A 72,089-nucleotide genomic window follows, 5' to 3' on the forward strand; every position below is an offset into this window, starting at 1 on the left:
TGGACCATAACTATGGCTCCCTGATAAAATGCTACAGGTGAGAGATTCAATCCAGCTGCACGGGAGAACTGCAAGGAAATATTGTTCCGGCTCACTAAAAATGTATATTTTCATTCCAAATCTTAATATGCTCTTGTTTCATCTAGTAAATGTCATGTCATTCACACAGTTGATGGACATTTGTGTGGCACAGGAGCAGTGTTGGATATTGGTTTGTGCAGTTTAGGTTTCATTGAATGCCATCCCTAATCATGGTTACTGTCACAGTACTCAGTGGGCTCAACATAGAAGTTGCAACCCTGGACCTATAGCAGATGATCCTAACCCTTATCCCAACCTTTAACCATCAGGGAGATGAATCCATATCTGACTCTGGACCAGTGGTCAGGGGCAAAGTCAGCCTATCCAGAACGGCTCCGCATGTTCCCAAGGAGTAGTTTCTCAGCACTGAACACGAGTAAATCAGAGAAACTCTCTACTTTCACTGATGGAAACCTACACTTTTAAAGTCATCCTCGTGAAATGCTATTTGTTTCTCAATGACTTACCTGGCTGAAGAAAGGTTCGATACTTCAACTCTTCTGACAGAAACATTGTCTTGAAGATGTCTGTAGTTGTTCTTAATGTCAAAACAAAAAAGGTAAGAAAAAAATGTACGTAGATGGGTCTGTCTTTCTCTGATATTGTTTTTTTTTTAAAATCTTTCTCTCAGTTGAAGATGATGTTGTATACTGTACCATTAGTATGGTGTAATAATCAATGGTTTGGGATTGTGCTCGGCTGTATGAGAATTTGAGTGATTTCCACAGTATGTATACTCGACTATAGGATTATACTTAGCCCACAATATTGGTTTTGTTTGAGCATATATTTTCAGAATTAGTTGTGTGGCCATGCATTTACAGTATATCTTTGTTCGCAATAGGATCTAAGATACTGGCTCAGAACGTATAATCATGCCCTTTATGGAAATAATAGGTGAGCTCTCTCTCACTCTCTCTCTCCCTCCCTCTCTCGTTCCTCATCTGTTCCTCATCTGTCAATGGTATGTTCATTAAGCAAATAACCAGGGTATTTTTCTATGGTGATAACCAACTGGAATCATTTTTTTTAGATGCTGTCACTCGACTGTATACACTAGTCGTTTTCCGAACTTAGGATAGGAAGTAGCACTGTAATATTTTTTACAGAAATGTAGAGATTAGAGACAATTAAGAACACATCCCTTGTCAGGACTTGTTGACTTCAGATCGAGTCCTCGTTCCCCCACCAGTTTTTTTTTTTGTTTTGTAATCTCAACATTAACTTTCTTTTTCTCTGCTTGATGTTGGCACTCTTGATCCCTGATTTGTTAAAGCAATCAGTAAACAACTGGATTTACATACAGATGAATAAAACACTACTACTTAAAGCGCTCTCTCTTTCTCTCTCTCTCTCTCTCTTTTTGTCTCTTGTTTCTGTCATATTTTTTGCTCTCTGCTTGATAGAAGAAAGAACCAAGTGAAATTTAAAATGAGTCTTTAACTCATGCTACATGAAGTGTTCTCCTCAGCATCAAATCGGACTTTAAAATAAAGCATAACACAAGTAGATTTTCAAATCCTCAAACTATCCACTCTGTTCATATATACAGTTGCATGCCAAGACCTAGTAGCTGTACCAGATTCATTCCTCAGAGTGTGACACCTTGATACTGTGAATATTCAGCAGTTCGCTCATATCTGAATCAACCAGTCTCTGTCTCATTGCAGGGAAACTTGTGATTTCAAGGTCAGCACTTTGTTAGCATCATAGCAGCCACGCATCTGAGATGAGGCGTCAGCTTGCCTCCCAGCATGCTGGTGACGTTCTCAAAGCTCTAAAAGCTGTCATTCAATATGTCCCCCATCGTTGACGATCAAGAGGAGGATATTGTCCCTTTCAAGTGTTCTTTTCGCTGTTCAAGGTGTTTGTTTCATGTCGGAGGATGAAACGGGGAAGCTAATGTCAAACAGGAAGGGAAAACTCTCCCTGAGATGACTGCTTCCTGTCTTAATTCAAACGGACAGCCTGAGTTCACAGCTATTTTGATCCTGCTGCGAAATTATCTGTGATTGGCTAAAAATGCGGGGTTTTAAAAAATATATTTTTTATTTTAATTTTAGATGAGGATGCAATATGTTTGTGGTTTTATTCTTCAACCAATTACTATTATTATCTGAATCTTGGTCAAGTAGCTCTAGTCATTTTTGAATTTACATGGCTGTCTGTCACTTTGTGGTTCTTGGGGTAGAAAGCTGTTTAGAATGTGTGGCCAGTCTACAAATTACCCTGTGATTGTGAGGTTCAGTAGCTAATTTCCTAAAAGAGCCTGGTTGGCCTCGCCTCTCCCTTATATCACCTCTTCTTACACTTCTTCTTGCACAGCCCTCACTTCTTCTCCTCTTATCAGACAAACCCTGTTCAGGAAACTAATTGGTTCTTGCTTGTTTCCCAGTGGCACTAAAGCCCTGCCCTCCATGCCCTCCTAGCTCTCTCTCTAGCATCCATGTCATTAAAGATAGAGAGAGAACTCCTCACACCACCTCTGTAATTGTTCATGCCATTGATATATCTTAGTGTTATTCACTGTGTGGAGGTGGTTTAGAGACTCACTTTTAATTTCAGTTTACCGATGATATTGACTTCACAGCAGAGGAGGCTGGTGAGAGGAGCTATAGGAGGACGGGCTCATTGTAAAGGCATAACAAACATATGGAAACAACGTTAGACTCCTTAGATTCATTTTAACCATTAGACCATCCTCCTATAACTACTCCAACCAGCCTCCTCTGCTTGACAGAGGCTCTATCAGGAGCCGAAGAGTCAGACGTTTTCTATAGTACTTAGGTGTTTTTCACTGTTCAGGTCAAGTGCTTCTCTATTTCTTCCTCATAAAGAAATACAATTCTCTCAATATGTGTGGTTAGTCTTCTGTTGCATTAAACCTGGCAAGGAAATACATAAATAATTTGTCTGTTGGCTGTAGAATGACAGTGATTTTTAATGTCTCTGGTCTGCTTGCTACAAATGAGCTATTTCTCCCTTCTCCATTTCCCCTCGGAGGTAAAGTATGCGGCCTGCTGAATTTTTACTGCCGCCAATTAGCGCCTAGGCAAATGTGAGTGTGTGCCATTGATTCGCTCGCTGATTGAGGTGGATTCCATTGATGTCTCGGGCGAACCTCGGACCTCTGCAATTTTCATCAAGGTGTGTTTGCTAGCCTCGCATGCACTCAGAGGCTTCCCTCAGGAAGAGCCACTGCTGAGTATCCAGGCGGTCAGCACTGAATAGCAATAGATAAATTAAACTTGGTAAATATTCATGCCCTTCGTTACATTTTTTATGAGGAGCTGATAAGAATCGGCAGTGACCATATGGCACATTTGTCATGTCAGTTGTCAAGGGAACTGATATTATCTAGCTGACAAACCAAGAAAGGGGTGTTTTTCTAGGCAAATTTTCACTGTTTTACATTGAACTCTGGCTTCCTGATGAAACTGGTCTAAACCAGTTTAACTATTTTGGGTAACTTCTCCCGGGTGGCTTTGCTTTGGCTATTGAGCTGTGTTCTCTTGCCCTGTCCAGGTTTACTCTACTGTCACTCAGCTCTCTTTTTCCTTCTCTCTCTACCTCACTCCTTTCATCCTACTTCGTCTTTCTCCCTCCATGTCTCTCCCACCTCCCTATTCTCACTTTCTTTCTCACTACGTTCTCCTCTACCACATCCCTGCTTCCATTTCTCTCTCCCTTTCGGTCTTCCTACTACTCTTTCTGTCTCCCTCCCCTTCCTCTCAGTCAGTCTGCGGAGGGTCCACTCATCTAAAAGTCCTGGTTACATCCTACACTGAATCAACTTTACTCTGGCAACCCCTCAGCATTCTCCCCCAGCTCACCCCTAACCCTTTCCAAAACCAAACTCTTCCTTCCTACTGGAAATGATGTCAATCACTTGCCTACCCATGACCCAGCCGCTCGACGAATCTCAATATTTATCAACCTGAAAAGAAACACATTTCTTGTCCATCATCGTATAGTGCACAGAGGTATTTTGTTTGCCTTGCTACCTGCGGTATTTCAGAGCATAGAATTGTGTTGATTCTGCAGAAGGGGAAAATCAGGCTTGTGAATAGAGAAGATGTTAATGGGTTGATTTTGTAATATACACTGACTGACTCTGGACTCCAGTGGAGTAGTGGAGGGAAAGCCCATGAGCCTATCCATGAATCCAACGCTGGCTTAGGAACCATACAGCCACTGGGAACACCGGAGAGAGGCTAGGAGTTACACTACCTCATCTGCTTGTTTTGGTCCGCTATGCTTTGTTGTTCAAAGCCGGAGTGTAACCACAAATAAAACTCCTTTCACGACACAGAACATTACTTATTTGACTAAAGTATTACTTTGCTCTTCCACTGTTTCATCCACACGGACTCTGCCAGGGTTGGGCTGGCTTTGTTATGATTAGTCTCTCACTCGGTGCTATTACCGGATTATGACTACCTCTGACCTGTAACTATAGAAAACAATAGATTAGAATATAAAGTGTGTACTGACAAAATGTACTGCTTAATAATGGATTTCAGACTACGATTACATGAGAACGGCGCCGGAGGAGATGGCTGCCGTTTTACCGGCTCCTAACCAACTGTGCTATCTTGTGTGTTTCACATTGTTTAACTTATTTTGTACATAATGTTGCTGCCACCGTCTCTTATGACCGAAAAGAGCTTCTGGATATCAGAACAGTGATTACTCACCTCGAACTGGATGAAGATTTTTTCTTTAATGAGTCCGACGCGAAGGATATATTGTTTCTCCGAGATCAGGCGTGAATCTCCGTAATTCACGTGAAGAAAAGACAGAGGCACAGGGGGCGGAGACCTGGCTGAATTTTCAGGTGATTGAGTAACCCGCCTCTACCATCCATTCTATTGGGCAACGCGCAATCCCTGGAGAATAAACTGGATGAGCTCCGTTCGAGACTATCTTACCAATGGGACATTAAAAACTGTAATATCTTGTGTTTCACTGAGTCGTGGCTGAACGACAACACAAATAATATACAGTTGACTGGGTTTTCCATACATTGGCAAGATAGAAATGCTATGTCCGGTAAGACGTGGGGCGGTGGTGTGTATTTATTTGTCAAAAACAGCTGGTGTGCGATGTCTAATATTAATATTGAAGTCTCAAAGTATTGCTCACCTGAGGTAGACTACTTCATGATAAGCTGTAGACCACACTATCTACCAAGAGAGTTTCCATCTATATTTTTCGTAGCTGTCTATTTACCACCACAAACCGACGCTGGCACTTAGACCGCACTCAACTAGCTGTATAAGGCCATAAGCAAACAAGAAAATGCTCATCCAGAAGTGGTGCTCCTAGTGGGCAGGAAAACTTAAATCCGTTCCAAATTTCTACCAGCATGTCACATGTGCACCCAGAGGAAACTAGACCACCTTTTCTCCACACACAAACGCATACAAAGCTCTCCCTCACCCTCCATTTGGCAAATCTGACCATAATTCTATCCTCCTGATTTCTGCTTGCAAGCAAACACTAAAGCAGGAAGTACCAGTGACTCGCTCAAAACAGAAGTGGTGAGATGATGCAGATGTTAACTTCTTGCGTCGAGCAATCCCGTAGCCGGGAGCGTAATCATAGCCTCAAGCTCATTACCATAACGCAACGTTAACTATTCATGAAAATCGCAAATGAAATGAAATAAATATATTGGCTCACAAGCTTAGCCCTTTGTTAACAACACTGTCATCTCAGATTTTCAAAATATGCTTTTCAACCATAGCTACACAAGCATTTGTGTAAGAGTATTGATAGCTTGCATAGCATTAAGCCTAGCATTCAGCAGGCAACATTTTCACAAAAACAAGAAAAGCATTCAAATAAAATCATTTACCTTTGAAGAACTTCGGATGTTTTCAATGAGGAGACTTTCAGTTAGATAGCAAATGTTTAGTTTTTCCAAAAATATTATTTGTGTAGGAGAAATCGCTCCGTTTTGTTCATCACGTTTGGCTAAGAAAAAAACCCAAAAATTCAGTCATTACAACGCCTAACTTTTTTCCAAATTAACTCCATAATATCGACAGAAACATGGCAAACGTTGTTTAGAATCAATCCTCAAGGTGTTTTTCACATATCTATTCGATGATAAGTCATTCGTGGCAGTTGAGTTTCTCCTCTGAAGCAAATGGAAAAATACACGCAGCTGGAGATTACGCAATAATTGCAACGGAGGACACCAAGCGAGCACCTGGTAAATGTAGTCTCTTATGGTCAATCTTCCAATGATATGCCTACAAATACGTCACAATGCTGCAGACACCTTGGGGAAACGACAGAAAGTGTAGGCTCATTCCTTGCGCATTCACAGCCATATAAGGAGACATTGGAACACAGCGCCTTCAAAATCTGGGGCATTTCCTGTTTGAAATTTCATCTTGGTTTCGCCTGTAGCATCAGTTCTGTGGCACTCAGATAATATCTTTGCAGTTTTGGAAACGTCAGAGTCTTTTCTTTCCAAAGCTGTCAATTATATGCATAGTCGAGCATCTTTTCGTGACAAAATATCTTGTTTAAAACGGGAACGTTTTTTTATCAAAAAATTAAAAGAGCGCCCCCTATATCGAAGAAGTTAAGCTACAGGACTGTTTTGCTAGCACAGACTGGAATATGTTCCGGGATTCATCCAATGGCATTGAGGAGTATACCACCTCGGTCAACGGCTTCCTCAATAAGTGCATCGACGACGTCCTCCCCACAGTGACCCTACGTACATATCCCAACCAGAAGCCATGGTAACTTCCGCACCAAGCTAAAGGCTAGAGCGGCCGCTTTCAAGGAGCGGGACACTAATCAGGACGATTATAAGAAATCCTGCTATGCCCTCAGACGAACCATCAAACAGTCAAAGCGTCAATACAGGATTAAGATTGAATCCTACTACACCGGCTATGACACTCGTCGGATGTGGCAGGGCTTGCAAACTATTACAGACAACAAAGGGAAACCCAGCCGTAAGCTGCCCAGTGACACGAGCCTACCAAACAGGCTAAATGCCTTTTATGCTCGCTTCAAGGCAAGCAAAACTGAAGCATGCATGAGAGAACCAGCTGCTCTGGACGACTGTGCGATCATGCTCTCCATAGCTGATGTGAGCAAGACCTTTAAACAGGTCAACATTCACAATGCCACGGGGCCAGACAGATTACCATGATGTGTACTCAGAGTATGCGCGGACCAACTGGCAAGTGTCGTCTATGACATTTTCAACCTCTCCCTGACCAAGTCTGTAATACCTACATGTTTCAAGCAGACCACCATTGTTCCTGTGCCCAAGAAAGCAAAGGTAACCTGCCTAAATGACTACCGCCCCGCAGCACTCATGTCGGTAGCCATAAAGTGCTTTGAAAGGCTGGTCATGGCTCAAATCGACACCATCATCCCAGAAACCCTAGACACACTCCAATTTGCATACCGCCCCAACAGATGCACAGATGACGCAATCTCAATCGCACTCCACACTGCCCCTTTCCCACCCGGACAAAAGGAACACCTACATGAGAATGCTATTCATTGACTTCAGCTCAGCGTTCAACACCATAGTGCCCACAAAGCTCATCACTAAGCTAAGGACCCTGGGACAAACACCTCCCTCTGCAACTAGATCCTGGACTTCTTGACGGGACACCTCAACATCTGCCATGCTGATCCTCAACACGGGGGCCCCTCAGGTGTGCGTGCTTAGTCCCCTCCCATGTCTGTGTCGCCAAACAGGACGCCTTTTCACTCTCAGGAGACTAAAAAGATTTGGCATGGGTCCCCAGACCCTCAAAAAGTTCTACAGCTGCACCATCGAGAGCATCCTGACCGGTTGCATCACCGCCTGGTATGGCAACTGCTCGGCATCAGTCCGTAAGTCAATAAAGAGGGTAGTGCGTACTGCCCAGTACATCACTAGGGCCAAGCTTCCTGCCATCCAGGACCTGCATACAGTACCAGTCAAAAGTTTGGACACACCTACTTGTTTTTCATGGGCTTTTCTTTATTTTTACTATTTTCTACATGGTTGAATAATAGTGAAGGCATCAAAACTATGGAATAACACATTGAATCATGTACTAAACAAAAGTGTTAAAGGAATCTAAATATATTTTATGTTTTAAATTCTTCAAAGTAGCCACCCTTTGCCTTGATGACAGCTTTGCATTTATTGGTTGCTTTTCCTTCACTCTGCGGTCCAATCCAGAGTGTTTGTGCTCTCGAGTGGTGCAGCGTGCTTGGCACTGCATCTCAGTGCTAGAGGCGTCACTACAGACCCTGGTTCGATTCCAGGTTGTATCAAAACCGGCCGTGACTGGGAGTCCCATAGGGCTGTGCACAATTGGCCCAGGGTCGTCCAGGTTGAGAGAATGCCAACAGTGTGCAAAGTGGCAATCAAGTCAAAGGGTGGCTGCTTTGAAGAATCTCGAATATAAAATATATTTTGATTTGTTTAACACTTTTTTTTTTGGTTACTACATGATTCCATGTGTTATTTCATAGTTTTGATGTAAGAATAGAAGATAAACCCTTGAATGAGTAGGTGTGTCCAAACTTTTGACTGGTGCTGCATATACTAGGCGGTGTCAGAGGAAGGCCCAAAACATTGGCAAGAGGTACCCGAGCGCCAAGTCTAGATCCAGAAGGCTCCTTAAGAGCTTCTACCCCCAAGCCATATGACTGCTGAACAATGAATCAAATGGCCAGCAGGACCGTTTACATTGACCCACCCACCCCTTTTTGTTTTTACACTGCTGCTACTCACTGTTTATTATATATGTACTGTATAGTCACTAACCCTACCTACATGTACAAACTACCTCGACTAACCTGTACACCCGCACATAGACTCGGTACCGGCACCCCCTGTATATAGCCTCTATTGTTCTTTTATTGTGTTGCTTTCTATTTTAATTTGACTTTATTTAGTCAATATTTTCTTTACTCTCTTTCTTGAACTGCACTGGACTTGTAAAGTAAGCATTTCACGGTTGTATTCGCCGCATGTGACAAATAACATTTGATTTGGCTTAGAGACCAAACACAAGCGCTACTAACAGTTACTACTGAAGGGACACATACACCTTATCCAAAATCAGACTTTGTTTCTTTAATCCTCCTCAACACCCACCCTGCTCTGTCATTGGCTAGCGTGTCAGTCTCTAGCTCAGTCTTTCAGGGTGGTCATGGTGTTAATTGCAGTGTTAAGCCAGAGCTGAGCCTAGCCCCCCATAACCACAAAGGTTAATTAGCAGCAGAAGGATAACGCAACTAGATATGTTGACATTTACATTTTCTTCTCTCTCATAAAACCAGAGAAAGAACCCCATTTAGGGTGAAATGAAGGGAAAACATTTACTCTTTTAAAAACGCCCTCATTTCTATGCAAGGTCTGGCGTTGATATGCAGATTTGGCGGTTGGTGACATTTAAAAGTAGTTAATTGTGCAAATCTTTGTTTTAGGCTGTAAAGGTCGTGTGTTGGAAGTGGGTCTAAGCCCAGCTGCAGTGGTAGAGGGAGGGAAGGGAGGCCTGTCTCCATTGACTGGGGCTACAAAGGGCTCCATGCCTTTTCAAGGTGGGTAATGAATATTTATACACACAAACTGTTTCCCAAATGAAAATTAATCTACCGCCCGTTGGGAAATGACTCAGGCTATCTGTTGTCATAAAAAAAAAAAAAAATGTTTCTCATTCTTCGGATGGACGTTTTTATTTCCCCAACAGCTAAATAGAAACATCAAATTGAACACTGTGTACTAGCTATCACAATGAAAGCTAATTGTATTGTTTTATAATGTGATATTTTGATATTGTACATTGTCAAACTCAAGGTTGTTTTACTGCTTTGTTGTGCCCTCTGTGTTCAAATAATATGTCTGTATACATTGAGGGTACAAAACATTAAAGACACCTTCCTAATATTGAGTTGCACCGGGGCATGGACTCTACAATGTGTTGAAAGCGTTCCACAGGGATGCTGGCCCATGTTGACCCCTAAAGCTTCCCACAGTTGTGTCAAGTTGGCCGGATGTCCTTTGGGTGGTGGACACACACGGGGACCTATTGAGCGTGAAGACTCCAGCAGCATTGCAGTTCTTGACACATCTGTCTCAAGGCCTTAAAATCTTTCTTGTAACCTTTCTCTTGCCCTTCATCTACACGGATTGAGATGGATTTCACAAGTGACATAAATAAGGGATCATAGCTTTTCACCTGGTCAGTCTGTCATGGAAAGACCAGGTGTTCTTAATGTTTTGTACACTCCTTATATGGCGCTTTTTAAAGAGCCTATTCTCTAAATCTCATCTATTGCTAAATAGATATATGTTGTATCACATTGCTTTGTATTTAGGATATTGTCATCTAACAGGCAACATCAATGTGAAATCAGAAGGAATTAGAGTTACAGCCGGTGAGCAGATTGGAAATTTTACACCTGGATTCACCTGAATAGCACAAATGGATGTGTAATTGCTCCATTTCATCACTCCTCTGTGTTATTAAAACAGCTTCGATGACTACAGGGGAAACGGAATGAATAGATGGAATCATCCAACAGGGGAGTTGCTCAAGTCTCATCATGCAGATATTTCCATTTTGGCTCGAGTTAAAAACCAAATGCTCTGGTTTGATTTGCACATTGTTACAATTGACTGCATTTTCATTCAAAGTGTGATATAATAACTATTGTTTTCTCTTTTTAACATGATCTCACAGATCTGGCAAGCTTTCCAGACCTTTTTGTGGTTTATTCCAAGCCTCTATTTTAAAGCAACAGATGGCTGGGCGGCGGCTGTAGTCTCCTAGCCATGTCTGAATGTTGGCATATTAGAGCCAACGGTATGACATGTCACTCCCCACTCCTCCACTGTTACAGTCCAGTCTCTCAGAATCAATGGAACAGATTGGGTCGTTGAGACCTGAAGCGTGACGGACACATTCTCAAGGCCACGCTTTCCCCTGTGCCCCAGCCCCTATACAACCTACTCACCCCACACTGGTCTCCATGTTTCACGGCCTGCTGGCTGGACAGGGGCTGGGTGATTTCCCAGGGCAGGGGCCAAGGGCTGGGAGGGGCCTGAAGGCCTGGTCTCATTGATTAGACGTAACATAGTAAATGTAAATTCGAGACATTCAAATGAAATGTTACGGCAGGTAGCGGCAGATATGGGGCGTCAGGTAGCCTAGTGGTTAGAGCGCTGGGCCAGTAACCGAAAGGATTGAATCCCCGAGCTGACAAGGTAGAAATCTGTCGATCTGCCCTTGAAAAAGGCAGCTAACCCACTGTTCCTAGGCTGTCATTGTAAACAATAATTTCTTCTTAACTGACTTGCCTAGTTAAATAAAAAATAAAAAAATTAAAAGTATGATAGGTTAAGTTTGGTATGGTTATAAAATACAATGTTACTTCAGGCAGAAACTGAAGTAGGGTGGTTGATGGGATGGGTCGGCATATAACGCAAACAGCATGTTCGAATTTCATCATAGCATTTTCGCTAATTAGCTACTTATCAATTTTTTGGCTATTTTGCAACTACTTAGCATGTTAGCTTATCCTTCCCCTAACCCTAACTTTAATCCTTTAACCTAACTCCTAACCTTATCCCCTAGCCTAGCTGACATTAGCCACCTAGCTAACGTTAGCATTAGCCACCTAGCTAACGTTAGCCACAAAAATGTAATGTACGAATTGCAATTCGTAACAAAAAATATGAATTGTAATTCATAACATTTCATACGAAATGGATGATGGACGTCTACAACTTAACACATACCATACAAAACAAGATTCTGGATTTACATTTACTATGTTACATCTACCCCTGAGTCCAGGTTGGCCCCGCTGGTGTGAAGTGATTCTGTGCGACCGTGATGTATGTGTGTGTGTACTGGTGTGCCTGTCCTCATGTGTGTGTTGGAGTAGAAACAGGAGTTGAAAGCCCTTCAAAAGGCCAGCTGTATAAATGCCAGTCAGACTGTGAGAGGTGTTGAATTAATAGACCATACGGTGGCTATTCCCTCACATTGGTTTGCAGATTAACCTGTGAATAACGAGTGTGAACCACTTTAACATGCTATGTCTCTTTATAAGATACGTTTTGAACATTACAAGACACGTTACCAGACCAGTGACAGAACACGGGAGGAGAGCACAATCATCTATATTCTACACTCTCGCTGTTGTTATTGAAGATTATGCTAATTGTAGTTCATCTGAACAGGATTATTTTGTGGGTAATAGTCTCTTGTCTTGAAGTAGCCACTTGGGAAGGTTTAAAACAATGTGTGAGTACTACAGCTCTACTCTTCATCAAATCAAATTTGATTTGTCACATACACATGGTTAGCAGATGTTAATGCGAGTGTCGTGAAATGCTTGTAAATCTGCATCTGCCTTCCCATTGGTTAAAAGGTAAACATCAAGTTATTGACAACAAAGACAAGTGTATAAGACAGGATATTGTTTATTGTTTACAGTTCAGCTGGAAGGCAATAGTAGGCCTGTGTTGTACACTGTAGTCAAATGGGATACATCTCTTCCATCTAGAGCTGATCTTGACTTTGATCCACATCGTTTACATCCCACCTTTTTGTCTCTCCAAATGTTGCATATTTGACTGTCCTCATGAGTTGTCCTCAAAGTAGACCCTGAACTACACTCTTAGAAAAAAGGCTTCCAAAAGGGTTCTTCGACTGTCCCCATAGGAGAGCCCTTTTAGGTTCTAGGTAGCACCTTTTCTTTCTAAGAATGTAAAGCCTCTACTCAGAACTCTTCCACCAACTTGGATAGCTACGTGAGAATTAAGGCATATTCAACTTTCTTTAGTTTTTAGTTATTGTTCTCTTGTATAACAGACATTTTTATAGCATGATTTCATTGAATAGAAGGGGATCTTTATCTGAATGTTTAACACATCTCACAATAAGCCTGTGTGTGTATGTTTTAATTTCGAGAGAGAGACTGACTGACTGAGACTATGACTGAGACTATGGGCGACGTGACCGACCTCATCCCTCCTGTCCAGCCATTCCCTCCTCCCTCCATTGTAATGCCATGAACAACAGGCAAACCCATTCAGGAAATATGTTTCTGTGGTAAAAGGACTGACAGGCTGTCTCCTCACAACCATTCTTCTCAAACAGTTGAAAGGAACTCGACTTCTGCCCAGAGGGAGAGTTGAAAGGAAACCAGAGGAGGTGACAGACGTGACGTCATTTCAAGGCGGTTAATTTGGTCTCCTTCCTCCCTTCTTGTTAATGTGCAGCGTTGCCATTAACTTTATAGTTCAGGTGTGTATCTAGACAATAGTCCAGGGGGGTTATGAAGCAGCAAGCTGTTCTGGCTCGTTGTGGCCTAATGCCCTTATTAAGACACTTTATGTTGGCGTTTCCTTTATTTTGGTAGTTACCTGTACATGTGTTGCACGTGAGTAAGACGTGATATGCCACATTTTGTCCACTGGGGATCCTACTCCTTCTGGATCAGGGGAGCAGTTTTAGTTAAAGACGAGTTTAAGGAAGAAATGAAAGATGAGCCAATAGTCAACGAAGTATCACTGTTAGATTATTGGCCTGGCCACCGTGTTTGGGAGCCAAGGTACTGTGTTGCTGGTATGTTCGCTTTCTGCTTCGCTGGGCGGACGATAACAGATCGCTTTCATAAAGGAAAATGAACTCCTCCAACTTGTTGTTATCCAACCACTTCTTCCACAGGGGATATTCTTTCTGTCTTGCATATCTTGGTCCTCTCCCGCCCTTACCACATTTCAGAGGCGCTGTTTGATTTTGTTCTTTGATTAGGTATGTCAGAGAGAGAGAGCAGATTTTCTATGTTATTTCTATGTCACACGAATGACTTAGCTTTAGAACAAATGGCTGGGAGGAAAAGGTCATTCTTGGTCAGAGGAGTTACTTGTCTCAATAGCATACTGTATGTGGCTCACCAGAGAAAGAAATAGTGAATTGGTTCTGTCTCGCTCTCTGAGAAAGGAATCTAGACAAATATGTGTAAGCCCCATGAACTTAACATTGAATTCATTTGATTACGCCCACAGGACGATAAATAGTCCTGTTGTGTGTATATATTAGAAAATAAATTGGCAGCCTATTTGATTGTATGCATATGTCTGTGTGTGATGCACGCAATTAGGTGAGCGTATCAGTGTGCACAGAGGTATGCGAATGTGCAGTTTTTTATCTAGAGCAGGTATTCTCAAATTGGGATACCCAGGGGTACGCGCAATGCCGTCGGGGGGTACGCCAAATCAAAATGTAATTCACATAAAAATATATATTTTTACACTACCTTTCAACAATGTGGGGTCACTTAGAAAATCCCATTTTTGTCCATTAAAATAGCATAAAATTGATCAGAAATGCAGTGTAGACATTGTTAATGTTGTAAATGATTATTGTAGCTGGAAACAGCTGATTTTTAAAAATGGAATATCTACATAGGTGTACAGAGGCCCATTATCAGCAACCATCACTCCTGTGTTCCAATGGCACGTTGGCTTAGCTAATCCAAGTTTATCATTTTAAAAAGCTTAATTGATCATTAGAAAACCCTTTTGATGTTAGCACAGCTGAAAACTGTTTTTCTGATTAAAGAAGCAATACAACTGGCCTTCTTTAGACTAGTTGAGTATCTGGAGCATCAGCATTTATGGGTTCAATTACAGGCTCAAAATGGCTAGAAACAAAGTACTTTCTTCTGAAACTCGTCAGTCTATTCTTGTTCTGAGAAATGAAGGCTATTCCAATGCGAGAAATTGCCAAGAAACTGAAGATCTCGCACAACGCTGTGTAGTACTCCCTTCACAGAACAGCGCAAACTGTCTCGAACTGTGGATTGAGACACATATGCCTTCACAAGTCCTCAACTGGCAGCTTCATTAAATAGTACCCTCAAAACACCAGTCTCAACATCAACAGTGAAGAGGCGACTCTGGGATGCTGGCCTTCTTGGATTAGCTAACACAACATACCAGGATGGGGCTGTGCTCAGAGTATCCTGCCTTAGCAAATCGCGCTGTTAAGAAACTGATGCCCTTTGCAACCACGTACCTATGTGAGAGTGGATTCTCGGCCCTCCCTAGCATGAAAACTAAATACAGGCACATACTATGTGTGGAAAATTATTTAAGACTGAGGCTTTCTCCAATACAATCCAACATTGCAGAGGTATGTGCATCCTTTCAAGCACACCCTTCTCATTAACCGGTGGTGTTATTCACAATTTTCGATGAACAAATAAGGTTTTATATGTAAGATGGTTAAATAGCAAAATTATTGATTATTATTATTATATTATTATTTGTGCCCTGGTCCTATAAGAGCTCTTTGTGACTTCCCACGAGCCGGGTTGTGACAAAAACTCACACTTGGAGACTGTACCTTTCTCTTGGAGAATGCACCTTACCCTTACTTAATGTATCAACATTTTAAGAGTGCACTGACCCTGGTGCTATAGAGGGGGTACGCAGCTGGAGGTTGAATGTTTGAAGGGTTATAACAAGTTTGGGAACCACTGATCTAGAGAATAGGCGATGGGAAATGATGAAGCAACAACCTGATACAGATATAAAGGCTTCCAAAGTCCATGACTGTTACACATTGGAACATCTATAGCAATGAAGACCATTTCATTGCAGAAGGACATGGACAAATTGACTGGCTTTCAATTCAAGTACCATATTTGTATTTAACTGCACAGTAGCCAGACATTGTTTTGAGATGAACTTTTAGTGGCATTACAATGCCGACAGAGTGGTAGTTGAACACTCCACTGATTCTCCTGCAGCTCACACAGAGCTGTAAAAAGATGACTGGCTAACAGAAAGGTGCGTTAAGAAACATTAACACAGACACCTGGTTCCATTAGAAAACAAATGGTGCCTATGAAACACAAACGATACAACTTCTTATGGCTAACGCAATGTCAAATACAGGAAACGTGTATTTTATTTTTTGGCAATTATTTGTATGGTAGGTTGCTATGGAATCCATCAGATATCCTCCCTATTCAGATTAAAACGTGTTATGAGAACACACGCATGCACGTATGGTACACACATAAACACACACCTCTCCTCTGTCTGCAGTGGTTAACTAACAAGCAGCAGTCCCAGATACACTGCAGACTCCCACGCCATCCAAACTGCATTCATCAGACCGGTCGCTCAATAACATCAATAGCCTCACGGCCCGTTGTTAATCCAGCTGCTTAGAGGGCTAGAGACACAACCCTTTTATAATACACTATATACATATAAATTGGGAAAAACATTATTAAAGTGACCAGTGTTCAGTGACTTTATGTGCATAGGGCAGCAGTCTCTAAGGTGCAGGATAAGGTGTATTCTCCAAGGGAAAGGTACGGTCTCCGAGGGAAAGGTGCGGTCTCTAAGGGAAAGGTGTGTTCTCCAAGGGAAAGGTGCGTTCTCCAAGGGAAAGGTGCGTTCTCCAAGGGTAAGGTACGGTCTCTAAGGGAAAGGTGCGGTCTCCAAGGGAAAGGTGCGTTCTCCAAGGGTAAGGTGCATTCTCCAAGAGAAAGGTACAGTCTCCAAGAGAAATGTGCGGTCTCCAAGGGAAAGGTGCGTTCTCCGAGGGAAAGAAGCGGTCTCCGAGGGTAAGGGCAGTCTCCAAGGGAAAGGTGCGTTCTCAGAGGGAAAGGTGCGTTCTCCAAGGGAAAGGTGCGTTCTCCAAGGGAAAGGTGCGTTCTCCAAGGGAAAGGTGCGTTCTCCAAGGGTAGGTGCGGTCTCCGAGGGAAAGATGCGGTCTCCAAGAGAAAGGTGCAGTCTCCAAGGGAAAGGTGCAGTCGCCAAGGGAAAGGTGCGTTCTCCAAGGGTAAGGTGTGGTCTCCGAGGGAAAGATGCGGTCTCCAAAGGTAAGGTGCTGTCTCCAAGGGAAAGGTGCAGTCTCCAAGGGGAAGGTGCAGTCTCCAAGGGAAAGGTGCGTTCTCCGAGGGAAAGGTGCGGTCTCCAATGGTAAGGTGCAGTCTCCAAGGGAAAGGTGCGTTCTCCAAGGGAAAGGAACAGTCTCTAAGGTGCAACTCCACCTAAACCTATTGTATCAGAGGGATATGTGGTGCTATACTTCTTATCCCCAGACCTGCTTGGCTCCTGATGAAAATGGCCATTGAACTTCATGTTGCTGTATAATATTGGCTCTGTGTGTCAGAGCATTGCAGTTCAAGTCCACAAGTCAACCATCGCTGTGAACTAGTTCTTTCTGATCTAATATATCATCTGGGATATGTGTGCAGGGTGTATCTCTCTCTCTGTGGACCAGCTCTGTCTGATCTAGGATCTGTAACTGTCTGGGTGACTTTCCGTGAACCTCTCTCTGGACCTTGTTCCTCTGATCTTGAGCTGATCCTAGATCTGTGTTTCTCTAGCTCTCAAAGATCCTGGGTGTTTCTCCTTCTGAGCTCCTCTCTATGGACTAGTTTTCTCTGATCTAGAATATGTGGCTGTGTTGGAATGCCCATTCTTCAGTTATAAATATTAGGCATTTGGGGGGTATGTCAAAATAGAATTAGAAAAATTGAGTATGCTTTGAATGCCAGGATGTCATACTCGTTTCAGCTTTACATCTAATACAAATTTGTTCTTTCTATTGAGGAAGAGAATCGTCTTTTCAGACCCACGCATTTGACAGCTGCTGATAATGAAAAGGGGACAACAAAAGGGTTTTAGTATGTTGATTGTTGATTGCTTACTGCCAGTGACATGACCAATAAAAAAAATACAAAAACATACAAATATTTATCTTTCGTCTCTCTGTTTCATCATTTTCCTTCAATTCGCAAGAGGCTGAATGTACCTCACACGAGAATGCATCTGGGTGAGCGAAACAGCACCCCTTTGTCTCTACTTGTAGGCCATCTATCTGATGCTGTCTGGTTCTGACATTGTTGCCACCCATAGCATAGAAGGAAAAATTTCCTTCAACCCTGACCTGCCGTTCACAGGTCAGGGTTCCCTAGCCGCAGGCAGAACAGTTGAAACTGGAGCAGCAGCATGACCAGGTGGACTGGGGAAAGCCAGGAGTCATCAGGCTAGGTAGTCCGGAGACATGACCCTAGGACTCAGGTCTTCCGGGAGGGGAGGGAGAGAAGGAGAGAGAGAGAATTAGAGGGAGCGTACATAAATTCAAACAGGACACCAGATAATACAGGAGAATTACACCAGCTATAACAGACTGACCCTAGCCCCCCCAGCACATAGACTATTGCAGCATAGATACTGGAGACTGAGACAGGGGTGGGTCATGGGACACTGTGGCCCTGTCCGACGATACCCCCAGACAGGGCCAACCAGGCAGGACATAACCCCACCCACTTTGCCAAAGCACAGCCCCCACACCACTAGAGGGATATCAACAGACCACCAACTTACTACCTTGAGACCAGGCTGAGTGTAGCCCACAAAGATCTCCACCGCACGAGCCTGAGGGGGCGAAGAACTGGACAGGGAGATCATGTATTTGACTCAACAAACTCAAGTGACGCACCCCTCCTAGGGATGGCATGGAAGAGCACTAGTAAGCCAGTGACTCAGCCCCCTAATAGGGTCGGAGGATCCAGTGGAGAGAGGGCCAAGTAGAGACAGCATGGGCGTTTCCCTTCGAGCCCCTGGGCCAGACTACACTGAATCGTAGGACCTACTGGACATTAAGGAGGCCTGCGTCTTGTGACCATAGCATACGTGTTGGTACAGTGCCTTGCGAAAGTATTCGGCCCCTTGAACTTTGCGACCTTTTGCCACATTTCAGGCTTCAAACATAAAGATATAAAACTGTATTTTTTTGTGAAGAATCAACAACAAGTGGGACACAATCATGAAGTGGAACGACATTTATTGGATATTTCAAACTTTTTTAACAAATCAAAAACTGAAAAATTGGGCGTGCAATATTATTCAGCCACTTTTGCAAGGCACTGTATCTGCACGAACCCTGGCTAACAATTTGAATCAGCAATACAAAATTGGGTTTAATTATTTATTTACTAAATACCTAACTAATCACACAGAATTACACATACACATAATTAAATCATAACTTGAGTCCAAATTACATCATAAAGGAAAACGTCCTTAGTGGGCGGGACAGATATGACAGCTTGTTACACAAAAGAAAAGGGGCTGGGTTGAGTGAAGGAGCGGGAAGACTGAGGAACAAAGGGAATAAGCTGTGCTATTGTAAAAACAGTATCTTATGCATTCTAAATTATCACCCATTTGGAAAAGGAAAAAACAATAAATATTTACTCTGAGCTGCGCTTCGGTAGGTTGATGGTAGATGGAAGGCCGTGTTGCCAAGCCGAGGCCTTTGAAGAATGTATCTGATTGTCAATTGGATACGTTGTAGTAACGTCGTTGGGTGATAGACGGGATACTCTGTCTGTTCCTTCCTAACCCTCGTTGCATCTGCTGTGGCTAACTCAACGGCTAGGAGGTATCACTTCTGTAGTGAATAAGAGTTCAAAGTTCATACCATTCGCAACCAAAGCTCATGCTGATGTTGGCTTCGTTCTGTAGTTATTATCTGAACCATTCTGACATTGGACCGTCGTCCTACATCCCCGGAACAGAAAGTTCTATTGTCGTCAAGGCTTTATATAGGAAGGGAGAAAAGGGGTGTGTTTCATAGTTTACAACCTATGTCTCTTCATGTGGGCGGGCCACTGAGTGAGCAGCCCGATCTTATGAAAACCCACATCTCACATTTTAGAAGCTAAAATCACATTTCATCCAATCACAAATAATTTCATATTCAAACATTTAAATTAAACAACATGTGAATCCAATAACTGATGTGTAGATTTTCCACTGTAGAGTTTATGCCATCTTACCATTGATGAGAATGTCTCAGATGACAACCGAACTGACATCATATTCATTAAGTACCACCGCATATGTTCAATTGTTCGGATTACCAGAATATAGTTCATTTTCCCCCACCTACTGATGTTCCCAGAGTCTCTATGTTAACCACGGGTTTTGCAAATGTAACCTCAGTAGGGTAGAGAGAGGAAAAAGGGGGAAGAGGTATTTATGACTGTCATAAACCTACCCCCCAGGCCAATGTCATGACACTGATGTCATTGCTTCAATATATCCACATAATTTTCCTCCTTCATGATGCCATCTATTTTGTGAACTGCACCAGTCCCTCCTGCAGCACCCCACAACATGATGCTGCCATCCCTGTGCTTCACAGTTGGGATGGTGTTTTTCGGCTTGCAAGCCTTCCCCTTTTTCCTCCAAACATAACGATGGTCATTATGGCCAAACAGTTCTGGTTTTGTTTCATCAGACCAGAGGACATTTCTCCAAAAAGTACGATCTTTGTCCCCATGTGCAGTTGCAAACCGTAGTCTGTCTTTTTTATGGCAGTTTTGGAGCAATGGCTTCTTCCTTGCTGAGCGGCCTTTCAAGTTATGTCGATATAGGACTAGTTTTTACTGTGGATATAGATACTTTTGTACCTGTTTCCTCAAGCATCTTCACAAGGTCTTTTGCTGCTGTTCTGGGATTGATTTGCACTTTTCGCACCAAAATACGTTCATCTCTAGGAGACATAATGTGTGTTCTTCCTTAGCGGTATGATGGCTGCATGGTCCCATGGTGTTTATACTTGCGTACTATTGTTTGTACAGATAAACATGATTACCTTCAGGCATATGGAAATTGCTCCGAAGGCTGAACCAGACTTGTGGAGGTCTACAATTGTTTTCTGAGGTCTTGGCTAATTTATTTTGATTTTCCCATTATGTCAAGCAAAGAGCCACTGAGTTTGAAGGTAGGCCTTGAAATACATCCACAGGTACACCTTCAGTTGACTCAAATTATGTCAATTAGCCTATCAGAAGCTTCTAAAGCCATAACATCATTTCGCAAGGCACTGTATGTACAGCAGGACCAAATCGGAGAGATAGGTAGGAGCAAGCCCATGTAATGCTTTGTAGGTTAGCAGTAAAATATTGAAATCAGCCCTAGCCTTTACAGAAAGCCAACGTAGAGAGGCTAGCACTGTAGTAATATGATACATTTGTTGGGTTCTAGTCAGGACTCTAGCACCCGTGTTTAGCACTAACTGAAGTTTATTTAGTGCTTTATCCAGGTAGCTGTAGAGTAGAGCATTGCAGTAGTCTAATCTAGAAGTGACAAAAGCATGGATTAGCTTTTCTGCATAATTTTTGGATATTTTTGCAATGTTACGAAGATGGAAAAAACCTGTCCTTGAAATATTCTTGATATGTTCGTCAAAAGAGATATTAGAGTCCAGAGTAACGCCGAGGTCCTTCACAGTTTTATTTGAGACGACCGTACAACCATCAAGATACATTATCAGATCCAGCAGCAGATCTCTTTGTTTCTTGGGACCTAGAACTAGCATCTCTGTTTTGTCCGAGTTTAAAAGTAAAACATTTTCCATCATCCACATCCTTATATCTGAAACACAGGCTTCCAGGTGAGGGAAATTTTGGAGCTTTACCATGTTTCACAGAAATGTGCCACTGTGTGTCGTCCACATAGCAGTGAAAGTTGACATTGTGTTTCTGAATGACATCACCAAGAGGTAGAATATATAGTGAAAACAACAGTGGTCCTAAAACAGAACCTTGAGGCACGCCAACATTTACAATTGATTTGTCAGAGGACAAACCATCCACAGAGATGAACTGATATCCTGTCAACAGATACACTCTAAACCGGGCAAGAACTTGTAGACCAATTAGGGTTTCTAATCTCTCCAAAATAACGTGGTGATCGATAGTGTCCAAAGCAACACTAAGGTCTAGGAGCACGAGGACAGATGCAGAGCCTTGGTCTGACGACATTAAAAGGTCATTTACCACATTCACGAGAGCATTCTCAGTGCTATGATGGGGTCTAAAACCAGACTGAAGCATTTTGTATATATTATTTGTCTTCAGGAAGGCAGTGAGTTGCTGTGATAACAGCTTTTTCAAAAGTCTTTGATAGGAATTGGAGATTCGATGTATGCTGATTTTAGTTTTTTACATTTTCCTATGTCAAGGTTTGGCTTTTTCAAGAGAGGCTTTATTTCTGCCACTTTTAGTGAGTTTGGTACATATCCGGAGGATAGGAAGCCATTTATTATGTTCAACATAGGAGGGCCAAGCACGGGAAGTCTTTCAGTAGTTTAGTTGGAATAGGGTCCAGTATGCAGCTTGACGGTTTAGAGGCAATGACTATTTTCATGAATGTGTGAAGAGATACAGGATTAAAAAAACTTGTGTGTCTCCATTGATCCTAGGTCCTCGTACTTCTGTGCAGGACAACTAAACGTTGGAGAAATACGCAGTTTCAAAGAGTATTCCATAATTTGCTTTCTTATGATCATGATCTTTTCATCAAAGAAGTTCATTAATGTATCACTGTTGAAGTGAAAGCTATCCTCTCTTGTTGAATGCTGCTTTTTAGTTAGCTTTGCGACCGCATCAATTTTTTGGGAGGGGATTGTTCTTGTTCTCAATTAGGTTGGAAAAATAGAACGATAGAGCAACAGTTAAGGCTCTTTGATATTGCACGGTACTGTCTTTCCAAGCTAGTCGGAAGACTTCCAGTTTGGTGGAGCTCCATTTCATTCCAATTTTTTATGGAAGCTTGCTTCGGGCTTGGGTATTTTCTGTATACCAGGGAGAAAATGTATTGTGACAAATGTTTTTTGTTTTTAGGGGTGCGACTGCATCTAGGGTATTACGCTAGGTTAAATTTAGATCCTCAGTTAGGTGGTTAACCGATTTTTGTACTCCGACGTCCTTGGGTAGGTGGAGGGAGTCTGGAAGGGCATCTAGGAATTGTTGGGTTGTCCGAGAATTTATAGCATCGCTTTTGATGATCCTCGGTTGGGGTCTGACTGTGGCAATCAGTAGGTCCGGAAACATGTTGAACAAAACCCACTGAAACGATGATGGCTCCGAAAACCTTTTGGACCTTTTGGTCTGTGGACTTTTCCATGTGAATATTTAAGTCACCAAAAATTATTACAAGGTCCAATAGGAGTTCCGGGAACTCAGTGAGGAACGCTGTATATGGCCCAGCAAGCCTGTAAACAGTAGCTATAAAAAATGATTGAGTAGGCTGCATAGATTTCATGACTAGAAGCTCAAAAGATAAAAACACAGTCATTTTTTTGTCAATTGAAATTTGCTGGGCGGGGGATATGGTCACTAGTGTAACCAAGAGGAGAGGTCTCATTTAACAGTAAATTCATCAAGCCTGAATCATGTTTCAGTCAGGCGAATCACATTAACATTATGATCAGTGATTAGTTCATTGACTATGACTGCCTTGGAAGTGAGGGATCTAACATTAAGTAGCCCTATTCTAAGATGTGAGATATCATAATCTGTTTCAATAATGACAGGAATGGAGAAGGTCTTTATTCCAGTGAGATAGCTAAACCGAACACCGCCATGTTTTGTTTTGCTCAACCTAGATCGAGGCACTGACACGGTCTCAATGGGGATAGCTGAGCTGACTACACTGACTGTGCTAGTGGAAGACTCCACTATGCTGGCTAACAGCCTGCTGCCTGGCCTGCCTTCTATCTCATTGTGGAGCTAGAGGAGTTAGAGCCATGTCTATGTTCATAGATAAGATGAGAGCACCCCTTCAGCTAGGATGGAGTCCGTCACTCCTCAGCAGGCCATGCTTGGTCCTGTTTGTGGGTGAGTCCCAGAAAGGGCCAATTATCTACAAATTCTATATTTTGGGAGCAGTTTTGAAAACAGTTTTCAAGCCGCGATAGAGTTGTGAGACTCTGCTGTAGAGCTCATCATTCCCCCTAACTGGGAGGGGGCCAGAGACAATTACTCGATATTTCTACCTGATTTACACGCTGAAGCTATGTTGCGCTTGGTGATCTCTGACTGTTTCATCCTAACATCGTTGGTGCCGACGTGGATAACAATATCCCTATACTCTCTACACTCGCCAGTTTTAGCCTTAGCCAGCATCATCTTCAGATTAGCCTTTACATCGGTAGCCCTGCCCCCGGGTAAACAGTGTATGATCGCTGGATTATTCTTTTTAAGTCTAATATTGCGGGTAATGGAGTCGCCAATGACTAGGGTTTTCAATGTGTCAGAGCTAATGGTGGGAGGATCCCATAACGGGTGGAGGAGAGACCTGAGAAGGCTCGGAAAGTTTATCTCGGCTGAATGAGCGACACCGGTTGAGCATGCCGACAGAATTTCCTTCCAGAAGCCTTGAGACAATTGTCACAGCAGGGACTGTGCGAGGGGAGTATACTACTATATGTACTTACTGGTGGCACTGACGCTGTTTCATCCTTTCCTACACTTAAATTAGCCTTGCCTAACGATTGCATAGGAAGCTGTGCTTGCAACACGGCTATCCTCACAAAAGGCCATTAAGTCATAGTTGTTGTTCCCCTGGTTTGAGGATGGAAGTTCAATATGTAGCTAGATGTAGAAGGCTAATGTTAACTAGCTAACGTTGCCAAGGAATGGAAGTTAGGCTAGCGAGCAAACATTTTAGCCAGGTAGCCTAGGACAAAAAAACAAACATTTAATTGTGTACTGTATGACAGTGATAGGCCGTTTCGTCAACATGAAAAGAGAGGATGGTATTGGCATTTCTCTACAAGTAGGGTGAGTCAACATGTTTTTCTACTTGCACAACGTAGACACACCACACACACACACACACACACACACACACAGGAATCAGAACCATGGACAGCCACATAATTTTTGCTTACGTTGATTGGACCAAATAGTTTTTGGTATCTTCTAGTTGTCACTGTATTAGACTAAGCATAGGTGATTTGATGAAGTTAAAATGGTGCTGGAATAGTGGAGGCAGCTCCTGTTTTATTGAGACTTGCGGTAACTCTCTGTGGTTCTAAATCAATAGTTATTTAGTGGTTTGAAAATGTTGGAAACATTAACTTGCTGTAGGTCATGTAACTGTCTGTTACTGTACTTGCAATATGCTTTGTGGACTTCACTGGACAGCGGTTGCTATCCATTTTGTGATAAAACAAAGGTGTGTGGCCTCCCGAGTGGCCCAGCGGTCTAAGGCACTGCATCCCAGTGTTGCGGCATCACTCCTGCCTGGGAATGAACCCAGGCTGTGTCACAACCGGCCGTGACCGGGAGTCCCATAGGGAGGCGCACAATTGGCCCAGCATCGTCCAGTTAGGGGGAGGGTTTGGACGGGGGGGCTTGGCTCATCACGCTCTAGCAACTGCTTGTGGCGGGCCAGGCGCCTGCAGGCTGACTTCGGTTGTCAGTTGAATGGTGTTTCCTCCGACACATTGGTGCAGCTGGCTTCCAGGTTAACCGGGCGGGTGTTAAGAAGTGCAGCTTGGCTGGTCATGTTTCGGAGGACGCATGACTCGACCTTTGCCTCTCCCGAGCCCGTTGTGGAGTTGCAGCGATGAGACAAGATCGTAATCACGAAATTGATATGGAAAAGGAGGTAAAATTTACAACAACAAAAAACGAAGGTGTGGTTGAATTTATTCTGCCACTGTGTCTTCTTGTCCTGGCCTTTAGGCTTATATATCACTGCCGGAAGGCATATGTATTAACAGGTTACAGAGCAAAAAACGCAGTTATCACAACACAGGTTGTAATATAGCCAGTGATTTTATCCAAGCACCACTACTGCTTACTCAAATCAAATTTTATTGGTTACATACACATATTTAGCAGATGCTATTGTGGGTGTAGCGAATTGCTTGTGGTGTAACGAAATGCTTGTACTACATACATTTTTACTACACAGTATGTTCTAAATAGTATGTAGTATAATTAGTACACAGTATGCAGTTTTAGTAAGTAGTAGGCAAGACCGATTTCAGACATGGCCTCTGTGGACCAATTTTCTCTGGCCTAGGACCTGTGCTGAGTGTGCTCTTAAATGGCTCTGTCGATTCCTCTGCTCCCTACGATTTCTCACTTTCATACCCTAGCTCTTAAGTGTATCACTCTACACCTCACCCTCCTTTACCCCGACACTGTCTCTCCCCTTCTTCTCTCGGTTCACAGGCGAGCGTGTGTGTTTGTATGTGTGCATGTGCACATTTTCAGTTTGTGTGTGTGTGTGTGTGTGTTTCTGAAGTTATCTGTTTGAAAGTTCAGTTGCAGGATTCTCAGTGGCTGTATGAGAGATGTACGGGTCACTGGCTATATCTCCTATCTCCCCTGTGCCCAACCTCATCACTCCTACTTTGGCATGAAATAAAATATATCAGTGACACTTCACTTGAACCCTCTGACATACAGCCTCTCAGAGGTCACTGTCTGCGCTGACAAACTTATTTTTTCTCATTTTTTGGGGGGGAAACGGAGTGACGTAAAGAAAAGCGTATTGAGTTTGAAGGTTAGCTACAGAGACATTATTGGCTCAGTGTGTGGAAGTGTTTGCTAAGCTGTTTGAGGTAAAAACCAGATCAATACTTTTCATATTTTACTGCAGAGTGCTATTGAGCTGGAGACATAGCTTTACATTGTCGCTGTGCTTCACAGGCCTGCCATAAAAACCCTCTTATTACAATCACAGAGACGCTCTGTCTGTCCGCTTATGAATTGTCTCCTCTCCTCTCTCTGTAGACTGTTGGATCAGAACACTTCTGTCCAGACAAGAGGAGAATGAAGACCAAAGAGGAACTGTCAGAAAGTGACACAGAGGAAAAGAGACATCCTCAGAACTACTTGTGCCAATGTAAGTGTTCCGACACTGAAGGGGTTGTTTGACAGGTCACTGTGTGAGGAACAGCTCGAAATGTTCCTCTCTGGGAACAAGTAGGCTACAAAGGACACAAATATAACCATATAAATAAGACAAATTAAGGAGCATCACCTTTGTAATTTAACCTTCAAATGTAACCCCACTGTGTGCGTGTTAAGTGTGTTTGTTGATCTGCATTATGAGGTATGCCAAGACTTCACCAAATGTAGAGATGCCTCATACTACTCATTGGCTGACTAGACAGAGATTGTAAACCCTCATTCCGCATTGGCCAGCATTAGGATGAGATGGCAAGGTTTGGTGATTTCACTGGTCTTTGGGATATAGGGTTTCAGGTGTGTGCGTGTGTTTTGGTGAGAGGCAGACTGCCGGCTGGTGACTGTGATCTTAGGTTGGCAGTCAGATGAGCAGTTGGCCAGCGTGTTGTTATGCATGACTTAAACACTAGGTCAGGTCTGGACCCTACATCATAGTGGACATGGTCCTGATTGGAACTTTTTGATTAATTTATGGAGAAAAGGGAGTCTTATTTCTCTGGGCTGTAAACAATAGCCCTGCCTAAAAGCACACACACACACACTTCTTATGAGAGACACTGTCAACTGCCTCAGATTGACCTCAAGTCAATTGTGTAGGATGCGGCACTTTCCCTGTCAGCCCTTCAGTGTGCGTGTGTGTGTGTGTGTGTGTGTGTGTGCGTGTGTGGTTTGTCTGTAATCAAGCGACAGTTTGAGGCCCGACAGAACTAGGGCCCAATCTCATTCTGTGGGCCTGATGTTATTTTAGCTATCACACAGCTTCCCTACTGTCAACAACCCCCTACTGTCACACTGCAACCATCCCTGTCCCCCGCATCCCTCTCGCCTCTCATACACCACTGCTGCGAGAATCATCATTATCATTATCATCATCATCTAGTGTAGTATCTCCCATGATGTCTCTGTTTGAGAGCCACATACCCCCTACAGTGATGTAGCCCCCCCCTTGGCCCGACTGAACAGAAGAAGGAAATGATGTCATTGTAAATGTTTTGAGCCTAATCATTCCCTCATTCCAGTTGGAGGATATGGACGGCTCCGGCATTTTCATTCCCCAATCTGCTTATTCCTCTCCCAGGTATGACAAGAGACACACAGTTCAGTCTGCGTGGTCAGATTCTAATCATGGCTTGAAAAGCCCAGGATGAAGATACTGTATGTGGAAGACCATTGCTCGGGTGCTTCTTCATATGAGTAGGGGAAATTAGGAATGGAAAAGAGTGGCTATGTGCAGCGTGATAATGTGTAGCTAGATCAATTATGCCTGGGTTTTCATTGTCGTGCATTAAAAGGACATATACATGACAAGATAATTAGTAGTGTGAAATTCTGCCTTGTCTGTTTCTAGACAAGTGAAAAGCAGACGGAGGTGCTACAGAGACACAGGTGTGTAGGAGTGTTTTCACATGTAGTCCTATTTAAAAGAACCGATCTCAGTCCTCTTTAAATTGAACTCTGGTGTGAAAAAAAGCTAAATTCCTCAGTTCTCTTTGTAGTCACACTGCCCTTCCGTTTGAATGAGGACTCTTTTGCCAGTTCACTTCACCTATTTTGTGTGTCTGTCCTCTTTGCATTCACATTGCTACATTTTTAGAAAAGAACCCAGACCTTTAACATATGAGACATACTAATTGTATACAGAAGATGCTATTAACATGTACATTTGATTGGTAACAGAATAAATAGCAATAGAATGACTGCAGATTAAATAGGCTACTGCTCCTTTAAGAGCTACAATTGATTTTGTTCCCGATTCTGACAAAATATCTTGTCATCTTCTCACATTATTCAAACCTCACAATCGAATAAACCGTGTACGAAGCACTCTTAGCCTGTAGGTCACATATTGCAAACAAATAATCTGAACTAAAAATACATGTTTTGGAACTTCTGTGCATCCTTGACAATCGCTAGTCAATATCCAAAAACGGAACCTGTTTTTTTTCTGTGAACCTGCATATCATCATCTTCTCTCTTTTGTGGCATCAATGTGAGGGTTTATGGCAGTGGAAATTGTGTTTCAGTAGTCTAGTGTGTGGTGCAGGAATAATGACAAGAGAACCTGGGGAGCTTTGCGCTCACATTGCCCTAAAAAAGGGAACCGGGTCGCGGAATTCAAGCGAACCAAACACGGTAGACCACCTCTTGAGATGGTCTCTGTTCGGTTCGCTTTGGGGGCTCTTTTGTAGGGTCTGGGTTCCTTTGGAGTGTTGACACTGCACAAAAAAATAAGTGAACCACAATGAGTTCACACAAATTGGCTGAAAGGGACCAAGTGTGAAAACACCATAGGTCTAAGGACCTTTATGACCTTTATGACCTTTGACTCATTGCACTCACACTTTACCCTGGGGAATGACATGATTAGGAATGTCTCTCTAATTGGTCTATTCAACATGCATGGAGTGTTTCGTGACATAGACTGACCAGGTGAAAGCTATGATCCCTTATTGATGTCACCTGTTAAATCCACTTCAATCAGTGTAGATGAAGGGGAGGAGACAGATTAAAGGATTTTTAATTCTTGAGAAAATAGAGACATGGATTGTCCAGTGACACGAGCCTACCTGACGAGCCAAATAACTTTGTATTCCGTGCCAGTGACAAATACAATTTTATTTGAATGTGTGCCATTCAGAGGGTATATGGGCAAAATAAAATATTTAAGTGCCTTTGAACAGGGTATGGTACAGTAGTAGGTGCAAATGTTTTACTTCATAATTTTCAGCGAGCTATATGTGAATTGTAATAATCTCGCTTACCAGCTAGTTTAAGAGGCGAAAACTACCTAAATCTAATGTAATATAAGGTAGATGGCTAGCTGTCAATTCGTCATGAGTAGCAAGCTACCAATTGTTTTTGGCTAGCTTGCTAGCCACCCAGTTAGCACATAGCGTTCTGAGAACCATGTGTCTCTTTGAGCTTGGTGAGAGTGTGTCTGTCCTGTACTTTCTGGGAATGGTGCAGGATAGTTGCTTGGCTTTGTAACATTTTCAGCACATTTAATGTAATTTCTTGGTATTTAATTACTTTAACCCCTTACACTTGTGAAAATTGGCCTACAGAGGAGTGGGAGGCACATGCGCGTACCGATAGGACGCATAGGGTGTGAGTAGCTCCATTTTGTACTGGCAAAACTGTGGTTACATGTAGAAACCAAACAACGAGAAAGAGACCTTTCCAGTTACGTGGTCAGACTGAAATAAGAGGAACTTGACATGGGTATATCACCAGAGGATCTGGAACGGTAAATACTCACGCATAGTAATCTTCAAACTATGGAACTATCAGACCAAAGTCAATATTCTGAAGGCACAAGGGGGAAAGGAGATCAAAATCCAAGGCCAGACCATTCTATTCGTCCAGGACCTGTCTGCTATGCTGAGAAAGAAATGCAAAGAATACCTGCCAACTAAAGGAAAATGGGATAAAATCCCATCTCCACTTCCCGGCAGTGCTGTGGGTTTGAAAGGGAACTGTACACTACATACAGTGATACTTAAAACCCCGTAACAATATTGTAACAATATTATTTTCAATACAATTCTATCCTCTACTTACCCCAAGTAACTGCTCTTCTCTATAAAGTAATGATAGAAGTAGCCGATGACAACGAGCTACATGGTGCCACATCCACTCCCGCTCCTCCCCTCGGCGTTCGACGTCACTGGTTTACGAACCACCGGCCCTGGCAACCATCATTACGTGCACCTGGCATTCATCATTATGTGCAACTGTGCTTCATCGATAGGCACACCTGGACTACATTACCTAACTCATTACCTCTCCTTTATCTGGCACTCCCTTAGGTTCATTCCCCAGGCAATATTGACTAGGTGTTTTGTGTATGTACGCTACTCATGTTTCTTGTATTGTTCGATGTTCCGTTTATTATTAAACTCACCACCTGCACTGCCTCAACAAATCATCTCCCAGATGATCGACGAACAGGGATACCTACTTCGTCAACACCACGACCAGCTGGCGCAACTGGGGAAGGCTATGAATGAGGTTCTTCGCAGACTTCAACGTCACATACCCGAGAGACATAGCCTTCAACTCGGGGAGGACCCAGCAAGCCAGCACACCAGTCCATTCAGCAGTCCACCCAGGTCAGCAATGCCCATCTGTCCCTCCCAGATAAATATGATGGAACCCCATCTAAATGCCATGGCTTCCTACTCCAGTGATCCCTCTATTTTGCGCATCAGATGGGAGCCCCTATCACTAAGAGATCCAAGGTTGTCACGGTTATTTCTCTGCTGACTGGGCGGGCGTTGGAGTGGGCTACGGCTGTCTGGGAGGGAGGAGAGGAGCAGCTGGATTTGTATGAGGGGTTCATGGGTCTGTTCAGAGGTATCTTCGATCATCCACCGGAGGGCAAGTGAGCACCTATTCCAACGACAGCAGGATGACCAGTCTGCTGCCGAGCACGCACTCACCTTCCAGACTGTCGCAGCATCCAGTTGATGGAATGAGTCGGCGCTCTGTACCTTATTCAGAAGAGGACTGCGTGAGGAGGTCCAGATGGAACTGGAATGGCGAGATGACAAACTCTCCCTGAACGCACTCATCGCGATGGCCATCCGTCTGGATAACCAACTTCAGGAGCATCGGTACCCTCATCCCTTCTCTCCCGCCTTCATTGACTACTCTGTATCAGAGCCTGAACCCATGGAGGTAGGGGTCACAGGCCTTCCCGCGGCTGAACGACGTAGACGGAAACAGCTGGGGCTCTGTCTCTATTGTGGTCAAGGAGGGCACCAACTTCAGCAGTGTCCGGTGCATCACAACTCGTGATCCACAAGAGCAGAGGGATGGTCACGTGACCTTCCACCTCTTGGGACAGGTGTGAGTATCCCATCTTCATCATTTTCTGCCAGACCCTTTTTAGTGTCGATCACGCTAGCTGGCTGTCCCTCATGTACTGTTTCTACAGCGCTAGTGGATTCTGGTGTTGCGGAGAATTTTATTGACCAGACCCTTGCCTCCTCTTTTAATATCACCTCATACCCACTCTCCCCTCCGTTTCCGGTCCAAGCCCTTGATAATCGACAACTAGGATCTGGAACCATTACACACATCAACACACCAATCACCCTCGCCATGGAGTCCATTCATCAGGAGAATATTCCCGTCTTCATCACTATTGCACCAGCTCACAAAGATCATCCTCTGCCTCCCATGGCTCCAATACCATAACCCCACCATCTCATGGTCGAGGATGAGAATCACGGACTCGTCACACGAATGCCGGAGGACCTGCTTCCCGTTCCCTCTCAAGTCGTATCCCCTGTGGTCTGGGATGTAAATGTGGACATTCGAAAGGCTCTGGAGAGGGAACCCGCACCCACTACCTGGACTCCTGAGCACATCTACTTTCCCATGGGGATAAGGGAGCGGCTGTTGGCCTGGGCACACACAGCTGTCATCGCTGGACATCCTGGGATCACCCCTACTATTCAATCTCTCTCCGAGAAGTATTGGTGGCCCAACTTGGCGCAGGATGTTATTCATTACATCAACACATGTTCTGTGTGTGCCCAAACTAAGTCCCCCCGGCATGCTCCAGGGGGGAAGCTTCTTCCCCTTCCCGTGCCTCAGCGTCCCTGGTCTCATCCATTTACTTTTTTACCGATCTCCCCTCCTCTGATGGTTTCACCACCAGTTGACGACAGATTTTCAAAATCATGCCTGTTTATTCCTCTCTCGCTGAGGCACTGTTCCAGCAGGTCTTCCGGCACTATAGCCTTCTGAAGGACATCGTCTCCGACCATGGCCCCCAATTCGCGTCAAGGTATGGAGGGCTTTCATGGAGAAATTGGGGTGACGGTCAGCCTCAATTTCAGGTACCGGCCTCAGTCCAACGGGCAGGTGGAGAGGATGAACCAGGAGCTGGGGAGGTTCCTGAGGAGTCACTGCTAGGACCGGTGGGGGAAGTGGGCCTGATTCCTTCCTTGGGTGGAATACGCCCATAAATCATTATGTCACTCCTCCACCAGGCGCAGAGGAAGTTTGGAGTGAAGCTCATGTGAGGCTCAAGTGTGCCGTCCATCGGCAGCAGGAGCAGGCGGATCGCAACCGCAGTGAGGCGCCCGTGTTCCCATCCCATGTCTGGCTCTCTACCAGGAACCTCCCACTCTGCCTGCCCTTCAAGAAGCTGAGCTCCCAAAATGTGGGGCCGTTAAAGGCTCTCCGGAGGTTCAACAAGGTGACATATAGGTTACAGCTTCCCAGTGACTACCCTATCTCACCTTCTTTTCTTGTCTCCCTTCTCAGGCCGGTGGTTCCTGGTCCCCTGGCTGATGCTGTCCCCAATGACACCCCTCTGCCCCCCCTGGCTGATGCTGTCCCCAATGACACCCCTCTTCCCCCCCTGGATGTAAAGGGAGGTCCTGCCTATGCGGTCAGATCCCTACTGGACTCCCGATGTCGTGGGGTTCAGCTCCAGTACCTGGTGGACTGGGAGGGGTACGGCCCAGAGAGGCGGTGTTGGAGGACATTCTGGATCCCAACATTATCCGTGATTTCCATCTTCGCCACTCGGCCCGCTCCTTGTCCTCAGGCCGTCCTGCGGCTGGAGCCGTGCGTCGGGGGGTGAGGGCTACTGTCCCGTCTACTCCCGCTCCTCCCCTCCGGTGTTCGACGTTGCCGGTGAACTAACCACCGGTCCTGGCATTCATCATTAAGTGCATCTGCGCTTCATCAATAGGCACACCTAGACTCCATTACCTCACTCATTACCTACCCTTTATCTGGCACTCCCTTAGGTTAATTCCCCAGGCATTATTGACTAGGTGTTTCATGTCTGTACGCTACTCATGTTTCTTGTATTGTTCTGATTATTATTAAGCTCACCACCTGCACATGCTTCCCAACTCCCGGCATCCATGTTACTCAAGGATACTGATAAGACTATTCAAAGGGGGAAATATGTCAACAACTGTTCTATGGATGTGTGCGGGTGTATATGAATGGATATGTGAGGGAGGGTGTATATATATATAGAGGATGTGAGAGAATTGGTGGAGTGGCCTAGCCAGTCTCCAGATCTCAACCCCATAGAAAATTTTGGGAGGGAGTTGAAAGTCTGTGTTGCCCAGCAACAGCCCCAAAACATCACTGCTCTAGAGGAGATCTGCATGGAGGAATGGGCCAAAATATCAGCAACAGTGTGTGAAAACCTTGTGAAGACTTACAGAAAACGTTTGACCTCTGTCATTGCCAACAAAGGGTATATAACAAAGTATTGAGATAAACTTTTGTTATTGACCAAATACTTTTTTTCCACCATAATTTGCAAATAAATTCATTAAAAATCCTACAATGTAATTTTCTGGATTTATTTTCTCATTTTGTCTGTCATAGTTGAAGTGCACCTATGATGAAAATTACAGGCCTCTCTCATCTTTTTAAGTGGGAGAACTTGCACAATTGGTGGCTGACTAAATACTTTTTTGCCCCACTGTATATGTTTTATGTGAATGGACAAGTAAGTCAATGTATGGATTGCTGTAAACGTGTCTGAGATGAGGAGAGGGTGGGAAAAGGGGAGGTTGGGATGAGTTTGACTTGGGTGGGGTAGGAAACCTAGGAAATAATTGTATTTATTTTCGTGACTTGCAAATCTGCTGTAAAATGAATGCGTTCTGGCCAGATTAGGAGAGGATGTCAAGTCATTATTATTCTGTGTTTGTCATTATAGCAAAGATCCAATGGTGGTTATTGGTGAGAGTGGAGATGGGCTCTATCTGACGGATTGGGGTGTGGTGGCTGGGAGGGCATCAGACGCTTCCCTGAAGTATATGTGGTGCCTCCACTCATCTCACTTCAGTCTTTTGCTGGACCCACTCTCCTCAAGTAGAGCCCCACTTCTCCAATGTATTTATATTGAAAAAATCCACAGACTTTTGGTACATTAGGAGAGGAGTTGGAGCTTAAAATCTCTAAAAAAGTGTTTTTGTGTGTTCTCTGTTAAATGTTTGCTCAGCTTACATGTTAGACGTTCTATAAATGTAATGTATACAATAACTATATATTTATACTATGACTCTCCCATATCAGTAGGATGTCCACCGCTCTCATATGACATGTCTGCTAAAATGTTTTATCTGGTTCTTCAGTGAAAGAAGGCTAACAAAATCCAACTAATTACATGGAATGTGCATGGGCTCAATGATGGCAAGAAAAAGCAAAGAGCTCTGGAACATTTAAAGAGGTCATCAGCAGATGTGGTTTTCCCTCAAAAGTTACATAAAAAAAATGAAATGTAATATTTAATGAGGAGCTTGGTTGGAGAGGCATATGCTGCCACCTACTGTAGTAACAGCAGAAGTGTAGGCATCCTGATAAATAAGAATACACCCTTTTCCTTATATCCCAGCACATGGACCAAGAAGGCAGCTTTCTGTTTTTTAATTGTACCTTGGTGGAAAAAAACTCATTTGGTTTAATTGTAAATCCTCCACGGGCAAATCTGGGGGGGTTTAGATATAATTCAAGCTATATTAGATCAATTCCAGACAGGAACTATTATCTTAGCAGGCGACCTAAAACATACATCCGGCAAGTTAGACAGACATAGCAATGAAAAGGGTAAATTCAAGAAAACTCTAAGAGGCTGAAAAATGTAATCTTTACAAATCATTTACAGGGCACCTAGAGGTTACCATTCCCAACTACAAAAGACATCTCCTTTTTTTCTTAAAAGCTATTCAAGAATTTACTATGTTTTATATACACTGCTCAAAAAAACTAAAATAACACATCCTAGATCTGAATGAATGAAATATTATTATGAAATTATTTTTTCTTTACATAGTTGAATGTGCTGACAACAAAATCACACAAAAATTATCAATGGAAATCAAATTTATCAACCCATGGAGGTCTGGATTTGGAGTGACACTCAAAATTAAAGTGGAAAACCACACTACAGGCTGATCCAGCTTTGATGTAATGTCCTTAACCTGTTACTCCTACCCCCTACTTTTTTGAACATTCTGTTAAAAATCTCGCAACATTTCAGCGCCCTGCTACTCATGCCAGGAATATAGTACATTCATATGATTAGAATGTGTGGATAGAAAACACTCAGACGTTTTTAAACTGGTTAAATCACGACTGTGGCTATAACATAACGTGTTATAACGGAAAGCGCAGGAAAACCTGATCACAGAAAATGGAAATAAATATCCTTGCGCCACTTCCAGCAATTGTTAACAGTGAACCGAATTACATAAGACCGAGGTTTCAACTCCCACAGCATCCACATGTTGTCTAGAGTCTTGTCATTTGATTCAGCTTTGATTCTTGGTTGAACCGAATCAAGGGAACCACTTACCTCCAGTCTCCGCCCAGATAATTTGGAAGAGCTCTCTCCTGAAATTTTTTCCAAGACGACAGCTAATGATTTTTACATCGCCTCCTGATGAATTTTATCGCTTATTAACGTGTACTAATACCTAAAGTTGCATTACAAAAGTATTTCGAAGTGTTTTGTGAAAGTTTATCGTCGACTTTTTGAATTTTAAAAAATTACGTTACGTTATGAAACGCTGTTTTTTTCCGTTGATCACACAGTCTACATATAACGATATCTAGGCTATATATGGACCGATTTAATCGAAAAAAAGACCCAATAGTGATTATGGGACATCTAGGAGTGCCAACAAAGAAGATGGTCAAAGGTAATGAATGTTTTCTATTTCTATTTTATTGTGCGGTTTGTGTAGCGCCGAATATTAACTAATACTATTAGCATTTAGCGTAGCGCATTTGCATTTCCAGAGCTCTAGTTGGGACGCAAGCGTCCCGAGTAGAAGCAAGAGGTTAAAACAAGTCTAAATGAGGCTCAGTAGTGTGTGTGGCCTCCACGTGCCTGTTTGACCTCCCTACAACGCCTGGGCATGCTCCTGATGAGGTGGCGGATGGGATCTTCTCCCAGACCTGGACTAAAGCATCCGCCAGCTCCTGGACAGTCTGTGGTGCAACGTGGCGTTGGTGGATGGAGCAAGACATGATGTCCCAGATGTGCTCAATTGGATTCAGGTCTGGGGAACGGGCGGGCCAGTCCATAGCATCAATGCCTTCCTCTTGCAGGAACTGCTGACACACTCCAGCCACATGAGGTCTAGCATTGTCTTGCATTAGGAGGAACCCAGGGCTAACCGCACCAGCATATGGTCTCACAAGGAGTCTGAGGATCTCATCTCGGTACCTAATGGCAGTCAGGCTACCTCTGGCGAGCACATGGAGGGCTGTGCGGCCCCCCAAAGAAATGCGACCTCACACCATGACTGACCCACCGCCAAACCGGTCATGCTGGAGGATGTTGCAGGCAGCAGAACGTTCTCCACGGTGTCTCCAGACTGTCACGTCTGTCACATGTGCTCAGTGTGAACCTGCTTTCATCTGTGAAGAGCACAGGGTGCCAGTGGCGAATTTGCCAATCTTGGTGTTCTCTGGCAAATTCCAACCGTCCTGCACGGTGTTGGGCTGTAAGCACAACCCCCACCTGTGGACGTCGGGCCCTCATACCACCCTCATGGAGTCTGTTTCTGACCGTTTGAGCACACACATGCACATTTGTGGCCTGCTGGAGGTCATTTTGCAGGGCTCTGGCAGTGCTCCCCCTGCTCCTCCTTGCACAAAGGCGGAGGTAGCGGTCCTGCTGCTGGGTTGTTGCCCTCCTACGGCCTCCTCTACGTCTCCTGATGTACTGGCCTGTCTCCTGGTAGCGCCTCCATGCTCTGGACACTACGCTGACAGACACAGCAAACCTTCTTGCCACAGCTCGCATTGATGTGCTATCCTGGATGAGCTGCACTACCTGAGCCACTTGTGTGGGTTGTAGACTCTGTCTCATGCTACCACTAGAGTGAAAGCACCGCCAGCATTCAAAAGTAACCAAAACATCAGCCAGGAAGCATAGGAACTGAGAAGTGGTCTGTGGTTATCACCTGCAGAACCACTCCTTTATTGGGGGTGTCTTGCTAATTGCCTATAATTTCCACCTGTTGTCTATTCCATTTGCACAACAGCATGTGAAATTGATTGTCAATCAGTGTTGCTTCCTAAGTGGACAGTTTGATTTCACAGAATCAAATCAAATCAAATCAAATTTATTTATATAGCCCTTCGTACATCAGCTGATATCTCAAAGTGCTGTACAGAAACCCAGCCTAAAACCCCAAACAGCAAACAATGCAGGTGTAAAAGCACGGTGGCTAGGAAAAACTCCCTAGAAAGGCCAAAACCTAGGAAGAAACCTAGAGAGGAACCAGGCTATGTGGGGTGGCCAGTCCTCTTCTGGCTGTGCCGGGTAGAGATTATAACAGAACATGACCAAGATGTTCAAATGTTCATAAATGACCAGCATGGTCGAATAATAATAAGGCAGAACAGTTGAAACTGGAGCAGCAGCACAGTCAGGTGGACTGGGGACAGCAAGGAGTCATCATGTCAGGTAGTCCTGGGGCACGGTCCTAGGGCTCAGGTCCTCCGAGAGAGAGAAAGAAAGAGAGAATTAGAGAGAGCATATGTGGGGTGGCCAGTCCTCTTCTGGCTGTGCCGGGTGGAGATTATAACAGAACGTGGCCAAGATGTTCAAATGTTCATAAATGACCAGCATGGTTGAATAATAGTAAGGCAGAACAGTTGAAACTGGAGCAGCAGCATGGCCAGGTGGACTGGGGACAGCAAGGAGTCATCATGTCAGGTAGTCCTGGGACATGGTCCTAGGGCCCAGGCCAGTTGAAACTGGAGCAGCAGCATGGCCAGGTGGACTGGGGACAGCAAGGAGTCATCATGTCAGGTAGTCCTGGGGCATGGTCCTAGGGCTCAGGTCCTCCGAGAGAGAGAAAGAAAGAGAGAAGGAGAGAATTAGAGAACGCACACTTAGATTCACACAGGACACCGAATAGGACAGGAGAAGTACTCCAGATATAACAAACTGACCCTAGCCCCCCGACACATAAACTAATGCAGCATAAATACTGGAGGCTGAGACAGGAGGGGTCAGGAGACACTGTGGCCCCATCCGAGGACACCCCCGGACAGGGCCAAACAGGAAGGATATAACCCCACCCACTTTGCCAAAGCACAGCCCCCACACCACTAGAGGAATATCTTCAACCACCAACTTACCATCCTGAGACAAGGCCGAGTATAGCCCACAAAGATCTCCGCCACAGCTCAACCCAAGGGGGGTAGAAGTGTGATTGACTTGGAGTTACATTGTGTTGTTTAAGTGGTCCCTTTATTTTTTGAGCAGTGTATTTTTAAATGCACTCTACAATTTATTGGGTTCAAAAGTCCATGACATAGTGATATTGGATCATTATCTTTTATTATGCTAAATTATACCAACAGAAAATACACTTAGTGACAGAATATGGAGCATGAATATTAAATAAGTAAATGAAAAAATGGATATAGAAAAGCCAACCCCTGACATAATTTGGGATGCTTTTAAGGCATTGTATCAACTCACCACTGAAAGCTTTTATTTGCGACATAATGTTAAATGGACGAAAGAGGAACAATGGGTACATATTGAAGAAAACCACATGGGCCAAAGTCATAGAAACCGTAAACGACATGGTAATAGGAAATACTGTTGTTTCAATGAAAGAATTCAAAAGCAATTTTGGACTGACCAATGTAGACATTTTCAAATATATGCAACTCAAAAATTGTATTACTCAATAATGAATTGCTATCCCTTTATTTTGCCCTCAGTCATTAGGCAGAATTAAATGGAATCCAGGAAGGGTTTGGCGGAAAACTATGTTCACGGGGCCGCCCCTCTGCCTTAGTGGACCCCGGGTTGGGACGCACTGGACACCACTGAAGCTGGTGCCCCTCCTGGCCACAATAGGAACACAACCCCAGCTGTCTCTGGTGATGTCACTCTGCCGCGGAGAGGTGTGTGGCACCTACCTCCATGGGTTCAGGCTCTGCCTGACAAATGAGGAGGGTGAGGGAGGTGCCGGCGCTTCCGAATAAGGTTGCCCAGACGGATGGTCATTGCGATGAGTGCGTCCATAGAAAGATTCTCGGCCCAATACGCAAACTCCATTTGGACCTACTCGTGCACTCCTCTATTGAATATGATGCAGAACACTGTTTTTTTAAAAATTATTATTATTTTTTTCCCCCCTCAACTTTTTCACTCCGGACGCTTTATCTGGACACGATTCGTCAGGACCTCCAACAGCCGAAGCTAAGTAGTAACATTAACATGATGCCTTCTAATTGCAGCCGCTGTACTCGCCTTACGGCGAGGACGCAATCGTTAGGCAAGGGTAATTTCAGTGTAGGAAAGGATGAAACAGCGTCTGTGCCACCAGTAAGTACAGATAGTAGTATAAATCCCCTGGCACAGTCCCCGCAGCCGGACAACTTTCTCACGGTTTCTGGAAGGAAATGCTGTAGGAACGCTCAACCGGTGTCGCTCATTCAGCCGACAGAAACTTTCAACCGGTTTTCCCCATTAAGCAGCGGGTCGGTGTCAGAGGCCGAGTCTTCTCTGGTCTCTACTCCTCCCGTTACGGGGTCTGAGACGCCGAAGCTTCCCACCATTAGCTCTGACAAATTGAAAACTCTAGTCATTGGCGACTCCATTACCCGCAGTATTAGACTTAAAGCGAATCATCCAGCGATCATACACTGTTTACCCGGGGCAGGGCTACCGACGTTAAGGCTAATCTGAAGATGGTGCTGGCTAAAGCTAAAACTGGCGAGTGTAGAGAGTATAGAGATATTGTTATCCACGTCGGCACCAACGATGTTAGGATGAAACAGTCAGAGATCACCAAGCGCAACATAGCTTCTGCGTGCATATCAGCTAGAAAGATGTGTCGGCATCGAGTAATTGTCTCTGGCCCCCTCCCAGTTAGGGGAGTGATGAGCTCTACAGCAGAGTCTCACAACTCAATCGCTGGTTGAAAACTGTTTTCTGCCCCTCCCAAAAGATAGAATTTGTAGATAATTGGCCCTCTTTCTGGGACTCACCCACAAACAGGACCAAGCCTGACCTGCTGAGGAGTGACGGACTCCATCCTAGCTGGAGGGGTGCTCTCATCTTATCTACCAACATAGACAGGGCTCTAACTCCTCTAGCTCCACAATGAAATAGGGTGCAGGCCAGGCAGCAGGCTGTTAGCCAGCCTGCCAGCATAGTGGAGTCTGCCACTAGCACAGTCAGTGTAGTCAGCTCAGCTATCACCATTGAGACCGTGTCTGTGCCTCGACCTAGGTTGGGCAAAACTAAACATGGCGGTGTTCGCCTTAGCAATCTCACTAGGATAAAGACCACCTCCATTCCTGTCATTACTGAAAGAGATCATGATACCTCACATCTCAAAATAGGGCTACTTAATGTTAGATCCCTTACTTCAAAGGCAATTATAGTCAATGAACTAATCACTGATCATAATCTTGATGTGATTGGCCTGAATGAAACATGGCTTAAGCCTGATGAATTTACTGTTTTAAATGAGGCCTCACCTCCTGGCTACACTAGTGACCATATCCCCCGTGCACCCCGCAAAGGCGGAGGTGTTGCTAACATTTACGATAGCAAACTTCAATTTACAAAAAGAAAAATGACGTTTTCGTCTTTTGAGCTTCTAGTCATGAAATCTATGCAGCCTACTCAATCACTTTTTATAGCTACTGTTTACAGGCCTCCTGGGCCATATACAGCGTTTCTCACTGAGTTCCCTGAACTCCTATCGGACCTTGTAGTCATAGCAGATAATATTCTAATCTTTGGTGACTTTAATATTCACATGGAAAAGTCCACAGACCCACTCCAAAAGGCTTTCGGAGCCATCATCGACTCAGTGGGTTTTGTCCAACATGTCTCTGGACCCACTCACTGTCACAGTCATACGCTGGACCTAGTTTTGTCCCATGGAATAAATGTTGTGGATCTTAATGTTTTTCCTCATAATCCTGGACTATCGGACCACCATTTTATTACGTTTGCAATTGCAACAAATAATCTGCTCAGACCCCAACCAAGGAACATCAAAAGTCGTGCTATAAATTCACAGACAACACAAAGATTCCTTGATGCCCTTCCAGACTCCCTCTGCCTACCCAAGGACGCCAGAGGACAAAAATCAGTTAACCACCTAACTGAGGATCTCAATTTAACCTTGCGCAATACCCTAGATGCAGTTGCACCCCTAAAAACTAAAAGAAATTCTCATAAGAAACTAGCTCCCTGGTACACAGAAAATACCCGAGCTCTGAAGCAAGCTTCCAGAAAATTGGAACGGAAATGGCGCCACACCAAACTGGAAGTCTTCCGACTAGCTTGGAAGGACGGTACCGTGCAGTACCGAATAGCCCTTACTGCTGCTCGATCATCCTATTTTTCTAACTTAATTGAGGAAAATAAGAACAATCCGAAATTCCTTTTTGATACTGTCATAAAGCTAACTAAAAAGCAGCATTCCCCAAGAGAGGATGACTTTCACTTTAGCAGTGATAAATTCATGAACTTCTTTGAGGAAAAGATTATGATTATTAGAAAGCAAATTACGGACGCCTCTTTAAACCTGCGTATTCCTCCAAACCTCAGTTGTCCTGAGTCTGCACAACTCTGCCAGGACCTAGGATCAAGAGAGACGGTCAAGTGTTTTAGTACTATATCTCTTGACACAATGATGAAAATAATCATGGCCTCTAAACCTTCAAGCTGCATACTGGACCCTATTCCAACTAAACTACTGAAAGAGCTGCTTCCTGTGCTTGGCCCTCCTATGTTGAACATAATAAACGGCTCTCTATCCACTGGATGTGTACCAAACTCACTAAAAGTGGCAGTAATAAAGCCTCTCTTGAAAAAGCCAAACCTTGACCCAGAAAATATAAAAAAAACTATCGGCCTATATCGAATCTTCCATTCCTCTCAAAATTTTTAGAGAGGGCTGTTGCGCAGCAACTCACTGCCTTCCTGAAGACAAACAATGTATACGAAATGCTTCAGTCTGGTTTTAGACCCCATCATAGCACTGAGACGGCACTTGTGAAGGTGGTAAATGACATTTTAATGGCATCGGACCGAGGCTCTGCATCTGTCCTCGTGCTCCTAGACCTTAGTGCTGCTTTTGATACCATCGATCACCACATTCTTTTGGAGAGATTGGAAACCCAAATTGGTCTACACGGACATGTTCTGGCCTGGTTTAGATCTTATCTGTCGGAAAGATATCAGTTTGTCTCTGTGAATGGTTTGTCCTCTGACAAATCAACTGTACATTTCGGTGTTCCTCAAGGTTCCGTTTTAGGACCACTATTGTTTTCACTATATATTTTACCTCTTGGGGATGTTATTCGAAAACATAATGTAAACTTTCACTACTATGCGGATGACACACAGCTGTACATTTCAATGAAACATGGTGAAGCCCCAAAATTGCCCTCGCTAGAAGCTTGTGTTTCAGACATAAGGAAGTGGATGTCTGCAAACTTTCTACTATTAAACTCGGACAAAACAGAGATGCTTGTTCTAGGTCCCAAGAAACAAAGAGATCTTCTGTTGAATCTGACAATTAATCTTAATGGTTGTACAGTCGTCTCAAATAAAACTGTGAAGGACCTCGGCGTTACTCTGGACCCTGATCTCTCTTTTGAAGAACATATCAAGACCATTTCGAGGACAGCTTTTTTCCATCTACGTAACATTGCAAAAATCAGAAACTTTCTGTCCAAAAATGATGCAGAAAAATTAATCCATGCTTTTGTCACTTCTAGGTTAGACTACTGCAATGCTCTATTTTCCGGCTACCCGGATAAAGCACTAAATAAACTTCAGTTAGTGCTAAATACGGCTGCTAGAATCCTGACTAGAACCAAAAAATGTGATCATATTACTACAGTGCTAGCCTCTCTACACTGGCTTCCTTTCAAAGCAAGGGCTGATTTCAAGGTTTTACTGCTAACCTACAAAGCATTACATGGGCTTGCTCCTACCTATCTCTCTGATTTGGTCCTGCCGTACATACCTACACGTACGCTACGGTCACAAGACGCAGTCCTCCTAATTGTCCCTAGAATTTCTAAGCAAACAGCTGGAGGCAGGGCTTTCTCCTATAGAGCTCCATTTTTATGGAATGGTCTGCCTACCCATGTCAGAGACGCAAACTCGGTCTCAACCTTTAAGTCTTTACTGAAGACTCATCTCTTCAGTGGGTCATATGATTGAGTGTAGTCTGGCCCAGGAGTGGGAAGGTGAACGGAAAGGCTCTGGAGCAACGAACCGCCCTTGCTGTCTCTGCCTGGCCGGTTCCCCTCTTTCCACTGGGATTCTCTGCCTCTAACCCTATTACAGGGGCTGAGTCACCGGCTTACTGGGGCTCTCTCATGCCGTCCCTGGAGGGGGTGCGTCACCTGAGTGGGTTGATTCACTGTTGTGGCCATCCTGTCTGGGTTGCCCCCCGGGTTGTGCCGTGGCGGAGATCTTTGTGGGCTATACTCAGCCTTGTCTCAGGATGGTAAGTTGGTGGTTGAAGATATCCCTCTAGTGGTGTGGGGGCTGTGCTTTGGCAAAGTGGGTGGGGTTATATCCTTCCTGTTTGGCCCTGTCCGGGGGTGTCCTCGGATGGGGCCACAGTGTCTCCTGACCCCTCCTGTCTCAGCCTCCAGTATTTATGCTGCAGTAGTTTATGTGTCGGGGGGCTGGGGTCAGTTTGTTATATCTGGAGTACTTCTCCTGTCCTATTCGGTGTCCTGTGTGAATCTAAGTGTGCGTTCTCTAATTCTCTCCTTCTTTATTTCTTTCTCTCTCTCGGAGGACCTGAGCCCTAGGACCATGCCCCAGGACTAGCTGACATGATGACTCCTTGCTGTCCCCAGTCCACCTGGCCATGCTGCTGCTCCAGTTTCAACTTCCACCTGACTGTGCTGCTGCTCCAGTTTCAACTGTTCTGCCTTATTATTATTCGACCATGCTGGTCATTTATGAACATTTGAACATCTTGGCCATGTTCTGTTATAATCTCCACCCGGCACAGCCAGAAGAGGACTGGCCACCCCACATAGCCTGGTTCCTCTCTAGGTTTCTTCCTAGGTTTTGGCCTTTCTAGGGAGTTTTTCCTAGCCACCGTGCTTCTACACCTGCATTGCTTGCTGTTTGGGGTTTTAGGCTGGGTTTCTGTACAGCACTTTGAGATATCAGCTGATTTACGAAGGGCTATATAAATACATTTGATTTGATTTGATTTGGTTCATTCCACCTGCTGGAGGCTGCTATAGTGCAGAAGGTGAGGGCGTACTCCGCAGCTGTCTGGGCACCCTTTTGAATTTGGAATAGTCACTCTCCTCCATCTCTGCCCTCCAGTGGATGGTTGAAGACCGTCCCGAATAGAGCCATGAACCTCTCGTATGAACCCAGCTCCTCCTCTTTCCCAGACAACTGTAGCCCACTCCAACGCCCGCCCGGTCAGCAGGGAAATGACCGTGGCAACCTTGGACCTCTCGGCAGTGGGGGCTCCCGTCTGATGGGCAAAATAGAGGGAGTACTGGAGTAGGAAGCCACAGCTTCCCATTATACTTGTCTGGGAGGGACAGTTGGGTATCGCCTCCCTGGGCAGACTGCTGGGTTGGCTGGGGAGCTGGGACAACTCGTGGTAGGAGCCCCTCTGCTAGTTGGAGGTGAAACCTCGGGCGGTGGAGGACACGGAGGACCTCATCCATAGCCGCACCCAGTTGCGCCAGCTGATCGTGGTGTTGGCAGAGTAGGTGTCCCTGTCCACCGACCGTCTGGAAGATGTCTTTCTCTTCTGCTGCTTCCATAATAATTGAGGCAGTATTCTGTAACATATGTGCTTTGTGTCAGGAAGCAGGTGTAGAAGTTAAGTGTAATGATAAGAGAAGGCAGATAAACAAAACAGGAGAAGTGTACTGAACGAGACAAGACTGAGGCTACTGAGGGTTAAATAAAGGGAGAGTAATCAAGGTGATGATGAGGTCCAGGTGTGCGTAATGATGGGGAGCAGGTGTGCGTAATGATGATGCCAGGACTGGTGGTTAGTAGACCGGTGACATTGAGCGCTGGAGTGTTAGCGGGAGTAGGCGTGACAATATGAAATATGAGGCAACATTTCATTCCAAAGTGGGAGGTTATACTCTCTCGCTTCAGCTCAAATAATGGCCGCCCTTGATTTAAAGAACTTTGAGCTTTGTTTTTATGTGGTTGTGTCATATTTCTGTGCATTCTTTCTGTTGAAGCTTGCATTGATGCATGCTTCAAAACATGTACAAACTATGCATCCTAGACGCGCCGCGCCCACCATGCTCCGTTTCGCTTACTTTGATTTTAACTCATGCTCAGCGCATGGTAGTATGCACATTGAGAATCACCCACGTAATTGTGGTGTGTGTACCCCAACCAACTCATCCATACAGTGACCTCACCTAATGCCTCCACTTCTGCAATGTTTGTAAACAGGCTTGACAGAGAATGAGGAAATGCTGGGGAGCGTCTGTGTGCGTGTGTACGTGGCTATATAGAGTGTGTTCTCCAGCATGGAAAACCAACACTATCCTGTGGTTGTACCACTTCTTCACAGTTGCAGGTGTCGCCAATAAATTGGAACAGTTAAGTCTGACTGACATTGTCACGCCCTCCCAGATGGTGAGCTAGACTGTATCAGGCCTCAAAGACTCACACAGAATAAAGACGTTTATTGTATTTACGTTATTTAACACACTCAAAAATGTATGTCGTTTACTCTAGTACATTACTGTGTGTCAAAACAGGCAAGCAACACATTTTGACCACTACTGTATGAGAGAGAGCGAGAGAGCTGTCACACTGGGGGAAGAAGCGATATTGGAGGGATGAGAAGAAAAATGCAATTGTGGCCGAGACTGAAGTGTAACAGGCCAATTTGTCCCTTTGCAGAGGAGATAGGTTGGGCTTGGAGTAAGATAGCGCTGTGGAGTGGAGAAGGTCTCAGTGGAAACTAAACTGACATACAGTAGGGGGTGGTGAGGGAGACTAGCTTCTAGTGGGTATGGATTTTATAGAGATCAATGGTTTTACACTTTTACACCATTTATCAGATGTTCTTTAGCCATACAATGTGAACATAGAATTTGAAAGAGCCATGTCTTCTTCCACAACCAGTGTTGGGAGTCTAGCAGTCCTTTTGATTGACAGCTGGTGGACTGCAGAGGAGCTGGAGTCACAGGTCGGGTCACGGGGTCAAGAGGTGAGACACGATAGAGGAAGAGAGAGGGATGGGGAAGAAGGGACCAGGAGCATTGACATGCAGTGGTAGGAGAGAGCATGCATGCGTATGATAGAGGAAGCGAGGGAGGGAGACAAGAACGAGGGCAGAAAGGTGAGGAGTGGAGAGACGACAGACGGACAGGCACACACACAGGCACACACACACACAGAGAGACAGAGAGTGGAAACTGGGAGGGAGGGAGGGAGAGAGGAGGATAAGGAGGGAGGAGAGGGACACTGCTGATCCACAGATTTGACCTTGCAGACAGATTGTGTGTGTGTGTGTGTGTGTGTGTGTGTGTGTGTGTGTGTGTGTGTGTGTGTGTGTGTGAGTGAGTTTGTGTGCATGTGTTTAGCTGCCAGAGTGGGCAAGCTGTGTCCTATTTACCAGGCTGGAGCAGAGCCAGGATAATACACACCCAGTAGACAAGGGTCTCCATCAGTCAGACTACAGAGCAATGCTACATCTCTATTCTCTATCATCATCAACAGCTAGCATGTTTTAACCAACCTGTTAAGCATTACAACCATTGCCAAGTTGGGCACTGTGGTTAGTGAGTGCCAAATAAACAAAGGGCTTGATTGAGTACATAGAGCATGGCATCTCCCCAATGACTAGTTGTTATATTATCCAATATGGACCAATAGGTGATTAGATGTGTACAGTTGTAATAGTATGTGATGCAGGCACATGTTTGTCCTCATATCTCATAGGCATCTACCAAAGGTGAATGACTCATATTTGATTGACTGTCTATAGTCACACGTTCAATAAAGATGTGCCCTGGTTTTGGGGTGTAAAAATAGTCTGTGTTGGCCCAAACATAATTAACACCATCGCTCATCACAGCTCCAATAACCGTCTGTCAGCCCATATGAGCAATCGCTCTTCAGCTGGTCCGACAGAGGAATATGGTTATTCCAAAGAACACTTCATCATCTTCATCATCCCACAGATATACTTCCTGCACGGTTCGGAATCGCTGCCAAGCACTGCTCATTCTTTATTGGTCAGATAGACGTCTTCAAACTGTTTGTTTTTTTCTCACACGATGCAGCACTTGCAGAACAATTTTCATAGCTGGGTCAGCACACAATGCAATGTACGTTTTGAAAATGGCAACTAGTGTTTGCATCGCCTGTGCAACACATTTAGCTGTTTACTTTCTCCCCTCTCTGCCTGCTCTCTCCCCACTTCCTCACTCGCTCTCCCTTTCTCTCATCTGACCCCATCTCTCTCTCTCTCTCTCGTTCCCTCTCCATGTACTCTAGTTAGTCTCAGCTACAGTAGGTAATAAATTATATTAGGTAGAAGGGCCACAGAGTTCACTGCGCTATAAAGGCAGAGCCAACTTCTGGACAGACACTAAACTTTTCCCATTGCCCACGACTGCTCTGCCATCCCAGAGCATTCCGCTGGACTTCTACTGAGTTTTCACTTAGCCAGGAAAGTTCAGAGAGGCAACCACTTAGAATGGAGCAGCCCTGGCATTCCAGAGCTGAAAAAGCTACTGCCAAGATCACTGATTGAAACCTCCCTCAGCCTTTCTTTCACTAACTCTCTCCTCCCTCCCTCCCTCCTCCCTCTCCCCTCTTTCCACTCCCGGGACTCCCACAAATCAGCTCCCTAGAGAGAGAGGGGGGGGGGGGGATCTAGAGGAGGGGAAGAAATAGGTAGAGAGTAAAGGAGAGAGAGAGAGAGCGATAAGAATGGTCAAGTTCTTCTTCAGAATGTGGACGGTGCTTGGCACGCCCACAGCCCAAACAAGCCAATCCGATGGAGAGGGTGTTGTTGTTTTTTCTCTATGTCGGGCCCCTGTTGACCCGACATTAAACGCTACGGAGTCAATTGCTAAAAGCTCCTAAACAATGTTTACCTCTTCACTCTCTAGTTATAGAATGCCAAGGGTCATCTATTTCTGCTGTTTAAATTGTTCCCGAGATTTGGGCCCCTATCTTGTTTCTAGGAACTCGAGAATGCCAGGATTGAATGGATAATCATTTATGCACTTGCAGATATGCAGTAAAGTGAGTAGCACTGACATGATGAGACAAATGCTATTATGCATAACATCAATGATCAACATGTTTCTCATCTCAAGTTGGTAAATTAAGGTTCTTTCATATGGGAACAAAGAGCTAATTCCTTAGCCGTTTGAGTCCACTGAATTGCCGTAGAGAAGAGTAGCTGATTGGGAGGCAGAGGGTCGCTGATTTGATCTGTTGTTCATAGCGGAGTCAAGTGCCAGCTCATGGATCGTCGTTATTACGACCTACATCATTCCTTCTGATTGGCCAACATGCATGAACGCGCATACAAACGACATCATCCAATTTTTTTCTATTGTCAAAGATTTATAATAAAAAATAATAAAAAATGGAACAACTTTGGCAGTTGTTCATTGAAGCTACAGTGTAATATCGGTTCTAGGAACAAATACACCCTTCCTTGAAAATGTCTGACTTTATTCACCTTATTCACTTTGTTTTTGCATTGCTGTCACTGTTAGTGTATGACACGGTGTCGGCAACATCGTGCTCTACCGTACACTGGTTTCCCTGTTCAGGTTGGTCTTTTTATTAGTCAAGGTGATGTAACAGTTCCTGGCCATGGGATGAGTCATACAAATACCATTTTCACCTCCTTTCATCCCAGTCATCAAAGCCCAAAAGTACACCTACCACAGTGTGTAGTTTCGTTCTTTATCTCTTCCCCATCACCCACCCATATGGGCTCCCACCCTCCACTCTCTCCCTTTATCCTGCTCCTGTTTCCACTTTTTCACTCTCTCTCTCTATCCTGCATTTATTTCCATCCCCATCATTTGGAGGCCTGAAGTGCAGCTCATATTAGCTACGGAAACCTTGGCCCTCTAGAGAGAGTTCTCTACAGGACGGATTTCACCTCTTGGTCAGGGGCGGGTGTGTGTGTATATCTTCCTTTCTGCCCATACATTCATTCAATTTCATAGTGCCAATAGAATGGGCAGCATGCTGAAAACATAAAAAGACCTTGAGTATGTTGCGAAGAGGGACCCTGGAAAGATACTGTATGTAAGGTATTGTATTTGCACTTTATAATACAGCGCCCTCAAAGACTGTGTCAAGGTGCTTGATCGGTTCCTACCTACCTACAGACCCACGGGTTGTTTTCAGTGTGCACGCTAAGTCTTCCTCCCTTCCGTGGCTAAATGAGAAAGACAATAAGTACTGTGTGCCTCTCGTTCCAATGGAGACCAGGGCCAATGGTTGCTTGATTGGAACCCTCGGCCCAACGTAATTTTAGGCATATGCGCGTGTGTGTGTGTGTGTGTGTGTGTGTGTGCCTCTGCTTTGGTCAGTGAAAGAAATCACTCCAGCTGCTGTATTTTCTCTCTGCTTGATTAATCTGCCTCCCTCTGACCTTCTATTCAAAGCCTCTAAAAGACACACAAACATTCGCACACTCAGACACACACACACACACAACATGCATACACTACCACCTTCACAAGGTAGGAAAAAAAGTTATTCCCGTGCTGCAGACAGCTATATCGGTCCTCTAATATGTAACTGTTAAAGGCCCAGTGCACTAAAACCAAAACAATGTATTATTATTCACATTTTTCAGGTGGTGCTGCAGCAGCCTAAGCACACCGACTTCCCGCACTATGGCCACTGCACCACATTCCTGACATCACATCACATGACACAAACTGGGGAAAACAGATCTTGAAACGGGTTTCTTCTCCTCTGTTACGTTGTTGAATAACAGCGGTTAGTACGGAAATGTAAGCAAAGCAGCGTTTCATTGTGCTGGTTCCTGTTCTTTAAGCAGTGATTGAATGTTCCTGTCTCCTGCACAAAACCAGCCCCCACAGGAGATCTGGATGAAATGGCGTCAGTGTGTGCGTGTATGCTTGCAGTTCGGTCTGAGTGTGTGTAATTGGAATAAATGGTGTCTGAGGTCTCAACGCTAATCCGCTAAGGAGACGCATGTGATGAGATGTGTCATGTTGGTCATGCTTGAGATAGAGGGAGAGGGGGGAAGGATGTAAGGAAGGGAGGGGAAGGACGTAGCGAAGAGAGGGGAAGGACGTAGTGAAGAGAGAGGGAGGGGGAAGGACGTAGCGAAGAGAGAGGGAGGGGGAAAGACGTAGCAAAGAGAGAGGGAGGGGGAAAGACGTAGCGAAGAGAGAGAGGGGGAGGGGGAAAGGGAGGTAAAGAGAAGAGAGAGGGAGGGGGAAAGACGCAGCGAAGAGAGAGGGAGGGGGAAAGACGCAGCGAAGAGAGAGGGAGGGGGGAAAGACGTAGCGAAGAGAGAGGGAGGGGGGAGAGACGTAGCGATGAGAGAGGGAGGGGGAAAGACGTAGCAAAGAGAGAGGGTGGGGGGAAAGATGTAGCGAAGAGAGAGGGAGGGGGGAAAGACGTAGCGAAGAGAGAGGGGAGGGGGAAGGACGTAGCGAAGAGAGAGGGAGGGGGGAAAGACGTAGCGAAGAGAGAGGGAGGGGGAAAGACGTAGCAAAGAGAGAGGGTGGGGGAAAGATGTAGCGAAGAGAGAGGGAGGGGGAAAGACGTAGCGAAGAGAGAGGGAGGGGGAAGGACGTAGCGAAGAGAGAGGGAGGGGGAAAGACGTAGCGAAGAGAGAGGGAGGGGGAAAGACGTAGCGAAGAGAGAGGGAGGGGGAAAGACGTAGCGAAGAGAGAGGGAGGGGGAAAGACGTAGCGATGAGAGAGGGAGGCGGGAAAGACGTAGCGAAGAGAGAGGGAGGGGGAAAGACGTAGCGAAGAGAGAGGGAGGGGGAAAGACGGGGAAAGCGAAGAAAGAGGGAGGGGAAAGACGGAGCGAAGAGAGAGGAAGGGGGAAAAGACGTAGCGAAGAGAGATGGAGGGGGAAGGACGTAACCAAGAGAGAGGAAGGGGGAAAGACAGCGAAGAGAGATGGAGGGGGAAGGACATAGCGAAGAGAGATGGGGGGAAAGACGTAGCGAAGAGAGAGGGAAGGGGGAAAGACATAGCGAAGAGAGAGGGAGGGGGAAAGACGTAGCGAAGAGAGAGGGAGTGGAGAAAGATGTAGCGAAGAGAGAGGGAGGGGGAAGGACGTAGCGAAGAGAGATGGAGGGGGAAAGACGTAGCGAAGAGAGATGGAGGGGGAAAGACGCGAAGCGAAGAGAGAGGGAGGGGGGGGAAAGACGAAGCGAAGAGAGAGGGAGGGGGAAAGACGTAGCGAAGAGAGAGGGAGGGGGAAAGACGTAGCGAAGAGAGAGGGAGGGGGAAAGGACGTAGCAAAGAGAGAGGGAGCGGGGAAAGACGGAGCGAAGAGAGAGGGAGGGGAAAAACGTAGCGAAGAGAGAGGGAGGGGGAAAAGACGTATTGAAGAAAGAGGGAGGGGGACAGACGTAGCGAAGAGAGAGAAGGGGAAAGACATAGAGCGAAGAGAGAGGAAGGGGGAAAGACATAGCGAAGAGAGAGGAAGGGGGAAAGACATAGCGAAGAGAGAGGAAGGGGGAAAGACGTAGCGAAGAGAGATGGAGGGGGAAGGACGTAACGAAGAGAGAGGGAGGGGGAAAGACGTAGCGAAGAGAGAGGGGGGGGGAAAGACGTAGCGAAGAGAGAGGGAGGGGGAAAGACGTAGCGAAGAGAGAGGGAGGGGGAAAGACGTAGCGAAGAGAGAGGGAGGGGGAACGACATAGCGAGGAGAGAGGGAGGGGGAAAGACGTAGCGAAGAGAGAGGGAGGGGGAAAGACGTAGCGAAGAGAGAGGGAGGGGGGAAAGACGTAGCGAAGAGAGAGGGAGGGGGAAAGACGTAGCGAAGAGAGAGGGAGGGGGAAGGACGTAGCGAAGAGAGAGGGAGGGGGAAAGACGTAGCGAAGAGAGAGGGAGGGGGAAAGACGTAGCGAAGAGAGAGGGAGGGGGAAAGACGTAGCGAAGAGAGAGAGGGAGGGGGAAAGACGTAGCGAAGAGAGAGCGAGGGGGAAAGACGTAGCGAAGAGAGAGGGAGGTGGGAAAGACGTAGCGAAGAGAGAGGGAGGGGGAACGACGTAGCGAAGAGAGAGGGAAAGGGGAAAAGAAGACGTAGCGAAGAGAGAGGGAGTGGAGAAAGACGTAGCGAAGAGAGAGGGAGGGGGAAAGACGTAGCGAAGAGAGATGGAGGGGGAAGGACGTAGCGAAGAGAGAGCGAGGGGGAAAGACGTAGCGAAGAGAGAGGGAGGGGGAAAGACGTAGCGAAGAGAGAGGGAGGGGGAAAGACGTAGCGAAGAGAGAGGGAGGGGGAAAGACGTAGCGAAGAGAGAGGGAGGGGGAAAGACGTAGCGAAGCGAGAGGGAGGGGGAAAGACGTAGCGAAGAGAGAGGGAGGGGGAAAGACGTAGCGAAGCGAGAGAGGAGGAGGGGGAAAGACGTAGCGAAGAGAGAGGGAGGGGGAAAGACGTAGCGAAGAGAGAGGGAGGGGGAACGACGTAGCGAAGAGAGAGGGAGGGGGAAAGACGTAGCGAAGAGAGAGGGAGTGGAGAAAGACGTAGCGAAGAGAGAGAGAGAGGGGGAAAGACGTAGCGAAGAGAGATGGAGGGGGAAGGACGTAGCGAAGAGAGAGCGAGGGGGAAAGACGTAGCGAAGAGAGAGGGAGGGGGAAAGACGTAGCGAAGAGATAGGGAGGGGGAAAGACGTAGCGAAGAGAGAGGGAGGGGGAAAGACGTAGCGAAGAGAGAGGGAGGGGGAAAGACGTAGCGAAGAGAGAGGGAGGGGGAAAGACGTAGCGAAGCGAGAGGGAGGGGGAAAGACGTAGCGAAGAGAGAGGGAGGGGGAAAGACGTAGCGAAGAGAGAGGGAGGGGAACGACGTAGCGAAGAGAGAGGGAGGGGGAAAGACGTAGCGAAGAGAGAGGGAGTGGAGAAAGACGTAGCGAAGAGAGAGGGAGGGGGAAAGACGTGGGGAAGAGAGAGGGAGGGGGAAAGACGTAGCGAAGAGAGAGGGAGGGGGAAGGACGTAGCGAAGAGAGAGGGAGGGGGAAAGACGTAGCGAAGAGAGAGGGGGGGGAAAGACGTAGCGAAGAGAGAGGGAGGGGGAAAGACGTAGCGAAGAGAGAGCGAGGGGGGAAAGACGTAGCGAAGAGAGAGGGAGGGGGAACGACGTAGCGAAGAGAGAGGGAGGGGGAAAGACGTAGCGAAGAGAGAGGGAGGGAGAAAGACGTAGCGAAGAGAGAGGGAGGGGGAAAGACGTAGCGAAGAGAGATGGAGGGGGAAGGACGTAGCGAAGAGAGAGCGAGGGGGAAAGACGTAGCGAAGAGAGAGGGAGGGGGAAAGACGTAGCGAAGAGAGAGGGGGGGGAAAGACGTAGCGAAGACAGAGGGAGGGGGAAAGACGTAGCGAAGAGAGAGGGAGGGGGAAAGACGTAGCGAAGAGAGAGGGAGGGGGAAAGACGTAGCGAAGAGAGAGGGAGGGGGGAAAGACGTAGCGAAGAGAGAGGGAGGGGGGAAAGACGTAGCGAAGAGAGAGCGAGGGGGGGAAGACGTAGCGAAGAGAGAGGGAGGTGGGAATGACGTAGCGAAGAGAGAGGGAGCTGTGAGATTGTACTTTTTTTTCTTGTCTTTTTCTACATTGGCTGCCTGCCCAGGAACAGCTTGATTCTCAGTGGTTCATCTGGCCATTTAGGATGTGTCAGAGGTCACTGGAGAGTGGATTGAGGAGGGAGAGGAGAGAAAAGAGCCTGAGCGTCTTGTAAACTATTTCTGTTCCCTCTGTGGATTAGCTCTGTGTAATATGGTCTGTACATATAGGCATAACAATACCCTCCGAATAGATGTTTCACATTCTTCTGAGAGTGTTCAATAAATCCCCCTCTAGATTAGGGGCCTGATTAAACCATCCAATCTCACTCCTCACATTACAGAGAGCAGCTTTGATGTGATGGGTGCCATTGGATTGCATCTGCTCTTTCATCAACATTAAATACACCGAGAACATTCAACCAAGTCAACAGAAATGAGTTAGTGTAGGGCAAATGTAGCCTCATGTAAATTTACCCAACACATGATATTTACATAGAGTTGTGTCTTAGTGTCACACTGAGGTTGTAATAATACTGTGAAATTGTGAGAATTAGGATACTGCCCTTTTAGTGCAAAATATCAGCTTGTTTTGAATGGGTGACGTTTTGACCTGCCTGGTGACATCACCAGGTGATATAAGTTAATAGACCAATGGCAATGAGAGTTCTAAACCTCTCTGCTAATAACAGCTAGTTTTCAGGTTACACATCCCTCCCATAAGGCTCCTCTAATTAGGCACCTCACTCAGACCACCAGACAGTCCTAGCAAAATAGCAGCCCTAGCTAAGAAGCTATTTTTGTTTCTTTTTGACAGTTTTATTGAAAACAATTACAGTAAGGTACTTAACTGTTACCCAGAAATGATTTCCTATTCAGATAAAAACGGCTGCATTGGAGCTTTAAGTTCCTTGAAACATGATAAAAGATGGAAAATATCAACTTTATCCTTATTCCTTCATTCAAATCCACACACACACACACGCGCGTACGCACGCACTGAGTCCCAGCTCGGCTTTAATAAACCATGAAGGTTTTCACTTCACTTTATATGTCTGTGCCTCCAGTGGAATCCATCCACAAGACATTTGTTGTTTCTTTCTCTGGGAAATTGGGTTTGGTTAGAGTGCTTTTTGAAAGGGTGGTAATAAACGCGGGGTTTTAATGTTAAATGCCAGCCCTTTGCTCCAAGGAGGACTATTAGTTCTTAATAGGCATTTTGTTTAGAAATTCAATTTGATGGAAAAGCTTTATTTGTTTGAATAATGCGAACAGAGACTGAGAGACAGAGTGCTTGCTGTTTCTGTACTTCACAGGCTCTAGAGTGAAACGGCATTGTGTGTGTGTGTACTGTAGGTGTGTGTGTGTGTGTACTGTAGGTGTGTGTGTGTGTGTGTGTGTGTGTGTGTGTGTGTACTGTAGGTGTGTGTGTACTGTAGGTGTGTGTGTACTGTAGGTGTACGCCATGCTCAAGAGTGAAAAGATGTTGTAATAAACATTCAACTGTGACCTCTATTATACCAAGGGAATTATACTGAAGACTAATAGGCAGACCTAGGCTTACACACAATAAAATCAGTAATCGAGAAAACATGAGATCTGATTTTGCGATCACATGACAAGTTTAGATTTATTTGTGTTATGCACAGTTTCGTATATCCTTTATAAAACAATATATACTTTATATCAGGGCTCTCCAACCCTGTTCCTTTAGGTTTTCACTCTAACCCCAGTTGTAACTAACCTGATTAATCTTATCAACCAGCTATTTATTAGAATCAGGTGCGCTAGATTAGGGTTGGAGTGAAGACCTACAGGACGGTAGGTCTCAGAGAACAGGGTTGGAGTGAAGACCTACAAGACGATAGCTCTCAGAGAACAGGGTTGGAGTAAAGACCTACAGGACGGTAGCTCTCAGAGAACAGGGTTGGAGTGAAGACCTACAGGACGGTAGCTCTTAGAGAACAGGGTTACTGAACCCTGCTTTAAAGGCACATGAATGTATTTTTCCCCATTCTAGGCTGGTATGTACTCTTTCACCAGAGACTCTTACAGTGGACTCTGTTGCTTGTCACTGTGGTCCCTTGTTGACCTGTGCTTTAAGCCTGGGTCTCATCAGCCCAGCAACCGCTGGCTTCACTGTACATGACCCGACACACACACACACACACACACACGAGCTTGCGTTTACACACACACACACACACACACACACACACACACACACACACACACACACACTATGAATCATGCCTTCATGGTCAAATTGCTGTAAAGAAACCACTACTAAAGGACACCAACAGGAAGAAGAGACTTGCTTGGGCCAAGAAACATGAGCAATGGACATTAGACCGGTGGAAATCTCTCCTTTTGTCTGATGAGTACAAATTTGGGGTGTTTGGTTCGAACTGCCTTGTCTTTGTGAGACGCAGAGTAAGTGAACGGATGATCTCCGCATGTGTGCTTCCCACCGTGAAGCATGGAGGAGGGATGACGGTGAGGGTGTGCTTTGCTGGTGACAATTTCAGTGATTTATTTAGAATTCAAGGCACGCTTAACCAATATGGCTACCACAGCATTCTGCAGCGATACGCCATCCCATCTGGTTTGGGCTTAGTGGGACTATCACTTGTTTTTCAACAGGACAATGACCCAACACACCTCCAGGCTGTGTAAGGGCTATTTGACCAAAAGGAGAGTGATGGAGTGCTGCATCAGATGAAATGGCTGCCACAATCTCCCAACCTCAACCCAATTGAGATAGTTTGGAATGAGTTGGACTGCAGAGTGAAGGAAAAGCAACCACCAAGTGCTCAGCATATGTGGGAACTACTTCAAGACTGTTGGAAAAGTGTTCCTCATGAAGCTGGTTGAGAGAATAACAAGAGTGTGCAAAGCTGTCATCAAGCCAAAGGGTGGCTACTTTGAAGAATTTCAAATATAGAATATATTAGAAGGCTAGCATTGCGGAGTCACCTCTTTACTGTTGACTCTGAGACTGGTGTTTTGCGGGTATTATTTAATGAAGCTTCCAGCTGAGGACTTGTGAGGTGTCTCTTTCTCAAACTAGACACTAATGTACTTGTCCTCTTTCTCAATTGTGCACCGGGGCCTACCACTCCTCGTTCTATTCTGGTTAGAGCCAGTTTGCGCTGTTCTGTGAAGGGAGTACTACACAGCATTGTATGAGATCTTTAGTTTCTTTGCAATTTTTCACATAGAATAGCCTTAATTTCTCAGAACAAGAATAGACTGACAAGTTTCAGAAGAAACTTCTCTGTTTCTGGCCATTTTGAGCCTGTAATCGAACCCACAAATGCTGATGTTCCAGATACTCAACTAGTCTAAAGAAGGCCAGATTTATTGCTTCTTTAATCAGAACCACAGTTTTCAGCTGTGCTAACATAATTGCAGAAGGGTTTTCTAATGATCAATTAGCCTTTTAAAATTATAAACTTGGATTAGCTAACACAACGTGCCATTGGAACACAGGAGTGATGGTTGCTGATAATGGGCCTCTGTACGCCTATGTAGATATTCCATAAAATAATCTGCCGTTTCCAGCTACAATGGTCATTTACAACATTAACAATGTCTACACTGTATTTCTGATCAATTTGTTGTTATTTTAATGGACAAAAAAAGTGCTTTTCTTTAAACAAAATGGACATTTCTAAATGACCCCAAACTTTTGAACAGTAGTGTGTATATATAAATGTATATAAACTCAGCAAAAAAAGAAAGGACCCAGTCTTTCAGGGATAATTCGTAAAAATCTAAATAACTTCACAGATCTTCATTGTAAAGGGTTTCCCATGCTTGTTCAATGAACCATAGACAATTAATGAACATGCACCTGTGGAACGGTCGTTAAGACACTAACAACTTACAGCCAAATCAAATCAAATTTTATTGGTCACATACACAGGGTTAGCAGATGTTAATTGCGAGTGTAGCAAAATGCTTGTCCTTCCAGTTCCGACCGTATAGTAATATCTAACAAGTAATCTAACAAATTCACAACAACTACCTTATACACACAAGTGTAAAGGAATGAATAAGAATATGTTCATATAAATATATGGATGAGCGATGGGCGAACGGCATAGGCAAGATGCAGTAGATGGTATAGAGTACAGTATATCGATATGAGATGAGTAATGTAAGGTATGTAAACATTTTATAAAGTGGCATTGTTTAAAGTGACTAGTGAAATATTTATTACATCCAATTTTTTATTATTAAAGTGGCTAGAGATTTGAGTCAGTATGTCGGCAGCAGCCACTTAACGTCGGTCTCGGTCCCAGCTTTGATGTACCTGTACTGACCTCGCCTTCTGGCTGATAACGGGGTGAACAGGCAGTGGCTCGGGTGGTTGTTGTCCTTGATGATCTTTATGGCCTTCCACCACATCGGGGGGTGTAGATGTCCTGGAGGGCAGGTAGTTTTCCCCCGGTAATGCGTTGTCCAGATCTCACTCCCCTCTGGAGAGCCTTACGGTTGTGGGCGGAGCAGTTGCTGTACCAGGCGGTGATACAGCTCGACAGGATGCTCTCGATTGTGCATCTTTAAAAGTTTGTGAGTGTTGACAAGCCCAATTTCTTCAGAGGCGCTGTTGCACCTTCTTCACCACACTGTCTGTGTGGGTGGACCATTTCAGTTTGTCTGTGATGTGTACGCCGAGGAACTTAAAACGTTCCACCTTCTCCACTACTGTCCCATCGATGTGGATAGGGGGGTGCTCCCTGTTTCCTGAAGTCCACGATCATCTCCTTTGTTTTGTTGACGTTGAGTGTGAGGTTATTTTCCTGACACCACATTCCTAGGGCCCTCACCTCCTCCCTGTAGGCCGTCTCGTCGTTGTTGGTAATCAAGCCTACCACTGTAGTGTCATCTGAACTTGATGATTGAGTTGGAGGCGTGCATGGCCGCGCAGTCAGGGGTGAACAAGGGAGGACAGGAGAGGGCTGAGAACACACCCTTGTGGGGCCTCAGTGTTGAGGATCAGCAGGGTGGAGATGTTGTTTCCTACCCTCACCACCTGGGGGCGGCCCGTCAGAAAGTCCAGGACCCAGTTGCACAGGGTGGGCTCGAGACCCAGGGTCTCGAGCTTAATGACGAGTTTGGAGGGTACTATGGTGTTAAATGCTGAGCTGTAATCAATGAACAGCATTCTTACATAGCTATTCCTCTTGTCCAGATGGGTTAGGGCAGTGTGATTGCGATTGCGTCATCTGTTGACCTATTGGGGCGGTAAGCAAATTGGAGTGGGTCTAGGGTGTCAGGTAGGATGGAGATGATATGGTTCTTGACTAGTCTCTCAAAGCACTTCATGATGACAGAAGTGAGTGCTACGGGGCGATTGCCATTTAGCTCAGTTACCTTAGCTTTTTTGGGAACAGGAACAATGGTGGCCCTCTTGAAGCATGTGGAAACAGCAGACTGGGATAGGGATTGATTGAATATGTCCGTGAACACACCAGCCAGCTGGTCTGCGCATGCTCTGAGGACGCGGCTGGGGAAGCTGTCTGGGCCTGCAGCCTTGCGAGGGTTAACACGTTTAAATGTTTTACTCACGTTTGCTGCAGTGAAGGAGAGCTCACCGGTTTTGGTAGCGGGGCGTGGAAGTGACACTGTATTGTCCTCAAAGCGAGCAAAGAAGTTATTTAGTTTGTCTGGGAGCAAGACATCGTGGCCCGTGACGGGGCTGGTTTTTCTTTTGTAATCCGTGATTGACTGTAGACCGTGCCACATACCTCTCATGTCTGAGCTGTTAAATTACGACTCTACTTTGTCTCTATACTGACACTTACAGCTTGTTTGATTGCCTTGTGGAGGGAATAGCTACACTGTTTGTATTCGGTCATGTTTCTGGTCACCTTGCCCTGATTAAAAGCAGTGGTTCGCGCTTTCAGTTTTGCTGAAAGCTGCCATCAATCCACAGTTTCTGGTTGGGGAATGTTTTAATAGACGCTTTTTGTACAACATCACCGATGCACTTGCTAATGAACTCGCTCACCGAATCAGCGTATTCGTCCACGTTGTTGTTCGACGCTATGCGGGACATATCCCAGTCCACGTGATCGACGCAATCTTGAAGCGTGGAATCCGATTGGTCGGACCAGCGTTGAACAGACCTGAGCACGGGTGCTTCCTGTTTTAGTTTCTGTCTATAGGCTGGGAGCAACAAAATGGAGTCGTGGTCAGCTTTTCCAAAAGGAGGGTGGGGGAGGGCCTTATATGCGTTGTGGAAGTTAGAATAACAATGATCCAAGGTTTTGCCAGCCGGGTTGCGCAATCGATATGCTGATAAAATATAGGGAGCCTTGTTGTCAATAAAATACTTTGACACTCAGCTTTTATTTCTTCCATCACATTCCCAGTGGATCAGAAGTTTACATACACTCAATTAATATTTGGTAACATTGCCTTTAAATTGTTTAACTTTGGTCAAACGTTTCAGGTGGCCTTCCACAAGCTTCCCACAATAAGTTGGGTGAATTTTGGCTCATTCTTCCTGACAGAGCTGGTTTAACTGAGCCAGGTTTGTAGGCCTCCTTGCTCGCACACGCTTTTTCAGTTCTGCCCACACATTTTCTATAGGATTGAGTTCAGGGCTTTGTGAAGGCCACTCCAATACCTCGACTTGGTTGTCCTTAAGCCATTTTGCCACAACTTTGGAAGTACGCTTGGGGTCATTGTGCATTTGGATGACCCATTTGCGACCAAGCTTTAACTTCCTGACGGATGTCTTGAGATGTTGCTTCAATATATCCTCATAATTTTCCATCCTCATAATTTTCCATCCTCATGATGCCATCTATTTTGTGAAGTGCACCAGTCCCTCCTGCAGCAAAGCGCCCCCAGAGGAGGTTTTGGAGCAGTGGCTTCTTCCGTGCTGGGCGGCCTTTCAGGTTATGTCGATATAAGACTTGTTTTACTGTGGATATAGATACTTTTGTACCTGTTTCCTCCAGCGTCTTCACAAGGTCCTTTGCTGTTGTTCCTGGATTGATTTGCACTTTTCACACCAAAGTACGTTCATCTCTACGAGACAGAACGCGTCTCCTTTCTGAGCGGTATGACGGTTGCGTGGTCCCATGGTGTTTATACTTGCGTACTATTGTTTGGACAGATGAACGTGGTACCTTCAGGTGTTTGGAAATTGCTCCTAAGGATGAACCAGACTTGTGGAGGTTTACAATGTTTTTCTGAGGTCTTGGCTGATTTCTTGTGATTTTCCCATGATGTCAAGCAAAGAGGCACTGAGTTTGAAGGTAGGCCTTGAAATACATCCACAGGTACACCTCCAATTGACTCAAATGATGCCAATTAGCTTATCAGAAGCTTGTAAAGCCATGTCATCATTTTCTGGAATATTCCAAGCTGTTTAAAGGCACAGTCAATTTAGTGTATGTAAACTTCTGACCCACTGGAATTGTGATACAGTGAATTATAAGTGAAATAATCTGTCTGTATAAACAATTGTTGGAAAAAATGACTTGTGTCATGTACAAAGTAGATGTCCTAACAGACTTGCCAAAATTATAGTTTGTTAACAAGAAATGTGTGGAGTGGTTGAAAAATGAGTTTTAATGACTCCAACCTAATTGTATGTAAACTTCCGACTTCAACTGTATATACATTAGCAAAAATGAATAAAAACCCGTTTTTACTTTGTCATTATGGGGTATTGTGTGTCGATTAATGAGGGGAAAGAAACAATTTAATACATTTCAGAATAAGGCTGTAACATAAAACAAAATGGGGAAAAAGTTAATAATTTGCAAATAAATTCATTAAAAATCCTACAATGTGATTTTCTGGATTTTTTTTCTCATTTTGTCTGTCATAGTTGAAGTGTACCTATGATGAAAATTACAGGCCTCTCTCATCTTTTTAAGTGGGAGAACTTGCACAATTGGTGGCTGACTAAATACTTTTTTGCCCCACTGTACTTGTAGTTTATGAAGCATGTGACAAACAACATTTGCTTTTGAGGTTAGGTTAGTCCTATAATACATCTATAATACAACACTCAATGCCAAAGAGATGAGAGCACATATATCTACTGGAGTTTAGAGACAAAATAAAATGTCACACCTAAAATGATTTTGTCACCCACCCGCAGAGGACAGAAAGAAAGGAATGAGGGATTGAAAAAAAAAAGAAGATGTATTAAACAAGTGTGAGTCTCCTGTTGTTTTTGAATGGCATGAGCTATCCCTGGGGGTTAGCTTGGGAGCGTGTGGGTGGTGAAACTGCCTCCGTGATAAGGTGCTGTTCTGTGACCGCTATTTAAGAGAAACCAATTGAACTCAACAGGAACTGTCGTCCATTTTAACCTGCCTATGTGCCTGCGCACAGGACATCAGTGATAGCTAAATCCCCATAGCGTTGAGATCGGAAGTAACTAGATAGTACATTTTTTTCCTACTTGAGGGTCAATATTTAGGGTTAGTGGTTGAAATTGTGGTATGCGGTAAGAAAGCATTGTAGTTCTATCTGCTCCTTCATGGCTAGATGGTGAAGACCAGGACTAAACCATTATTTAAAGGGAGATTCACCATATTGAGCAATCCTTTTAGTCCAGGACTAGGCTTAATCTGTGTCAAGGAAACCAGCCCATAGATTCACAGTAGATGAAGTAAATACGTGGATGGTAAATGAAGCACCATGAACACTCTGAGGCTCAGCACAGCCTCTAATTAGCACGGGCATGTTTATGGGCTCCTAGGCAGCTCTTCAATGGAGCACGGACAGCCAGCTAACTCCCTCCTTCTCTCTCTCTCTCTCTCTCTCTCTCTCTCTCTCTCTCTCTCTCTCTCTCTCTCTGTCTTTCTCTCTGTTACATATTTAGCATAGTTTAGGTCTATACAGTACCAGTCAAAAGCTTTGACACACCTACTCATTCCAGGATTTTGAGATAATGCGAAGAGTTTGCAAAGCTGTCATCAAGGCAAAGGGTGGCTACTTTGAAGAATCTGATACAAATATATTTTGACTTGTTTTAACACGTTTTTGGTTACTACATGATTCCATATGTGTTATTTCATAGTTTTGATGTCTTCGTTATTACTCTACAATGTAGATAATAGTCCAAATAAATAAAAACTATTGAATGAGTAGGTGTGTCCAAACCTGTGACTGGTACTGTACGTCCATACCCCGGCATGGTATATTGACCCCGGCACCGCCGAAGTGTTCGGCATCTGTCAACAGCCAGACCAAAACTGTGATACGAGAGGTCTCACCAAGAAACCACAACCCCCCCACATCCATCCCTGGAGAAAGATTATAATATATATTTTTTGACAAGCGGAAACAGTTGTGTCCATGCACTCTGTTTGATTAGCTGCTGATGTTATTGATGGTATTGATAGTGTGCCTTAGACTAGAGCGTCTCAGTCTGGTAGTCATATGGGACCTGGGTCATTGATGTCTCTTCATGGCCTGTAGGACCGGTAACATCAAATAAAAGCCCCGTAACGACAGAAAGGATGGCCTCTCATCCCTATAGATCTGAAAAGACCGCATTTGGTCCATCGATCTTATCCAGATATCTATACTTGAGATCAGGGGTGTCAAACTGCAGTCCTAAAGGGCCACGGCGTCTGCTGGCTTTCCTCTCTCCCTCCGGCGCTATATTGATTACTTGCCACTGATTGGCTAGTGTCTACACTCCTGGTTTCTAGGGTCTAAATCAGGCCAAACAGGTCTAGAGTGATACAAGTCAGTATTTGACATCCATCCCATGTCTAAGGATGTCGGGAGATGAAGTGGAAACTGGCCACTAGGGGCAACGGTGAACGGTGGTTTTGCTCAGATCTTATGGATACGTATGGCCAATGGGTGTAAGCATCTGCCTCTGAATCATAAGGTTGCAAGTTCAAATCCAGTGATAGAAAGTTGTATTGAGCTTTTTGTTTAAAGCCTATCCCAAACCTTAACCCTTACCTTAACCCTTACCTTAACCATTTGAAGTTAATAACTGAACTTAACCCTAACGTTAAAAATATAGTTAAGGCCTAAACTTAACCTTAACACTTTGAAATGTGTCGTTTGAGAAACATGGATGAATGTCTAATTCTGACGTGAGACTGTGAGAGCTGGTTGAATCAAGTACCAATCAAAATGAGAGAATGAAACCCTTTCTGTGGCCCTCCAGTTGTTGAGTTGGAGCCCCCTGCTTTAGATTCTCAAGTGCTTAATACGCCACCAATGAAATCAATATTATCCACGTCTGTGATGTGAGTATGGGTCTGTATGCTTTTTTTTCAGGTAAAGTGCATCACTTTTTAATGTATTTGCATCCAACCCAAATTCATGTACCGACATGCTTTTATTTCAATTGAATATCTGGATACATCAACTCAACATTTTAAGCATTATTTATTGTAGCATAACGCCCATCATATTCCTGGCTTACGATATTTATGCTGCGTGTGGCGTATAATCAATACCATCTAAATAAACTTGAGTGGTGTGGAAATGTGTGTGTTCTGGAGGAGAATCATTCATCCAGCCATTTTAGGCCCATAGGCAGGCAGGCAGTCAGTCTCTCAAACGACCGGCCGTCACCTGACCATTAATATAAAATAGTGTCCTTCTAGTCTAGTGACTCTTATGCTGTTTTGTCATTGATTTTCATAAGTAGAATAAAAGTACTGGACACCAGCCAGATTGCTATTAGATGCATAACTTTTGCAAGTTGCAACATCGTCAGTCTATTTTTGGAAGTTGTGTGTGTGCGTGTGTGTGTGCGTGCGTGAGTGCGTGCGTGTGTGTGTGCATATAGGCTGACAGTCATGAGTTCAGTAGTATGCTGTCTGTACAGGCCAGAGTTGAGATGACGGGTCTCATAGGAACCCTTCAAGACCATAATAATGACCACGGACACACACACACACAGTCCGTGATGCATAGCTCAGTAATATGCCTCTCTCAGTGCTCTATCATGAGAGATGAGGACCAGAGAACAAACAGGGCAATTTTATAATCCCCTCAAACCTCCAAGGGCTTATCCTGCTCTCTCCATCTTCTCCTCTGTCCACCCCACTATCATTCTCTCCCATCTCTTCCTGTTGTTCTCGTTTCTCCTCCCTCTCTGCTATTCTCGCTTCACACTCTTTTTTCCCCCTTCCTCTCTCCTGCTCACTCCACCCCCCCCCCCTGCCTCTTCCTCCTCTTTTTTCTCTCCTTGTCTCTCGCGCTCCTTCTTTTCCCGCTTCCTTTACGTCTCTCGCCTTCTCGTGACCTCTCCTGCGTTCTCATTCCATCCTGCTTTCCGTCCTCCTCCCTGTGCTGGGAGAGGAGAGAGAGAAGAGGAGAAACAGTCTCTCCTCTGGTCTGTTTCACACCAAACCTGTGATTAGCTGCAGACCGCCGCTCTCTCCTCCTGACCCCATCCGCCTCTCCTTCTGCGTTCTTTTCTTCCCCCTTTTTCTTTTTCTTTCTCTCATTAGCAGGCCTTTAACACTGCAGACCACTTTTCTATAACCTCAACAGACACACACACACACACACACACACTTGGAACACCTCTTAAGAAACACAGAGGACATGCACAGCTGGGTAGCATCTGTATGTCGTACAGGGGTTGAACTAAAGGCTACTCAGACGGGCCAGTGATCCCATCCTCTACACTAAGCAGGAAATAGCAATGTTCTTGGCATGAACTTCATGTGGTTGAAATTGGTTAATTCGGATGGAATCCCAGTGTAGAACACAACCAGAGAGCGGGCCATCGCGACTAAGAATCATTCATCCGTTCTGCTACTGCTCTCTCCACCACCCCAACTCTCTTTCTCTCTCTCTTTCAATTTCTCCCTCCTATCTCTCTCTCTCTCTCTCGCTTCCTCTTCCAGTTTCTCTCTCCTCTCTCTCTCTCTCTCTCTCTCTCTCTCTCTCTCTCGCTTCCTCTTCCAGTTTCTCTCTCCTGTCTCCTCCTCTCTCCCAGGGGCAGATACCGCACAGTGGGAAACAGGTCATAAAATTAGACCCAGAAACTAAGAGCACATCTTGCTGTGACATATACAGGCTCATTTTACAACCAGCTTATGAAATCTTTGCCCTTTTACACGGTTTCTTTATGTCTTCACTCAGTCTCAAACTGGCGACTGGTTTAAAATGCCTTGTTAGACCAAGAGGTTAAAGAGGTATGTTCTGATGGGTCTCTCTCTCTCTCTGTGTGTGTGTGTGTGTTGGTATAATATTTCTAATTGAAGTAGTAGGTGTTTAAAGTAGGACATGTTGTCAAAGGGCAGAATGTGCTAAACATAATAGACTGTGAAACATACCACTGCGCCCTCAAAACACTCCACTCAGAGCAAAGGGACTTTTTATTTGACTTGCTTCTCCCCTGTTTTCACTTTCCCAGCAATGTGTGTGTGAGAGAAAGATTTACACATGTGTAGAGTAGCGGGGTAACAGGCACTTAAGCTTGGGCATGGGGAGTGAAAGGGCAGGACCTCCTCTCGTTAACTTTCTAAAACACTCCGACAATCAATGCCCCTTCCTGTAAACCTCCTCGGTCTATCTCTCACTCTTTTGCACTCTCTCTCTCTCTCTCTCTCTCTCTCTGTCTCTGTCTCTCTCTCTCTCTCTCTCTCTCTGTCTGTCTCTCTCTCTCTCTCTCTCTCTCTCTCTCTCTCTCTCTCTCTCTCTTACTGTCTCACTTTCTCTCTCACACGCGACCACGTACTCCTCCAATATCCTCCCACCGCCGATCCAAGTGTTTTGTGACATTGAAATTAGGAAGGTTTCAATCTCAGTATTTGATTTATTTAACAGCCCATGGTCATGACCTGGTTTTAATTGGTAAAGTGTGTTTTTGACATGTCTGGTAAATCTATTCATGAGTTTGAATTTGAATGTAACGTTTTAATGGGGTTTGGCAAAACTCATCCATCTGCATCTAAAAAGCCTGTTTACATAGAACATGACATGTTGTAATTTAGAAATGGCCGTACTGTAGCTTTAACAATGAGAGTGTCTTATTATTCTCTGGTCAATCCCGTCGTTTGCATAATGTTACATCACAGTTTGTTAATATCAATGTATTTCAGAACTTCTGACGGACATGCACACATGTTCGGAAAGTTGAGTGTATCTACTACACACACACACACATACACACCAAACAAGACGTCTTCTTCATTGAATCCCACCTCTCTGGTAACTGACACCGTATTTAAATGAAGATATTTGCCCGTTGATTTAACAAGACCGCAGTGATTAATCTTCTACAATGTCATGACGGTGGAGTAGTAAATCTAAATTAGTCCCCACAACAAACGCTACAGCTGGACATTAATTCCGCATCTGAAAACTAAGGCTAATCAAGGCAGGGGACACTGGAGTTCACATGAGCCACAATGTTCACAACCCGCACATCATCAATCAGCAGGAGGGGGGGCGAGTGAGAGAGAGAAAAAGGTTCTGTTGATCTGAAAATAACTATATGAATGTTGGGACAAAGCTAAGGAACTAAGGAACTCTCTCTGCAGTTCATTTTTCTAATGGAAGCCGACGTTCTTAATCAGATGTTAATCCCTTAATCAGATAAGAGAACCCTGCTTTATGAAGTTTAAAATTGGCACACACACACACACATGCTCACACACAGGATTACACACACACACTTAAAGGTGGTGAGTGATCCTTTAGGGACAGCTGATTAATAAGTCCAGTCGTGATGCAATCTCCATCTTTATTAAAATGTTGAAAGCTAAGAGGTGCATATCTGCACACACACTGGACTGACTTACTGACCACACAAATGGGGGGGAGAGAGAGGGAGGGAGAATAGGAAGATAGGAGCAATGTTGGCCCAAGAATAATGAACAAAACGAGTGCAGATGGCCATAGCAGATGGTTTCATTTCTGCCCCTCCATTGATGGGAGGCCCAGGGCTGCCACTGGGGCTTATGGGTAATGGATATTACATCGCTGAGCGCAGTGCCCATCCTCTGGACAGAGAGGAGGTGGATGAAGTCACCTATTCATGGGTTGCACCCCCATTACTTGGTCACGTCACACCATTAAGAACATTCTAAAGACACCTCAGCCATACTGACTCCCAAGATGGTGCCCAGTCATTCTGAACGGGGGCTAATGACTTTTTAGTCTAAATTAGACTATAGTGGCCTGGAAATACAATGACATTGCTAGAAGTAGGCAAATCATTTGTAGGAAATAACTTTGCCATCATTATGACATTTAGCTAGCAAGGTTTGTCAAAATGACCTACCAATGCTAACGTTAGCTAGCAAACTTTGTCAAAATGACCTAGCAATGCTAATGTTAGCTAGCAATAATGCTTCCCTCAATCTTAGCGAGCAAGCTAACGTTATACAAAAAGATTTTCCTACTAATTATTTGCCTCCTTTAGAAATGTCATTGTATGTCTTCATCAACGTCAATTGACAACATATTGAGTAGAGAAAAAAAATATTGTGACGAAATGTGTAACCCATGAATAGACACTAATTCAAGATCAGTTTAGCAACTTCCCTCCTCATGGTTTATGGGAGAATTTACAGAGGATTTGCTGATTCTAGATATGTGCTTGGGAATTTCTACATGGAGCTGAGAATGAATGCCATTGATACAAAGGGATCGATGAAGATGATGTCAATTGCAAACTATATATAAATGTCAAAACTCTAAATCTGTACTTACAATAGATTGATTCTGTCTACAGCAATATAATAGTTCCCAACTCAATAGATAGTGTGTGTGTGTGTGTGTGTGTGTGTGTGTGTGTGTGTGTGTGTGTGTGTGTGTGTGTGTGTGTGTGTGTTCACTGGCAATGGTTTGTATGCAAAGGGCCGTGCACAGACCTTTCAAGTGCCATAATTGACTTACATAATTCAAATCTTGAAATTCATAACATACCAAATGCCTCTGTGGTGAACATTTAAAACAAAAATAGCATAGGCCTATTTATTTCTGCAACAACACACTCACTGATAACAAACTGTAAGCAAGCTGGTTAGAGTGCCTCCTAAACACATGATTGACATTGGCGAAAGAGGGTGGCCTATCAGCTGATCATTGGCGTTGATGATCGATGTGAATCAATAGCTAGCTCGATTTCTTTTACTGATTGTGATTTATCTTCAATGCTTGTATCAAATAATAACTGCATAATATAATATTCATAATTGTCTAACTCATGGCTGGCAGGTGATTGGCTTGTGTGGATATTGTAGTATATGGTGGTTAGCTGTGTCCTGACATACATGTGCAACTCCTGACTGAAGAAGGGATGGAGTTCGGGTCGGAGGTTCGTTGATGCAGCCGCTCCTCTCTATCTTTCTACCTCTCTCTGCTGCATGTACTGTATCAGTCAACCAGACCTATTATTGATGATGATGTAGGTCAAATGAAGTGCTAACAAGTGTAAATCAAATGTTATGCTGCTGTGGCAGTACTGTTGATATTTAAACTAGGCAGCTGGCTACGCAACACTCGACCAGTGACCCCATCTCTCAAGCCATGCATATACAGGACACGACTTGCAGGAGGTTGGTTCTGAACAATGACAAAAACTGTATACAAAAAAACATTTTTTTCCCCTGTCACTGCACATGCCTGTGTATGCAGGATAAAGCACGTGCCTGTGTATGCAGGATAAAGCACGTGCCTGTGTATGCAGGATAAAGCACGTGCCTGTGTATGCAGGATAAAGCACGTGCCTGTGTATGCAGGATAAAGCACGTGCCTGTGTATGCAGGATAAAGCACTTGTCTGTGTATGCAGCATAAAGCGCTTGTCTTTGTATGCAGGATAAAGCACATGCCTGTGTATGCAGGATAAAGCATTTGTCTGTGTATGCAGGATAAAGCACGTGCCTGTGTATGCAGGGTAAAGCACGTGCCTGTGTATGCAGGATAGAGCACGTGCCTGTGTATGCAGCATAAAGCATATGCCTGTGCATGCAGGATAAAGCACTTGCCTGTGTATGCAGGATAAAGCACGTGCCTGTGTATGCAGGATAAAGCACGTGCCTGTGTATGCAGGATAAAGCACGTGCCTGTGTATGCAGGATAAAGCACGTGCCTGTGTATGCAGGATAAATCACGTGCCTGTGTATGCAGGATAAAGCACGTGCCTGTGTATGCAGGATAAAGCACGTGCCTGTGTATGCAGGGTAAAGCACGTGCCTGTGTATGCAGGATAAAGCACGTGCCTGTGTATGCAGGATAAAGCACATGCCAGTGTATGCAGGGTAAAGCACGTGCCTGTGTATGCAGGATAGAGCACGTGCCTGTGTATGCAGGATAAATCACTTGCCTGTGTATGCAGGATAAAGCACTTGCCTGTGTATGCAGGACAAAGCACTTGTCTGTGTATGCAGGATAAAGCGCTTGCCTGTGTATTCAGGATAAAGCGCTTGCCTGTGTATGCAGGATAAAGCACTTGTCTGTGTATGCAGGATAAAGCACTTGCCTGTGTATGCAGGATAAAGCACATGCCTGTGTATGCAGGATAAAGCACTTGTCTGTGTATGCAGGATAAAGCACTTGTCTGTGTATGCAGGATAAAGCACTTGTCTGTGTATGCAGCATAAAGTACTTGTCTGTGTATGCAGGATAAAGCACTTGTCTGTGTATGCAGGATAAAGCACTTGTCTGTGTATGCAGCATAAAGCACTTGTCTGTGTATGCAGCATAAAGCACTTGTCTGTGTATGCAGCATAAAGTACTTGCCTGTGTATGCAGCATAAAGCACTTGTCTGTGTATGCAGGATAAAGCACTTGTCTGTGTATGCAGCATAAAGCACTTGTCTGTGTATGCAGGATAAAGCACTTGTCTGTGTATGCAGGATAAAGCACTTGCCTGTGTATGCAGGATAAAGCACTTGCCTGTGTATGCAGGATAAAGCACGTGCCAGTGTATGCAGGATAAAGCACTTGTCTGTGTATGCAGCATAAAGCACTTGTCTGGGTATGCAGGATAAAGCACTTGCCTGTGTATGCAGGATAAAGCACTTGTCTGTGTATGCAGCATAAAGCACTTGTCTGTGTATGCAGGATAAAGCACGTGCCTGTGTATGCAGGAAAGGACTTGTCTGTGTATGCAGCATAAAGCGCTTTTCTTTGTATGCAGGATAAAGCACTTGTCTGTGTATGCAGGATAAAGCACTTGCCTGTGTATGCAGGATAAAGCACATGCCTGTGTATGCAGGATAAAGCACTTGTCTGTGTATGCAGGATAAAGCATTTGTCTGTGTATGCAGGATAAAGCACGTGCCTGTGTATGCAGGATAAAGCACTTGCCTGTGTATGCAGGATAAAGCACTTGTCTGTGTATGCAGCATAAAGCACTTGTCTGGGTATGCAGGATAAAGCACTTGCCTGTGTATGCAGGATAAAGCACTTGTCTGTGTATGCAGCATAAAGCACTTGTCTGTGTATATGCAGGATA

At 44.7% G+C, this 72,089-nt stretch overlaps 1 protein-coding gene and 1 long non-coding RNA gene across 4 annotated transcripts in view; both read left to right on the top strand.

Moving 5' to 3' along the window:
- The window catches only part of fbxl17 (F-box and leucine-rich repeat protein 17), a 314,946-nt gene extending 313,535 nt beyond the window's left edge, over positions 1 to 1,411 (top strand). For 2 of the 3 annotated variants that reach the window (XM_029638371.2, XM_029638370.2), the window contains one exon: positions 1 to 1,411. This exon is cut by the window's left edge and continues 1,015 nt beyond it. The gene's annotated coding sequence lies outside the window, so the exon portion shown is untranslated. The other variant, XR_003860846.2, reaches the window with a different exon arrangement.
- Positions 1,412 to 8,573: 7,162 nt separating this feature from the next.
- Positions 8,574 to 34,171, top strand: LOC115111865 (uncharacterized). Its single transcript, XR_003860847.2, has 3 exons — positions 8,574 to 9,663; positions 26,710 to 26,821; positions 33,166 to 34,171. It is a non-coding gene; the product is annotated as an uncharacterized LOC115111865 (long non-coding RNA).
- Positions 34,172 to 72,089: the final 37,918 nt, after the last annotated feature.

Source organism: Oncorhynchus nerka, linkage group LG27 (assembly GCF_034236695.1).
Source record: "Oncorhynchus nerka isolate Pitt River linkage group LG27, Oner_Uvic_2.0, whole genome shotgun sequence".
Lineage (NCBI taxonomy): Eukaryota > Metazoa > Chordata > Actinopteri > Salmoniformes > Salmonidae > Oncorhynchus > Oncorhynchus nerka.